Source organism: Haliotis asinina, chromosome 11 (assembly GCF_037392515.1).
Source record: "Haliotis asinina isolate JCU_RB_2024 chromosome 11, JCU_Hal_asi_v2, whole genome shotgun sequence".
In the NCBI taxonomy this organism is placed as follows: Eukaryota; Metazoa; Mollusca; class Gastropoda; order Lepetellida; family Haliotidae; genus Haliotis; species Haliotis asinina.
The window spans coordinates 48,226,224-48,298,312 of NC_090290.1; the positions used below are offsets into that span (position 1 = coordinate 48,226,224).

Genomic DNA, 72,089 nt, shown 5'->3' on the forward strand with positions numbered 1-72,089 from the left:
AGCAGAGCCTGAAGGTGCCTTGAGATTTTCATTCACCTGATTGATGACATTCGGTGAGATCACATATCCAAGATATGGGTCTGTGGCAACAACGGGGCTGGGTCTGTTTCCGCTGGGTCTCCCATGAGAGCAGTAGTATAAACAATGGTGGTTCTGGGCCACAGCCCATCTAAACCATAAAACAAGAAACTATGCTTTCACTGCCATAGTTGTCTCACAAACCCTCCATCAAAATGTCATCTTTCATCTACAAATTTACTAACACAAGAGATGAACGAAGACATATGAGAAATACTCTATAAATACGATAGCTTAGATGGGCAGTGACCCAGAACACCCAACTGTCACTACAGCTGCTAATTCAAGCCCTGACACCACTGGTGTGGCTACGACGGTTGTCAACAACCCAATTCCTACTGCTCCTAATCCCATGCTATTTGCCATTAGGGTGGTATCAGCACCATCTATATAGTTTAAAGCTCTGTTGTATTTTCTATGTAGTGATGCCCAGATCTCACGTTCTTGTTCTAGCTAATGTTTTATTTCACATATATGTTTCAGTCGAAATCTGTCTACACTTCCCTTTATGTTTCCTTCTTCATCTACAGCTGGATACAGCCCCATTCTATTTGTCTATAATTTAGTTTATAAATTATTTTTTTATTACCTGTCATTTATTTTTTGACTGATATATTTTAAGCCCCTTAAGGTTTACATTATCTTACAGGTAAATGGGTGAGATATCAATAGGTGTGTTTTCATTTACAATATGTACCCCACTGAGGCTTATTGATGGCTTATAGCCTTGTCTTATTATGATTCAGCAACGTTTATTCAGCATGTGGGCTGCTCTACTCGAAACTGGTGTGATGGTTACACTGCGCCTTTGTGATGGGAGGTAAGCCACGAGCAGGATTCTGTTGTTTACGACTTTATTTAGGTAATGGTCTTTGTTTTCCATGAAAATGGAAAATTAGTGTAACGTTGAGAAGCCAGTTGATTTTAGATGGTAACATCATCCACCTGTTGTCTTCAGTGAGTATAAGATAGTACGGTTTGTTTTGATCAGTGTTTGTTGTTCTGTCAAAGTCTGTCAAAACAAATTTATCACCGAACGATGGGTATATTCTCCATTCATCCATGTCATTGCGAACTATATTATATCATGTGTTGCTAACAGATCTTGATTTATCTAGGTTAAAAGTGTTACCAGATTCACTGATGACCGGAACTTCAATGCGTATGTAAATGTTGTTTATAAGCTGAAAACCCTCTAGTATCAGGTGTAATAAACTTGTATTAACACATCTTTTTATTCGCATTCCTGGCCCTTGATTACTAGCCATTATCGTATGTAGTGTTAGGCTAAGGTATCCTATATTTATAGCATTATTTATTGCATCTAAAATGCATATTTTTATTTCAGAAATATTACCATTTGTCAGTTTTTTATACTGTTGTATAAAATCCCCTCATTGTATTTTTCTGTTTTAACCGACAATCCTCAACAACTTGGAAGGACGTTCATTTTCCATATTATCCGTTGTGCTAAGCAGTTTGAGATGAACGAAGAGCTCGTGGTATGGAACTAGATCTGGTACTTTTGAAACAATGGCGGGAAAACCCGGGTTTATTTTGCTTGATCGCAGCCCTAGGCTCTTCACCAACGGCTGACCCAGTCTCAGTTTGTTTGCCCCATTGATGTTGTCTAACACCACTGTTCCGTTTGAGTCATTTATTGTAAGTTCAGCTTCTAAGTCTTTGAATATTTCATCATTGAGAGAACACACGCTGTAGCATCCATCGGTTATTATGCATTTGTCCCCACTCAAAACATCGTATTATCATTTTTGTTACTGTTTGTCCATCGTGGGTAGTAGGTGATATCACATAGTGCTATTTTGAGTTGACCAGATGTGTTATCAATGGTGCGTTTAAGTTGAATGGACTCATCGTTCGTTATAACCGGAAGCGTAATGTACATATTATAATATGAATTAAATATAATTATAATATGCATAAACCCGAAGTACGTTACCCCAAAAATGACAACATAAATGCCTCTGACTTCACACACCTGAAAATATTGGTTGACACGGAAGGTTCATACTTCAAACTCCAGTTTATAGATGTGTTTGGTCACATATGTGAAATCTGTTCACGCGTGGTTCAATAGCCTGATGCAGTTTTGGCAGGACCAACTCAATTTCGCTATATAGTGCACTACGACTCGATGCAGCCTGACGTTGCACTAGGCGTGGTGACTTGAGTAAATCTGTTTTCGCTTTTCACGTACACTACCAGGTCAGGTGTATACTCAAAGAGATCAGCGCCCTGCATCGACATGATAAGGCGTGGAAAGTAACGAACAACACATACAATTAGTGGGCTTACGAAAGGATTTGTAACGAAGACCTGAAGACGGATTGGCGTTTGTCTGGCACAAATCAAGGTTTGGGTGTTCCATACAATGGTGTGAGATCACTGAAAGAGGTCAGTGATGATTTGTTGAAACGAGATTTACTTCGGCAGGATTTTGCTCTGTCGAGTAAGGAATGGGGAGATGATCATATGAGTTTAAAAGGCGGTGTTGCTTTCACCATCCAAAAAGTGGAGCAGCCCCCTGGGTCGGAAGATGATTGGAAAAAAATTATGCTGGATACATTGTAAAGATTCACTTCATATTATCCGTTTATATGATTTACTTAGAGCGTACATGTGGGCTATTCTCGGGGCACAATGGCAGATGCGCTCCAGTATCATAGGTAATGGAACCGCTTACGACGCACAGAAACAGTATGCCAGGTCAAAAGTTGACTACGTATTCGGTGTGGGATTGTACATGGCTCCAAGCAATATGCGCCTGAGAATCAATAAAATAACGTGCTACAACAATGAAACAATCATCGCCAGCGTCGATCAAAAATTGGGTGTTAACGAGGACGTCAACGTCTCCCACATACCACCATCTACAACTGGTGCAATAGGTATAGTGGCATCACCACCAGAACCAAGGGTAACTTGGAAATTACCTGACCAGAGGTCATCCCTACCGTGCAGGCATGTAATCAACAGCACATCATGTATTACAGCATGTAATCAACAGCACGCCGTAAAACAGCGTGAGCTGTCGGAGGGGTCGCCGTTGGCTCGTGTCTGATTTGGCTAAATATTATTTAGTGGAGAGAACCCCACACCCACCTAGCCGCAACGTACACAAGCCCAGCCACGACGACGATGAATGCCCACAGATTTTGGCCAAGCCACGTGACTGTTTTACACAGCATGCTGGGCAGCCACGATACAATACTTCTTAGTATACCAGGAAGGGCTTCTGCGGCTTTACCCGAGAGTTTAGGCAGGGCCTCTCCGAGCGATTTCAAATGGTTTTTTTATCCAGTCTCTGACGTCACCACTTGGCGTGGGGTGTAGGGGAACCCCACTGGGGGAACCCCCTCCAGTGACAGATAGTTGATATGATGAAACCCAATGCTGTCAGGACACTGGCAATGGTGATGCCTTACTCCCGGGACAATATTCGGATCCTGTCGGCCAGCGTGGTTTCCTCGTTCAGTATTCTATCGATTGATTCCTGGATGTGGCTGATCTGGGATCAAAGCTGTTCACGATTCAAGGAACCGGGTTCCAGTCGTGTACGTCTCTCGTATTCTAAACTGCGCAGTTGTTCCGTGATATCATCGTCTTCCGTTTCGCTGAGTTTGGTTTTTTCACTAGTGATGTGCTCGTCGATCTCGTTCAGATTCCCCATGTTGTTCACGAGTTCTCCGCGTATGTGTTTCAAGGCTTTGTCTACAGTTCCCTCATTGGAAATTTAAACCCCGGCAATGGTTTGCCTCAGTACGTGCCCAACAGTTTTTTGATGCTGTCCAACGCTTCTGTGACACGCCCCTATTATCACTCAGTTCGAATCTGGTAGCTTGCAGATCTTGAAGGACCTTCGGGGGTATGGGGAAAACCCCTATTTTAGCTTTTGTACCACCGTAATCCTGCATGTTTAGTTTTTCACAGATAAGTTCGGTACCATGGCGACTGGCTAGAGTTAACAAGGCAAGTGTTTTTCTAGTGCGTCTGTAAATGATGTCAACTTCCGGGTTATCCTAAAGACATCCAAAAAGTGGAGCAGCCCCCTGGGTCTAAACTACCAATCATTAAAATACATCTATTTACGAACATAATTCTCAAAATTTAGTCATGAAATCAATTTCTTTAAACAAAAACAATAATTAAATGAGAACTTACAGTGGTAAAAAGATCCTTAACAGTTTTGACATTGAAATATTTATCCCTTGTGATGGAGAATTCAACACCGTCAAGTAAGATATGCTTTCATCACAAGGGATACAAAACGGAGGATCCTCTCCTTTTAACAGATATGAATGTGTATATCTTGTATGACCAATACGGCATCGTCGCATGATGACGTCTTCAAATCTGGACTGACACCCCAAGTAGGTGTAACCAATATACGGTTTTATTTCATGTAATTTATTGATACCAAATTGGGTGTCCCACTTCTTTTGCATAAGATCACGGATGTACGATCTAATAGTAGCTTTCTAATCTGAATATGGAATAAGAAGTGGTGTCACAGATTTGTTGAGTGCTGCCTTGGCAGCAAGATCGGCCTAGGTGTTACCAGAAATGCCTACGTGACTGGGTAGCCAACAAAAGATGATGTCGTATTGGCCAGTAGCAAGACTTTTATACAGTTCAATAATTTCAATTAAAGGTGGATGTTACAAGAAACATTTTTAATAGCCTGAAGGCAAGAAAGAGAATCAGAATAGATTATATACTGTCTACGCTTAGGGTGTCCTTGAATATATGTAAGAGCCGTTACTATGGCGTTTGCTTCTGCAGTAAAAATAGAGCTGGTACTTGGAATTCTAGAAGATATCGTATCGGATCCAATGACAGTGCACAAGCCACTGCGCCACCGTCCTTGGACCCATCTGTAAATAAAGCCTTGTAAGTATTATATTTAGTTTTTAATTGTTTATATTCTTGTTTATATTGTAATTCGTTAGTTTCTGATTTTAAGTGTACTTTATGTTAGGTCAACTTGTGGCCTAACCAACTGCCAAGGAGGAGAAGAAAGAAGTCGGGAAGGAGCTATATTTTCCAGCTCAATGCTGGCCGAAGAAATAAATGGTTTAATTCTGTGCCCGAGAGGAGGAACAAGCGGAAACGTTTTGTACAAGTCCTCGTAGAGAGGATTGAAAGCACAGTTATGTGCAAGGTTAGATTCGTTAGAGTATAGCTTTGTTATATATTGCAAAGATAATTTTATGCGGCGTTGTGTAAGAGATGGTTCATCGGCTTCAACATATAGCTTGTCAACAGGAGAGGTTCAAACGAACCCAAGACAAAGTCTTAGACCTTGAAACTGAACGGAATCTAATAATAAGTTGCTGTTGCCGGCTCCACCACAGACGAAGGAGCCATAATCAAGTTTAGAACTGACGATTGATCGTTATAGTTTGTAATTACGACAAAAATGTATGCAATTAGTTTTCGAATTAGAAAATTTAAAGCCGTTTTCAAGACACCATTTGTTTATTTTATTTAAACACATCTGCAACTGCCGCTCAATGGCATTCATATTTTTACCACGGCAAGAAATATTAAAATCATCCACAAATAATGAACCATCAAATGAATCATTTATAACTTTCGATAAACTATTTATCTTTATACTAAAAAGTGTGACAGGCAAAATACTGCCTTGTGGGACACCCTGATCCTGATTGTAATGATCAGACAGGGTAGAACCCACTCGGACTTGAATTTGTCTATCATTTATAAAGTTGGCTATGAATTGCGGCACACGACCTCGCAAACCGAAGTCATGTAAGTCTCTTAAGATGTCATATTTCCAGGTTGTGTCAAATGCTTTTTCAAGATAAAAAAGGACATTTTCTAGACTTGCGTGGGCTTTCTTGGATTTATATAATTCAGAGTCTGTACGACAGACTAATGAAAATGTCCGAGTTACGTTTGTGAGATTGATGAAGAAAAACCTTCGCAATAACTACCCTGACACCTATACAGTGCAAGTCAGCCTTGACTTCGATGACTATGAAGACTATGTGTCAGGTGTTAGAGATTTCTGGCCTCCAGGAATCCGTGCCAGAGACTATATACCCATGAATAGGACATACAATGACAGTAATGACAACCACAACAGCTATCAACTGCCATGTTCAATCCCTACAATAGCAAGGACCAATTATTTATGAAGATTATAGTCGCTATCATGACTCTCTCGTTATCAAGATGGAATGTGTGCGGTGTTCTACATGGTACTGAATACATTAATCAGATAATATCTCAGAATGTAGATGTAGTGGCCTTACAAGAACACTGGCTTCCCCCAGACAGGTTACATCATCTACACTCTCTTAGAAACGCCAATCTGATAACATATAACTGTATGAAAACTACCTCGTCGTGCTCCCGTGGATCTCACGGACTTGCCTTTTTAGTTAACTTTTTAGTAAACACTCACTCTCCGTGGAGTGCGAAATCTCTACACTCGGATTACACAATAGCAGTTAAACCTACAGACAAGACTATTGTGATGTTTGTGTAATTGCTTGCCGTTTACCTTCAACCAACGTACTATGAGCAGAGTACCTCAATGCTCTCATTGAAATACCTGGTATGTATGATTACCTGTCTGAAATAAACAGTTATACTTGGTGACCTTAACTCGGACGTCTATAAACACAACCGGTTTTAACATACCAACAGAACAGCTATTATTAATAGAACAAAGGACAATTTACACCACAGCATGATTGACTATATGCTAGTCTCGTCATGTATAAGCCACTATATCAGTGATGTTCAAATCGTTGATGCATGTCCTTACAGTGTTCCAGACCACCTACCCTGCCTAATATCCATCAACTTACCCGTTGTTAAACAGTACAGCAATGGGGAATATTATGGTATTCCCAAATGGGGAAGGGCCAGTGAAAATGATGCAGACTCCTGTCAATATTCATTTGAATATTACATACAATATCATTATCCTTCCCTTGTAAACGAACATCGGGAAAGTACCATTGATACGTATAATGATGTGATTCCAACTGCCTTACTACATGCAGGTGTGCACACCATACCATACAGCAGTTATAAGCCATACTTAAAACCATTTTGTAAATCAGACAGGTTAAATGATGCTCACTGTCGCACGCGTGTTACTCGACGCGAATGGGTAAACAATGATAAACCTCGTGATACAACATCTCAATCACGTTCAGCTTATAAAGATGAAAAACGTAACTTTCGGCGACTTTTGCGAAAATACAAAAGACTCAATAGAAATGAAATGTTGAAAGAAATCGAAGTTTCAGCTGAAATGGATGTAAACTCTTTTTATAAAACTGTTCGAAGGCAGAGCAACTGTTACTAATCTCCCTGTGCTTACCTACGGGAAAGAGAGAGGATCAACACCTGTTGACATTTGTAGAATTTGGGGGGAAATATTTGTCAGATTTTGCTCAACCACACGAGACAGACAAATTTGATTCTGACTTTAAAGATCATGTATCCTAACAGGTTACTGATATAAATGAAAAACTCCCATCATGACATTGACGAAGAGGTGGAAAAGGAATCTTCTTTCAGTGAGGTTAAAGATGCCATTACATCTCTAATTAAGAACAAAACACCTGCCCCTGACAGAATTACAAATGAACACACCATCTTTGCAGGTGACTTTTTCATCACTCATCTGTGCAAACTATTCAATGCTATCACTACCTCTCAATATGCCCCGAAGGAATATAGACTCGACATGGTTATACCAGTATATAAAGGTAAAAAAGACAAAAGTCACCCACGGAATCACCTTAACATCCTGTCTGGGTAAACTTTTTGAAAACCTCCTTCTTAAAAGAATCAAACATAAATTAGCAAAATCGAAGCCAGATTTACCGGATACAATGTCATTATAGTTTGGCTTTCAGAGCCAGCATGGAGCCATTATGTCAGTTTTCACACTCATGGAAAGTATTCAATTTAATATGCATAGAGCCTCTGCTGTTTTCTCCGCCTTTCTCAACAACGAAAAGGCCTTTGACACAATCTGGCACGATGGATTATTTTACAAACTACATGCAATTGGTTTAAACGGTAATATCTGAAATCTTTAACATCACTGATATACTAATAACGAATCTTTTCTTTGTTACCAAGGTGAGAGATCAGACACTTACTGTGTCAAGCAAGTTGTTGGTCTAGGATGAGTTCTTTCAGTTTGGTTCTTCCTTATTTCTATAAATGACCCTCTCACGTCTGTCAGAGAGTCCAGTTGTGGTATTTGTGTATACAGTATGCATGTTTCCACAATCTTGCTTGCTCTCGATACCACGATTGGTAGTGCATCACCCAAAGGTTTACAAACATCATTGGACACCTCCGTCGTATGGCTCCAAATGGCGTCTAACATGCAACCCAAATAAAAGTACTATAATTTTCTTTAGCAAAAGAAAAGGCACTTATTCTAACTTTCAGTACTGTCTTGGTGATACACCCATCCCCCAGTCCGAAACAACTACATATGGAGGTGCTCTAACTAATAACCTCTCAACAAAAACAAGAATCAATAGGTATTGTTTGAAAGTAAGACAGAACATAAACTCCCTACGATCAGTGGGACTTCATCACTCTCAACTCCACCCATTCGCATGTGTCAAAATCTGGCTGAGAATGATACTTACAACACGTCTCTATGGTTTGTGAAATATTATCTAACATTAGAGGTCAACAGGCCGATGCACTTGGACTTACCTAACGATATTTTGCTGGTATCGTGCAGGGACTTGATAAAAGATCACAGACTCTACTATTGCAAATATATATATTCAATTCAATTCGATTCATTTATTTCCAATAGTGTAGACCATCGGCCCATGACTACAGTACATGCTGTGACATGTCAAGGCGTACATACAATAAGATGTTGCATTAGCTAACACAGGGATACTGATCTAAAGAGCATAGCTTTATAGATGTAAATAGATAGGTTCCTTATCAGATCACCATTAGAAGTTGACATTATAATGTTAAATTTTTCCATATTTGGAAAGGTATAATATTTACAAGGTATATATTGTTGCATCAACTCCTTGTAAGACTGACAAACTAAAACAAACATAGCCAAGCTTACATATGTTACACACCCTATTATTTCTACTAATACCTGAATACCGTCCCGTTTCAATGTGAAGCTGATGAGAGGAGCACCTGAACCGAGCTAATGCATATCTAAACGTCTTTACATTTACACACTCTATATGACTCCTTTGAAAGATAAGATTTAAAACAAGAATATATGAAAGTTTTGCTACCGGTTTGGAGGGAATTTCGCCAATTCTGTTCATGAACAAATTTCAGGCGAGAAATGAACTCCGATAAGAAAACACCTGGATTAATAAAGTCTTGTTGTTCCCAAACATACCCAAAAACCTAAACTGTACAACACCTTCTTACACCTAGTAGCCCAATTATCTTTTCCGGATTTAGAAGCTTGCACCAACATATTATAACACTTTTTGGGATTACGACAATTTGGCATGGACACTAATTTCAACCAAACCTTAATTGACCTTTTATATACCTGAATGTACATAGGAAAACGACCACATTCACCCCGAGCTATATTGTTGGATGTTGCTAGTTTTACTCCTAAGAACTTCTTGCACGCCAGAGTATGAACAGACTCAATAGTCAGAAAAAGAATAGAAAAAAGTCGTGAAGGAGAAATATTCTCTAGCTCAATGCCTGCAACAGAAATTAATTGTTGGGTTCGTATCCTAAGAGGTGGTGCATTGGAAGATTTTGGTGATGAACAGAATCTAATTGTTCTAGGTTGCCTTTACAGGCCCAACCATGTACGATGAAGCCACAATCACGTTTTGACCGGAGGAGGGATCTGTATGAATAAAGGAGGGTAGTTTATCCCCTCCTCACTTGGAACTGGACAGATAGATAGATATAATGCCTTCACGCATTTTGTCGTTAAATACTTAATATGTGGTAGAAAGGTCAAATGTTTGTCGAACATCAGTCCCGGAAACTTGGCTTCCTTTATACCGTTAATTGGAGAGTCATTTCGGGAACAGGAACAGGCTTTTTGAGGCTTGTATTTCCGACAGAAATGTATAATCTGGTCTTTATCTGTGAAACTTAAAAGCCATTCTTAAGTGACCGTTTATACATTTTATTTAAACACATCTGTAATTGTCTCTCAGTTGTATGCAAACCGACATGAAACGTTAAAATTTATCCACAAACAATGACCCACGTATTGAGTCATTTAAAACTTTTGATTTTGAGAGACTATTGATTTTTATACTGAATAAAGTAAAAGACAAAATACTGCTTTGACGAACCCCTTGATCCTGATTATAAAAGTCAGACAAGGTTGATCCAACACGAACTTGAAATTGTCTCTTAACATTGTGTAAATGTTTCAGGAGTTGGTAGTGGATATTATCGGCGCCTGTTGTGGTATCATAAGCCTATGCTATGACAGTTTCCAGCTCATGTAGTGAAAATACTTAATTATAGTCTTCACCATTATCAGAATAAAAGTTCATGTTTTTCATTTCTTGGTGATTTTTATATTTCTGAAACTTTGGAATATAGCTGGATGAAGACGAAAGTGCAGCTAAAGTATCAGTCAACTTGTTTGCAAATATGTCCGTTTTTTCAGTTAATATATTTTGTCCGTCATTAAGATGATGAACACTAAAACTTTTACTTTTGCTCTTGATTCTCTGTGTCATGTTCCCCCATCGTTTTTGGTGTACGTGAATTAATCTCTGATACAAAGTCTTTCCAAGACTGGCGTTTATTTTGTTAAAAAGTACGTCGAACTTTAGTATTATTTATTTGGAAATTATTTAAATTGTGAACAGTAGGGTGGCGACGAAAGTATTTCTCTGCTCTCTTTCTACTCTTCCTAGCTTGTTTGCAATCTTTAGTAAACGATGGTTTACGAATATGCGGTTTTGCAGAATCCTTAGGAATAGTTTCATCGGCAATATTCTTCGGGTTATCGGAGAACAACTGAATCGGATCTGGAGTATTGATAAAAGAGTCAGATTGCAAGTTGCCACCATACAGTGTCTGGAATAATGGCCAGTTAGCCTTACTGAAATTCCACCTGTTTGCAGAGGGAATCATCATTCGGATTTATAGCTGAGAGCATTGTGGGGGAAATGGTCACTTCCACTAAAGTCATCGTGGAGTGACCATTCGAAATTGTTATATATATCTGGATCTGTGAGCGACAGATCGAGAGCAGAAGAGGTTCCAAAACCAGGGTGTAAATATGTGACAGATCCATCATTAAATATGCACACATTTGCTGATGACGCGGCTTTGGTTGCCTGATTAGAGAGACAGAAGCCCACTACAGAAAAGACGTTGATAACTTTGTTCAGTGGTGTGACGATAATTACCTTCAGCTAAATGTTTCCAAAACAAAAGAACTCATCATGGATTTTAGAAGCAAGAAAACTGACATTACTCCTGTTGAAATCAAAAATGAAAATGTTGAAATTGTTACACACTACAAATACCTTGGTACTATTATTGACGTCAAACTACAGTGGGGACCAAATACCGATTTCATTTTCAAGAAGTGCCAACAAAGATTACATTTTATGCGTAAATTGAGATCTTTTAATGTTAGCCAAAGAGTAATGTTGTTGTTTTATCGTTGTTTTGTTGAGAGTATTTTAACCTTTTCAATTCAGTGCTGGTACGGTTCTCTTAATCTCAAAAGCAAATCTCATCTGAACAAAATTGTTCTTATAGCAACCAAGATTTCTGGAATTTCTGTTTCATCTTTACAATCCCTCTTTAATAATCGTGCTGTTAACCTCGCTGAGAGAATTTTATCAGATTCAAGTCACATGTTATTCCAAGAATACAATCTTTTACCTTCAGGTTGGCGTTACCAAATGCCCCGTTTTAAAACTAAAAGAGTTCAAAATGATTTTATTCCACCAAGTACCCACCTTTTAAATGATTGTTGACTGTCAGTCCTTGTTGTCGTTTTACGTATCTTAATTTTTATGTAGTTATTTATGTTTTAACAATCTCATATGTGTTCACTTTCAAATGTAAAAAGAATTCCCTTCGGGTAATAAAGAATTGTCATTGTCATTGTCATTGTTATTTGCAATGGAATCCTCCAGTACTTTTCCTTTATTGTTGGTATCGGCACTACCCTACCAAGGGTTATGGCTGTTAAGATCAGCCACGATTATGCATGGTTTAAGATGCTGGTCGAATAGATCCTGAAGATCGGACTGCTGAAGCCGGAGAGACGTACAAAGAACAAAGCGTAAAGGTTTTCTGTGATGTAAGCCGAGCCGCAACAGCCTGAAGATTACTTTTCAGAGGAACTGAGTTATGGATAACAACATGCCTCACGAGAGTAGAAGCACCGCCAGTGGCTTTATCACTTTCAGGTGGGAATAAATGAAATGAATTATACTTGCGCAGTTCAAATTATCAGTAATTTTCAGATATGTCTCTTGCACACTAAACGCCGATGGTGTATAATCGTCTGATAATAACTGTAGATCGTTAAAAGTGTTCTTAAGGTCTCTGCAATTCCATTGTATTAATGTCATAAATATGTCTAGGGAGGTTCAGCTGGAGGTCATGACTGCTTGGTAGCGCCACTCCTACACCTTGTTTGTGAAGGAGTCATCTCCATGTCAAGCGGTTCAAACTGATATTGAACGTCACTGATGGTGTCAAAGGTGAAGACTCTTCTAAATGTTGAAGAGCCCTTTTTTCTCATTTTCTTTGTTGCCTGTGTTGAATTCATGGCTTTTGACTGAGATTCAGTCTGGGATGATAATGAGCGTTGACACTCTTGTGATATTGGAGGACTGTCATCCAAGGTTGTCTGAGTTGCATTCACCAAGGATATTACAGTTTGACAGGATGTCGAAACTGACTTTTTACAGATTTTGGAGCAGACGAAGAAACTGTGGCTGAATATGTTTGGCTAGTAGAAGATTTGGATGGAGTATTGACTAATTTCTGTGCCTCAAGATGTTATACGTGTATTTGATTTTGAGAACTTTGGGCACCCGTGGCGAGCCACCTCCTCGTGGTGGGTGCTGGGTAACGCTAAGTGCTCGCCACCCCCCCGTGTGGATCCGGGGGCATATTTGGTCCACCAACCCGTTTGCCGTAGGTTGCGGCCCTGTGTCGGTGGAGGACGGGAGTCTGGGGGTTGAGGGCACTGGGGGCCTGTGACCGCGTTCCCTCTGCTCAACACACCCCTTCGACCCTTACTTCACCTAGACGGGAGGTTGAATGGGCCCGGTTCAACCAATCGACTGGTCATGCCAAGCCCTGTGCATAGATTATAAATTAACATAGCACAAGTATGATTTGGAACTGATTTTGATTGATTTTGGTCTTCTCTTTAATGTCTAAAACATGTTTGATGTTGAATTATGTTGCTTTGAACTTTGCCTAGAGTCTTATGCCAGAAGGCGATGGCTCATGGGCCAATCTGGTAGACTAATTATTTCTAATTCTTTTACTGGAGTATATCATCCGGGTATCCTTGGTGCTGCAAGCTGGAGGCCCGCTTGCTTTAGCATCGTCCTTGTGATACTCCGTGGTGGGTGTGGAGCTCGGATGATGAAATCTACATAACTAACCATGGCTTACGAAACCCCCACTAAGAAGAGCAAACGTCCTCTCGAAAATGATCCCGTTGACGACCTCAGACCGTCCAAACAAATTGATTATTGGCCACGTTTCCTTGTCATTGAGACCAAAGATAACACACCTTTGAAGCTGAACCCGTTTGCTGTGTCTAAAGGTATCCAAGGCATTGCTGGCGAAGTAAAGAACATTCGACGATTACGTTCTGGTGCGCTGTTGATAGAGTGTGCCAGAAAGCAACAATCAACCAACCTTTTGAATATCGACACTTTTGTTGGTACTCCGGTTACTGTCACGGCCCACAAAACACTCAACACCAGTAAGGGAATAGTGCGAGATCGTGATCGATTGCTGGCAGAAATGTCTGACCTAGATATCGTTTCCGAGATGAGAGATCAGGGTGTACTATATGTCAAACGTTTCTCAACCCGTAAAAACAACACAACCATAAAAACCAACACATATCTGTTTTCCTTCTCATCGCCTACTGCTCCAAAGTCACTTAAGGCAGGGTACTGTAATCTCAATGTTGAGATTCCGAATCCGCTGAGGTGCTTCAAGTGTCAAAAATTCGGCCATGGTGTAAATACGTGCACATTGTCTGTTGTGTGTGCTCATTGTAGTGAAAAAACACACACAACAGAAGATTGTGACAGCCAAGTTAAAAAGTGCACAAACTGCGCAGGGGATCACCCATCTTTCTTTAAAGAATGTCCTGTGTGGAAACAACAAATGGCCATTAATAGAATAAAGTTTACACAAAACATCAGTTTTGCAGATGCAAAGAAAATGGTCCAGAGCTCAGTACAAACGGAAAGCTATGCTTCCGTTGCCAGACCAAACCCAGACGCACCATCCACAATTATGAAATTATCTGCAAGCTGTCAGACAAACTTGACTTTGGTGAACACGGATTCCCCTCAACCTTTGTCACCTGCCATATCTACTCAAACTGCAGAATCACTTCCTGGTACATCTCAGATTCAATCAGCAACATCCCCTGATCATAACATATCTTCTCAGTCATCAACAAGGTCTCAACCCAGTAAAACAAAAACTAAGAAGCCTGATTCTTTGAAAAAGCTAAGTGGCAGAGCCCCAAAAGGTTCAGAGAATAAAATCCAAATTTACAACAAATATGGATCACTCGAAGACATGGACGTGTCTGAAAACGTCCGCTCTAGGGCACACAGCCTGTCGCCCACCAAAAAAGTGCGTGGCAAATCCCCAATAAATCCCCCCCCCCCAAAAGATAGGTTATCAGAATAATATTATTCAGTGGAATTGCAGAGGACTAAGGACTACTTTTAATGAATTGCAGCTCTTAATCCAGGATTTTACACCGTCAGCAATGTGTCTACAGGAAACATATTTAAAACACACTGATACTCTCGACCTCCGTCATTTCAATGCGTACCATTATTTTTCACCTCCAGGTGATAGGGCAAGTGGAGGATCATCAATCTTGGTACGGCAAAATGTTATACATAGTTCAATAGCGCTTAAAACAAATCTCCAAGCTGTAGCTGTGCGACTTACATTACAAGTTGCATTTACGCTTTGTTCATTGTATATTCCACCTTCATCCACTGTCCAGCTAACTGATCTATAAGCTCTTTACAATGAACTTCCTAAACCCTGTATAATCATGGGCGATTTTAATGGCCATAACCCACTCTGGGGTGGTCCTACTACGAACACCAAAGGTAAATTACTTGAGGATTTTCTTTCAAATAATGATCTCTGTATTTACAATGACGGATCACATACATATTTACATCCTGGCAGAGGGACATATTCAGCTCTTGATTTATCAGTTACTGACTCTAATCTCTTAAATGAATTTGAATGGTCGGTTCACGATGACTTGTGTGGGGGCGACCACTTCCCTACAATACTAAAACCTGTGAGCCCCTCTGATGTACCTCCATCATCACGATGGAATTTTAAAAAGGCCAACTGGGCTCTATATGAATCTCTCTGTACTGGCAAACTTAATCCCGAACGTTTTATTACTGCTCCTGATGCTATTAAATGTTTTTCAGATGTACTCATTGACATTGCTAATAGTGTATCCCAAAGTCTTCTGCAGTTCCACATATTCGAAAACCATGGTTCAACGATGAATGCGAACAGGCTAGAAAGGCAAGGAAAAAAGCAGAACATTATTTCCGTCGCCACCCTATGGTGCATAATTTAAATAGATTTAAAATTTTAAATGCTAAAGCACGGCGTACCTTTAAACAGAATAAACGCCAATCTTGGCAAAATTATGTATCTAAAATAAATTCTCGGACACCAATGTCCAAGGTATGGAACATGGTCCAGAAAATTAAAGGTAAAGGTACTAAATCTACTGTCCATCATCTTAAACATGGAGATCAATTGCTTACTGATAAATCAGATATTGCTAATAAACTAGGTGAAACCCTTGCTAAACACTCTTCCTCTTCCAATTATGTACCAAAATTCCAGCAATATAAAAAACAAGAAGAAAAGAAAACTATTAATTTCAATTCTGATAATGGGGAAGATTATATTGAAACGTTTTCTATTCATGAACTCCATACTGCTCTTGATCAAGCTCATGACACTGCTACAGGAGCTGATAACATACATTATCAACTCCTGAAGCACTTACCGGAATCCTGCCTAGAAACTCTTCTCAATATTTTTGATGATATTTGGACATCGGGTAACTTTCCTCCCTCGTGGCGTGACGCCATAGTAGTACCAATACCTAAACCTGGACGTGATCATACGGATCCGTCCAATTATCGACCTATTTCACTAACTAGCTGTGTTTGCAAGACCATGGAACGCATGATAAATAATCGACTTGTTTGGTACTTGGAAACAAATAATCTTATCACAAATATACAGTGTGTTTTCCGTAAAAACAGAAGTACTGTCGATCACTTAGTGCGACTGGAATCATTTGTGAAAAACGCACTAATTAATAAACAACATGCTGTGTCTATCTTTTTGATCTTGAAAAAGCATATGACACAACCTGGAAACATGGTATTTTGAAGGATTTACATGACTTTGGTTTGCGAGGTCGTTTGCCTCAATTTATTGCCAACTTTTTAAATGACAGACAATTCCAGGTCCGTGTGGGTTCTACCCTGTCTGATCATTACAGTCAGGATCAGGGTGTACCACAAGGCAGTATTTTGTCTGTTACACTTTTTAGCATCAAGATAAACAGTTTATCAAAGGTTTTAAACGATTCAATTGATGGATCACTTTTTGTGGATGATTTTAACATTTCATGTCGAGGTAAAAACATGCATACTATTGAACGGCAAATGCAGTTGTGTCTAAACAAAATAAATAAATGGTGTTTGGAAAACGGCTTTAAATTTTCTAAGTCTAAAACTAACTGTATACATTTCTGCCGTAAATACAAACCACATAAGGACCCTGAACTGTATCTAAACGGCACACCTATTAAAGTTGTTAAAGAGGCCAAGTTTCAGGGTCTTATATTTGACTCCCACTTGCCACATATTAAATCCCTTAAAGTTAAATGTTTGAAGGCACTCGACTTGTTAAAATTTGTTTCCAATTCAAAATGGGGAGGCGATCAAACCACCCTACTTCACTTATACAGATCACTCATTCGCTCCAAACTTGACTATGGTTCCATTGTATATGGTGGAGCCTGTAAAAGCAGTCTCAAAATGTTAGATTCTATCCATCATCAAGGTCTAAGATTATGTCTTGGATCTTTTCGAACTTCTCCCGTTGACAGTCTCTATGTCGAGGCAGATGAGCCATCTCTCACTCAGCGATGTATAAAATTATCTTTACAATATGCTACAAAACTATACTCTAACAAATCTAACCCGGTATATAACTGTGTTTTCAATCCTCTCTACGAGGATTTATACAACAAAAAGTGTTCTCTTGTTCCACCTCTCGGACACAGAATAAAACCCTTTCTTTCATCGGCTGGCATTGAGCTGGAAACCATAGCTCCTTACCGTCTTCTTTCTTCTCCTCCTTGGCAATTGGTTAGGCCACAAGTTGACCTAACATTAACATCATTTAAAAAATCAGAAACAAATGACTTACAATATAAACAAGAATATCATCAATTAAAACATAAATATAGCAATTACAAACCCTTATTTACAGATGGATCCAAGAACGATGGCGCAGTGGCTTGTGCCACTGTCATTGGATCCAGAACAATATCTTCTAGAATTCCAGAAAACAGTTCTATTTTTACTGCAGAAGCAAACGCCATATTAACAGCTCTTAAATATATTCAAAGACACCCGAAACGTAAACAATATATAATCTATTCAGACTCTCTTTCTTGCCTTCAGGCGATTAAAAATATTTCTTGTAAACATCCACTTTTAATTGAAATTATTGAATTGTATAATACTCTTGCTACTGGCCAATACGACATCGTATTCTGTTGGTTACCCAGCCACGTAGGTATTTCCGGTAATGCAATGGCTGATCTTGTTGCTAAGGCAGCACTCAACAAATCTATGACACCACTTCTTATTCCTTACACTGATTACAAAGCTTGCATTAGAACTTACATCCGTGATCTGATGCAGAAGAAGTGGGACACCCAAGTAGGTATAAATAAATTACATGAAATAAAACCGTATATTGGTTACACCTACTTGGGCTGTCAGTCCAGATGTGAAGAGGTTATTTTAAGACGATGTCGTATTGGCCATACTAGATATACTCATTCATACCTTTTGAAAGGTGAGGATCCTCCATTTTGTATCCCTTGTGATGAGAGAGTCACGGTCAAGCATATTCTGCTTGACTGTGTCGAATTCTCGATCACAAGGGATAAATATTTTAATGTCAAAACTGTAAAGGATCTTTTTACTAACATTAATTCTCATTTAATCGTTGGTTTTTTAAAAGAAATTGATTTTTGGGTAGAATTTTGAAGAACGTGTTCTGTAAATAGATGTATTTTAATTATTGGTTGTTTAGATTTGTAACTAGAATTGTTAGTGGCTGTACCCTCAAAGGGGGTTGAAGTATTGTAAAATCATTGTCCTCCTGAGAGGGTACGTAAGTCCTTAAACAGTCAAAGTCAATTCTAAATTTCCAGGTTTTTAATCGTAGAATACGTGTCTTTTAATTGTATGGCTAGATTTCACAAATTGCTGACGACTGAGGGAATGATGTAAATCCAGCTAGGGTCCATGCAGGTAGCAAAAGTACTGTAAGTCCCCATGGTCCCTAGTATGGTGAACTACCTTCAGTTGTTAGCAATCTATAGCCCATTTTTACATTGTATTGTCCTGTATAGATAAATTGTTTTAGATATAGTTACTATATATAGATATAGATATAGTTTTATATTTTAGTCTGTGATATCCTAGTTGTTTTACTGTCCTTCGCTGACAGGTTTTATAACAGACATATATTTCATTTTAGCATTAAATGTTCTCGTCGCGATATGGCTGAAATATTGCCGATGTGACGTTAAATATTAACTCACTCACTCACTCACTCACTGAGAACTTTGCTTTCATGTTCAAACTTTTGGCAAGATTTAGACGAAGCCATATGCTCACCACTGCAGATGGCGCACTTGAGGTTAGCAGTGCAATCAGTTCTCTCATGAGGTCCTCCCCAGCGTGAGCATACAGACTGGCCTGTGAAAGATTTTGCACCAAGGCCAAACTTTTGGCATTTGTAACACCAGAGTGGATTCGGTACGTGAACCTCCACCTCGATATTACAGTATCCTGCTCTAACAGATTTAGAGAGTATTGTTATACAAACAGTGAAAAGGTAAGTGTTGGTTTTGATCACATTTGAATCCTGTTGCCTTGTGAAAAGCAACAGAAGTAACAGCTTGGTCTTTCAACTCGGCTACAATTTCTTTTTACGGCATGACAAACAATGAGACCTGTCTCTAACAATGCTTCTGCAGGTATTCAGCGTCTTTTGAACGGATGTAACAACTTGTTTGTTATCAAAATGATGCAACCCCAGTAGAGTGACAGATTACTGCCTTCGTATGTATTCTACCAAGAAGGAACCATTTCGGGGCGAGTGCCATTCCTTAACTCTCCGCAGACACCTTGGATGCTCTTGGAAAATCCAAAGTGTTTTTATTCAGTGTACTCCCGTCATCAGTTGAGATTATCAAAAACCTTGGCCAAGAATCATTCACTAAAGGGAACACCTCCTCATCTGATGACGAAGAATTAAGTCTCCCTTATAAGTCTTTGATAAACCTGAATGCATGTTGTGAGCCTTGGTATTAGAATATTGACAATCCTGCTTCCCACCCGTCATCGAGTATCAATAAGGACGATGCTGCAGCGGAAACCAGACTGCAACACCAGGGCTACAGGGATGTTATACTCCAGAAATAAGAACATAAATAGTTTAATAAATTTAAAAGATCAAATGTCAATCTGGTTCGGCCCATGACATAAGTCCTATGAAACTCAGAATTTAGAGGTCCATACCACCAGATTGGCCCACGAGCCACTGTCTCCTGGTATGAGACTCTAGGCAATTGAATGCAACAATGATTTGTATATTGAAATTGAGAAATCAAAATAACCACTACCCAATAACGTGAATGTGCAAAAAATGTGCTATGCTAAGGGCTTGGCGTGACCAGCCGACTGGTTGAATAGGGCCCATTCAACCACCAGTCTAGACGAGGTCAGGACCAAAGTGGTGTGTTCAGCAATGCAACACGGATGCAGGCTGTTACGTAGCACCAACCACGAGGATGTGACTCGCCATGGATGCCCATCAAACTGTAACATCGTGATGAGGGGTATACGGGTTTGGTATGTCAGTTACATATGTGTTTCGTTTTATTCGCCGATCCTTTTGTCTCTGACTTGGCCTTACAATCCCACACGGCCTGGTGGGGGTGGGCGGGCGTGAGTGAGGAGATGATCAAGTGTCCATACTCCATACTCTATCGTGGTATAACTCCTTCCTTTGTAGATAGTCCTTTTCTCAGTGTAGTGTGTGATGACTTCGGTGGACGGAAACAAGAGCTTATTCACAGTGAAAACCAGAAAATAGTTGGACTCCGTCCACAATTTTATCAAGACACAACGCCTGATTTTTTCATAGAAAGTTAAGGTCACATGCCACAAAAAAATCGGACATAAACAAAAATTAAACAAAATTACAGCGTATAATCGCAAATCAAAACCTTCTCTCTTGGTTCGTTAGACACAACAAACCGTTTTTATTTATGTTTACATAGATGTCAGTTGTACTTGTATTTGATGTAATAATATGTATATATATCTATGTCTTTATATGATAGTTCATATCGATGACTATCACACATGCTTCATTTATATTTTGCACTATATTTTGTATGGAGGCGGTTTGGATTTTAATTGTAAAGCTTGTTGACCGATCCCAAGCAGTGTGTAACAAAAACAAAACAATAACAACAAAAACACACACAAAAAAAACCAAAACAAAACAAAAAAGACATGCAGATGCATGGTGAACATGGAGATGTGTGGAGAACAGAAGTGTAATAACTGAACACAAATCATTCCCTCTAATGGTGAAGGTCTTTGGGGGATTAGTTAAACAAACAACCCTGGTCGGCTAGGCCTCATAATGCTCTAACTCCTTAAATAAACAACTTGTAAAAAGAGGCGTGTGCACCCGGAGTGTCGAAAATTGAAATCTTATAAATTCGATATTATTATATATATATTATTATATAATATTATATATTCGATTCGATATTTCGGGTATTACGTAAGGAGGTAATCAGGCGTTAACACTACGGCGTACCACTACGGTGTACCATGATCCCTAATCACATGGGGGGTTTATTCCCGTTCACATGCATCAGTGACTGGTTACAATAGGATTAGAATGTTGTGACAGTCACCTGGGTTATACTGGAACTTGAAGTGGAAAGAAAACGAAATATAAATTCACTTAGATTCATTTATTATGACATATGAACATGATCATGGCAATAAACATGCAACAAGGTGTTACAATACACAATATATATTATAGGAAATATGATGGACATTATTTTCTTAAATTGTAATTATAACAAGTGTGAAACTACCTCTGTATTTTATATTATAATGAAAATAATAAGAGAAAACATATTATATTATATTAGACCAAGCTACTATAAAGAAATTATTATGGACAATTGTTCATTTTAACTTTAGCAAATGAGAGGCTGTGTCTGCATATTCCATGGCATGGTTCCCCTTGCAAGACGTTCCTTCAGGTTACTTAGACGAGTGTTGATATTGGAATATCTTGCCCTTTTCCTTGGGGGTTTCATTTTAATTTCATTTAGCTTTTGCTCATCCTGAAGAAACTTTGGTGGATTTGTGTGGGCTTTGACAATAAGTTTCTTCATCTTGCCATGCCAGACCTCGAGATGATTGTTCGTCCTGGGACCCTCTGTGTCGTGGTGGTTCCAGCTGGAAAGGTCTTCCTCCATCCATTGGGTCGTGACAAAGTCTGTAAGCTGCAGGCATCTGTTGTCTGGGGGCGTGTCTGCTAAGGTCTGCAGACATACATCATCCACCTGAAACAACAAATAGATAAATTTAATATTTGCGACATTTTCACATATAAATCGATTTGAAGTTCGGTATGAAGATAAGAGGCCTAGAACAGATGTCAAGTGAAAGTTATACTTACATTCGCCAGCGGTACCAAGGGTAACACAGCACATCGTCTTCTGGATCAGCATTGTAGGAGGTCTGCTGGAGTCCAACGTTCTGTGCTTTTCTCCACACACACTGGGTATAGAAAAGGCATCCCTTCCACATAGCAGCCGGAAAAACAGATCGGACTGCAGACTTGGCAGCAAATTCGTAGTCCATCTGGACGAGGAAATAATAATGAATGAAAAATGAATAACAATGGATAAAGTTTAGAGCCATATATGTATATAGGTATAAATAGGTAAATACCTGAACAGTCTGAGGCTGCAACTGGAGACCAAAGTCGGCGGCATCCTTCAAGAGTCTAAACGCACGTGCCTATGTCTCTTTGGTCTTGTTGGGGAGAAGGAAGAATACGAGCGGGAACATCTGGTCTGCAACCATGGCATGTATCGTATACAGCTGCAGGAACAGGTTGGGTGTGACACAGAATGTCCCATCAGCCTAGATCACGTCGACGGCACACAGATGATTAAGGATTTCCATTGTGGTCAAACCTAGTATCTTATTGTCGTCGCCTTCGTCGATGTGCAGAACGCGGTCGCCGGCATCGGTGGTGGTGTACTCATCTGGCAAGACCTTGTCCCGACGACGCAATGGCACTATAGGAAGAGTGCAGCGTCTGGCCCTGTAGAAGGTTGACATGTGCTCAATCACAGACGTGTTCTCATCTGTCCAGGGACCTTCCCTGAGAGTCATAAGTTCCTCGTTGTAGAGTTGTGGTGAAGGCGTCAGGGTCGATCTGGCTTTCATCTTCACTTCCTCGAGGGTTTTCTTCAACTGTAATTGAAAATAAAAAAAATGTCACTAAAAGATGATGATAAAAAGAGAATGATGATCCTTTTTATTTAAGCCATTCTTTTTTTTTTATTAAAAATATGTTAACTATAATTGTTGATTAACTATATGGAAACTTGCCAGAAGGTTCACTTCTAGTTTTGTCACAATATCATTGATCGCACACACTGTGGAATGACATTGAGGTTTTTGGCATTGCCAGGAAACCCAACCTCCTCTCTTCCTCTTACTCAATCTATAGATGAAACCGTCCATACATAAATATCTACCACCTTTAGAAGTGGTAGGAAGGAAATAGTGTTCTAACTGTGCATTTGCCATTGTGAAAATGATGTTTGAGACACACATGACCAACGCTTCTATGTGCAAAATGATTGGATTAATTAGTATTACTGAGTGAACTCAATTTTGTATATGGTGACAGTGAGTAGGTGAACACTTCTCACCAATTAATTGGTAACCACATTTCGCACCTGAATCCAAATTTCAGTGACACACAGGCGTTAATCCGTTAAAACAACAATACTAAAACAACAACATAGCTCAAAGGGTTTTGGAAGGTCCACGAAACGGGAAGACACCCACAGGGGTACCATGATCCCTCATCACAGGTGCACCTTGATCCCTCACAATTACGGCATGTAGGGTTAATGTGGGTGGACAAGAGAGTCACCGGGTGCGCTTACTGGTGTTGATGTTTACGACTTTGCTAAACCACTGGAGTGCGGTTACGATGACAACAATCATCGGATCAATATACACCCTAGCGCAAACTTCCACAAACGGTATTGTTGCTATAAAACAAAGCCCCGGGCCTAAATTTTCGAAGCTTCCTTAGCGCTAAGCAAATTATAAGTGCTCTCCATTAAAGGTCATATACAACCAAAATACTTAAAACATACTGATCACATATTCAGGAAGAGGAAGAGCTTTATTCGGTATTTATGGCCACATGACCAAAAGTACAATTAAATGAGCATAATATAGCACATGGGCAGGTGAACAAGTTTATACGGGTAGACATAGTTTCAGGTAAATTGCAATATTTTTTAGTAGTTTTACGTTCTTTGTTGCAAGCAACTGACATAAACTTGGATCTGGTAGGGGATATAATATAAAAATCAGGAATGTACATAGAACGTTGTTGTGAGTAAAATGGACATACGAGCAAGAAATGATACTCATCTTGTATTAAATTACAATTACATTTATCACATTTAATGTAATCAGAGTTTATCCTATTATAGCGACGGTGTTGAATTTTAAGTTTATGACTCATGCATCTGAATTTAAATAAAACTTGCTATATAAAAATAAAATATATGCATTGCTGATTATGAAAAAAGAAACAAACAAAATTATTTTCGTATAAAATCAAATCAAAAGTGCAATATTTTATACTTGGGTTTACCCCCCTCGAAATAGAAGGAGCCGCCATGCTGGACCCAATCAGAGCACTCAGGTGTAACGGAGCCTTTTCTTTGGCCACTTGTTCATTTGCCGATACCTTTAGCCGGCCCTTTGTTTATAGGTTATAAGTCCAATAGGTGATAATTTCAAATTGCATGTGGTCTATGGTTGAAGTTGTGCATTGCATGTTGTCATTAGCAGACAGGCAGGCATGTAGGTGTCAGTAAACCAGACAATGAGTTTTCTCTGTGATAGAGTCTGCTTATCACAATCATGTTATCTTTCATGTAACGAGTAGATTATTTACTTCTTTGTTTAAACAACCTCATACTCCGGGTAGGGATACTATTTCAAGCTCCCCGAACCTATTTACTGCGCATGCGTTATGAGCGCAGCGGAGCATAGCTGGCTTAACAACTCCCAACAGAGCTGGGGGAAAATTAGTGAATCTTTTAAACTACACATTTTCGGGCTTTTTGTCATCACGTTCTTTTTTCAATTTAATAGGTTGAATTGGCATTTTTGATGATTTGTTTCGGTAAATGCATACCGAAAGATATCAGAATCTGCAACGCTGTGGTTTATGTTGCATATGACCTTTATAAGCAAAGTCACCGCCTGCCCACTCCCTACCATTGAAACTGAATAAGCAAAGTTTTAGACACTTGAAATGTAATCCTGATCAAAAGGCACCAAAGAAATATGGGATATTCATGTACATGTGCGTGGGGTGTCTGCAAACAAAAAGGGCACAGACCTTTAAGTCATAAACAGTTTAATGTTTGCTCAACATGCGATACTGATTTTGATTCTCCGAAACAAACGGTACTAATAACGCACGATAAGGGCCCACGTTTTACAATCACCATCGCGAACTCTGGAAATATGACTTGTTTAGTGATAGTTGTTATTGATGTCCTTTAAAGGTACATGCCGAGTTTCGAAAAAAATGTATTTGGGGGGAAACTTGGTCCGTTAGGTTTCTTGCTTAACGCAATGTTACAGTTATATGGCGGCAGTCTTTAATAATCAAGTCTAGACCAGACAACCAAGTGATTAACAACATGAGCATAGATCTGCGCAATTGGGAACCGGTGACATGTGTCAACAAAGTCAGCGAGTCTGACCACCTGATCCCGTTAGTCGCCTCTTACGACAAGCATAGTCGCCTTTTATGGCAACCATGGGTTGCTGAAGGCCTATTCTACCCCGGGTAGACCTTCACGGGTTAGGTGTGTTTAGGTACCTGGTATTGCCCGATCCCGTTAGAATATGTCCCTCTTTGTGAGTTAAAGACGTTCTGTCTGATATATTTTCCTTCTAGGAGTTAACGATTAAAATGTTTAATAATTTGGCATTAAATGTGTATTTACAGTCATGGAAAGGTATTATGCAAGACAGTTCTCGATGTAGTGTATATAGACAATATAAAAGGCCACTAGAACCAGAGAAATATCTCTCTCTATTAACAAGTAAAAAACAACGAAATATAATATGACGTCGGTGTGGAATTTTAAACTTAAAAGTTAACGAGGGATGGTGGATGAGAATTGAATTAAGTCAGTGGTTATGTCCGTTGTGTAACAATGGAATTGAAGATGATTATCATTTTATCCTTGTATGTAAACGCTACAGTAACTTAAGACAGCGTTATCTGCCATGTACGTACCACTACATTGTGAATATTCACAAATTCAGACAGCCAATACATTCAAAGTGTACTCATGTATTAAATAATGTCTGTGGATATGTTTGTCCAAGCTTAATCTTAAGAGAACCATATGTTTGAAATCGGTAACATATGTAAAATATCCATGTACATTGTGTGTAATTAACGGCCGATATAATCGTACTTTGTGTATATGGGCCAATGGCCTTCATACAAATAAACTACTTGCTTAATGTCATAGTGTCATAATGTCACAGTGCCCGCTACAAGATTAAGACTAAATGTTATATTTTCGATAGGGTAGCCTTGTGGTTATATACATCAGTATATGGTCTCTGTAACAGGTTACCCCCACTATCTCAATGAACGTCCCTCCCTTTGTCTCTCGAGTCAGTACCTATTCGTTACGTAACGCATCACATTTGCAAGCTAGTGCTTGCCGTACTGTTCTATATGGCAGTTCATTTCTATCGGACGTTGTAAGTTTATGGAACACTTTACCGCAACATATTTAATCTCTGATAGATGTCAATGAATTCAAATCTCCCTTAAACCTCAGAGCTAAAGATATTCATTTCGATCCAAATATAGGTACAAGAGTTTGCCAAATCCCCCACTGTCGCTTAAAGTTAGGATGTAACAATCTCAATGCCGACAAATAAAACATACATATATCAGAGAGAGCAAATTGTCAGTGTGGCCACCCTACTGAAGATCCACGTCATCATTTCTTTGTATGTCTCAGATGTGATACTATAAGAGTAAATGAATCATATTATCTAAATGGCTTTTCAGTAGAAATAGTCTTACAGGGAACGTCCTCCATGAACCCACAAACTCAATCAAATGTATTAAAATCAGTCCATTTATTTATGATTGAAACTAGGCGCTTAAACTAAGCAAACCATATGCTACAACCTATAATTATGAAAAGCCATAGTGCTATGAAGCCTGACTGAAAACGACATAAATGTTTAAAACCACCATGATTTTAATTCTCTCACTATATTTTATATCATCCACAGCAAAAATAACTTGGTTTCCGTTCTTGCGGAAACCTGATGGATACTGGGTAATGTAGGTTTCCGCTGGGTTTCAGTTACAGGAAACGCGCAATGAGAGTTTCCGCATAGTTTCCACAACTGAAACTAACAAGTCTTAGTTTCCGTCATGTTTCCGTCAACTGAAACTGTAGTTGGAAGTTTCCATTTAGTTTCAGTTTACTGAAACCTTTATAGCTGGAGTGAGTAAGTTTCTGGTCTTGCGGAAACCTTGTGGATCTTAGGTAATGTAGGTTCCCGCTAGGTTTTTGTACAAGGAAGATGACAATGAGAGTTCGGTTAGTTTAGAAAGCTGAAATATGTTGTATTATCTTGTTATATTTATTACATATTTATTTGAACAAAAAACAAACTCTGGAAATGTTATGATTCAACTGTTTCATTTCTTAGAAAAGGTCACATTTTAATGCAACAGGGCAGTTGCAGTAGTACACAATTCGCTGTATTAAGAAACTGGCGCGCTCAGAGAAGAGTAACAGAATTCTCTCCACACAAGCATTGCTCAGGAAGTTGGCACACGGAATGAAGACGAGCTAGTCACTACACAAAGTGCTTTGTTCTTCTGTAGATGTTTGTTGGTGTATGCGAGTCCTGGTTAATATCTGGCGAAACATCTGAATCCGAATCAATCAGGCTCTCACATTGTGGTGGTAATAGCTCGCAAACCTTGAATGTGCTGTTAATATCTTGGTCACTGTCAGTGTCTGGAAAGGAAAAGGACATTCAGTTTGAATCATCAATTCAACTGAAAGACAATTCACTGAAGAAAAGCTTGTAAAATCTTAACATTTCCAATGAATGAAACACAGCAATATATATGATAATGCAGATAACATGTATTACAAATATTAAATACGTATTACCATTTGCTCACTTTCAGTTATTACAGTTACATGTATGATACATACATTAAATATGGATAGCAAAGTGACAGTGCAAACTCGTTTTTTAGTGAAATCTAAAAATTCTTGGATGACTTACCTGATGAAACATTTGTCATTCACCCGAAAAATCTTTACAAACTAACAAACATCTTGTCTTTACGGAGATGGAGATAACGTGTTTTTCTTGAAACAGACGTCTGGCAGTGAGGACAGAAAAGCCGTATTTCTCCTGGAATTTAAAATATATGTATATATTACGCTTTACACTTTGAGTGATGTCAAAAAGGTTTGTTGTATGCACTTACATAGTGTCTGCTTCATTATAAGGCTACATGAATAATATTGTTATAATAGAGATTCCCTTACCGGGCATATAACAGATAATATAGCGTGAATTATAAATACCAATGAAGGCGTCTTGTCATTCTCCGAGTTTGTTGGTCCACAATCCATATCTGTAAATCAAATAACTGACACAATGATTCCTTCAGAAATATGAAACTTGAGGTGTGATGATAATGTCAATGCATTGCAGGGCTAACACATGCAACATGTACTGATGGACAAGGTTTTAATGGTTATAAAACAAATATCAAATCAAACTGATTAACTGGGACAACTGGATACACAGAACTGTCACAGAACATAAGATACTAGATAATTTGATGAACTAATAAATGTATGATGTGACTTGGTTGAAATATTTCTGGAGTACAGATTATATGAATAGATATAACGAAGACATATATACGGAATATCTCTGGGTACCCATGTTAAAACAAATATTGTAGAAACCAACCATATTTCAGAAACTTATTTCTCGTGATTTTAGGCTGTCTTTCTTGACAATTACTTGTCGCAATGTCCACAAAGAACTGTGTCCCTGCAGCAGAAAGTGCCACGAATAGTCTACAGAAATTATGCATGTACAAATCATAGCCAAAGGGTCAGTGGGATTGTACTTTATTCTTCATTCACATTGACAAATGAATTAAGGTTTGAAAGAAATTGTGACACATCACCAAATTATATTAGTAATAGTAGTAAAGGTATTCATCAAGTTAACGTAAAGGGTAGATAGGGATAGTAGATCTGGGTGTATAACTGAAAAGAGCAAACAATGTTAATATTTCTAACCCCCGTGAGCACTGTGCGTAAATTACTTACATGGTACGTGGGGAGGGGGGGGGGGGGGTCCATCCAGCAGAAATATATCCGGATACTACCTTCTCCTGACAGGATCTTAGAAAATAACTTATTTACCACAATAAAGTTTCCCATGAGTGCTAAATCAGTAGGACTCGGGCCTGTTAAAGGAAGGTGAACACGTTTTCACAATTAATCACTGTTAATAATCACAAGGCCTACATATTGATGCTTGACACTGAGAAAAAACAATCAGTGACGCTAAAAAACTGAAAAGACTGCTAAAACCATAACTGCCCACTGTTGTCACTTTGAGTACTTACATTCAATCCGCTGAATTCCACTTTTCACACTCCCCTTTGATGTCGGCAATGTAAACAAATAAACGAATGGCGACAGGATCACGTCCACGCGAGACTATCTAATTGTTACAAAAACAACTCTCAACAGGGCGTACCCTCCTCTTTTGTTGTAGAACGCGGAAATCTACTGTCAAACGGTCACATTAGATTTATTTTTAAAAAAACAATGACAAAACTGTGTATTTCCCGTGAGTGTTAGCGAGACGCCATCTTGTTTGGCGGGTAGGAACAAATCTGTTTTCCTAGCAATTATTTTCAAAACTTTAAGCATAAGATGGCTGCGTCGTGTAAACTTTGCCACGGCCACCTCACTTTCCCCAAAAGCACTCGACGAAAGAATTCGCGACTTGGAGAAGAAAGCAGAGAACGGATGCGAGGAACTCGGAATACCTCGGATGTGTCAGGTAAGACCGAGGGTTTTTTTTATTGTCAAATAACGTTTAAAGAATTATTGCGTCAATGACAGAAATCCGGATAGATTCTAAAGTTTATCCCGCGAATGCATATTTTCGCTCGTATTATTTTTAAATGTTATCGTAAAATCTAAGTAAAATAGGCCTGAAAAATAAGTTTTTTTATATTCCATTTCAATAGATCGACATGGTATAGAATACCCCAAGCTTGTATTTGTAAGTAACTATCTTAGTATTAACCACAAGTATTTATTTAAGTTTAAAGGGGCAGACTTTTGATTTTGGTGCTCCTGTTAATAGTTTGCAAATTTTAGCGTTGCAACTCGGTTAACACTTGTACAAAAGGTGTTGGGGGGTGGGGATGAATTACGATCTGCATCACAAAGATCCGCCATATGTAGTGGTTCACTCATGAGTTTACTGGGTATTGCAAGATATATTTCACCTATTCAGATATATTTTAAAGAATGATAAAAAAATGATGGGCTTTTACAATGCAACATTTCGGTGTAGTTTCTTAAATGCAATCCTGGATCATTAGTGAAATGAAATTGTTTACCCCCAAATTCGCTCAGAGGGGTCAGATGTGTTTCTGAACTATTTGAGGCAAACACTAAATTCATATAAGAAACTGTTAGCTTTGCGTAGGATACATTTGAAATTTCATGTAATTTTTCAGTAATTCAATACATATGTGTTGAGCTTAATCATATATATACCTGTTATATATATACCTGTTATATTTAACGTATTTGATTTCATCTTTCAGGCTGTTGTGAGAAAAATCTTGACACGACTGCTCCTGGACGATCACCCTTGTCTATCGAAGGTATGTGCTCATGTTACTAGGTAATTTCACTTTGAATATTTCATTAATTCACTTCCCTACGTACGTTTTCTCAAAATGAAAAAAACATGAAAGTATCATTTGCAAATGGATTTGAATAGCCGGTAAACTAAATCAGTTTAACATTACACCTGTGTGAAATTGCCATCAAACTGACCCCTTGATTTTACAATGCTTAATTGCTGCAAGGTTATGTCATGTGATATAACTAAACTTCTTTTATCATGATCTTTATGTCAGTTGTTCACTTACCGGTTGCATAACTTTGGCAAACAGGATGTACATAGAATTTGCATGAAATAACACAAAGGATGGTTAGCCTTTTTGGAGGTTATTTTAAATCATTTAACTACAAAATGGTAAACTTTCAGAACAATATATGTATTCAAAGTGATAAATCTGTAGTTTACTTGGTTGTATAATTTTCACTGACGATCTTTAATTTTAATTAGACATTGTGTTGGATGCATGATTGAATGAAGTGCAAGGAAAATGACATTTGTTTTTATTTCAGTAAAGTCGATGACGAGGACTCTATGAATATAGTAGTCAAAGGAACAAGTGACTATATCACGATCAAGGATGGTCAATAGGATCTTGTGAAGGTAATTTTTATTCACCTGCCTGTCATTATAAATAGCTAATGATTTAATTAATAGTGTAAAGACAGATTTATGGGTGTTAACTTCAGTAACCCAGCCAGCATGGCATATATAAATACCTTTGCCTAACAGATGAACTAAAATGTGTGAAACATGCTGTATAGTACTTTAAACATTTATTTTCAGAAGCGCTTTGTAGAGTGTGGCGGAACAGGCGTGATGATCTCAGTAGACAGGAAACCGGAAAGAAAGTGTCACACAGAACAGCAGCAGCAAAAAACAAAACAACCCCCCCCCCAAAAAAAAAAAAATCCGTAAGTATATCTATTCGAATATTAACATGTAGCAACTCTTCTCATTACAATGTCTGATGACAGATTCTAAGTTCCGGAAATATACATTTAAAACGTTTATGGATTATTGCTTTTTACATTCTTAAGATATGTAACACATGATTCAGATAATAATTTCATAAATCATAACATAAGAATCAAGTCAGTTAATGATGATATATAAACATGTTACTACACTTCAGTGACTACATGTCACTTCAGAGCAACAGATTGTGTGTCCATAAGAAAATAGGATATGTCATTAAATGTGATGAACTGCTTAACTTGTGTTGGGGTGATTTTTCACGACACTTCCTTTTTAATAATTTGCAATCCATCTTGGCATTATGGTTTATCTGTTGATTGATTTTTGTTTAATTTTCAGAAAATTGCACTGCGCATGAAAAGCCTGAAAACTATTGACTGGCCAGATCGACGAAAGGAAAGGGTTTCAACTATACTTACCTTGGAAATGACTTCACTAGTTGTGAGTGATGAAGAAGATGCCAATTTATTGCTCTCTTACCCCTTTACCTGGGAATCTAAACTCAAGACGTCTGCACTGGACTCAGCCACAATTTTCAACGCCACCACCAAAGCTAAGGCCAACAAGCTAAGACCAGGATGCGGCAACCAACCAGAATGACAGAGATATCCGCTGAAGGATGCCCAAGTGGGCTAGTAAATAGCTAATCGATCACATGAACGCAATTTTATCTGTGATCAATTAAATTTGAATTATTCTCAATGTAAAACTTTAATAGTTTTGATATTCTGATTGTATTTCAATTAATACAATTTTATTCAATCTTAATTTTTATCTATTTTCAAAGAGACCTTTATTTACTTTACATACATTTTTTGTACTAACCTAAGTTCTTTATTGCATTTCATTTCATTGTTGTATTGTATTGCATGGTGTGTGTTATTATATGTTTAGCATTGACTGACTGGAGTGTGTTTTTCTGTGTCAGCGTGAGGAGGTGCAGGAGGAGTCAAGGGATGCAACTGTTATAGCATGTTTTTAGAAATATTTTTGTCATAAGTTACAAATGTTGATCTGTTATCTAGTCCTATATCTTTTTATTATTTATTAGATATATGTTTGATCCATATTTGTCTGAAAATAAAACAGTGAATCTTATTGTATCTTTTGTTTTTCTTTCTGTATACTCGATGATTGTACACAAACTCCTTATATTGTCTTTGCCAACCAGGAGTAACAAGAATGTTTTATGCAATGACACACATTGAATGACTCCTGTGACCCGAGTAAATGAAATGCTGTGGAAAGTTTTCTGGCAACAGAAACTCTGCGGAAACTATGTAGGTCAGTTTGTAACTGAAACTCTGCGGAAACCTGATGGAGTCCTGATAACTGAAACTCTGCGGAAACCTGATGGAGTCTTCGTGACTGAAACCCTGCGGAAACCTGATGGATCTCTAACTTAACTGAAACTCAACGGAAACTTGTTGGAGCATGGGTAACGGATACCGTGCGGAAACCCTTAGAAAGTGGGTAATTGAAAGTTTCCGTCATTGCGGAAACTCAGTGTAAAAGAACGGAAACTCGCTGGATTCTTGGTGGAAACTTAAGTTTCAGTCCACTTTCCATCAGGTTTCCGCACTGCGGAAACCAGGTTATTTTTGCTGTGATCAATTTTCATTAGATATCACCTTTACTTGTCATGATACTTTTTCATATAAGCGGTCTTCATGTTATTTCTCTTAGGCTTGTTGACCTATCCAGTTCATGAAAATTCTGTCGTTGCTTTCTCATGAGAAAAATATGTTTAAACCACCTGGGCAAAATATATGCAGCCCATGTCTGGTGTCCCCAGCCGTGATGTTGCTGGAATATTTCTAAAAGCGGCGAAAAACCAAACTCTCTCACTCACTCTAGAATGTTGATGATACCACAGACCTTTAAAACATCCGTAGGTCGAAAAGGACTCGACAGCCAAAGGGCAAATTAGCCTCGACATGCATTGGTTGTGGTATTATTTGCACAGAGCGATAAGACGAAGACATAAATTGCCAGCAAACGTTAATACAAAGGATGTTACATGGATATTCAGGACGTATTTTCATGTAGTTCCTAGGCTGACTGTTCAATCGTTGGGAGGTAGGTAATGTCATTAAGCTAGATGTTCCAATTACACCAGTAGCGTTTGTCATATGGGATACTGTATAACTTAAAAACCCTTTAATATAGTTTGAAACAAAGTTCCGTGAATATTCTCAACTATTTGAGACCTCAAATAGTAGTATTTTGTCTAGATTAATAAGATAATGTACGAAAAGTCTTTAGTTGTAAATGCTTGCAGCTTTTGCAATACACCCCCACCCCCCTCTTCCATCACGTGACTAGAATCGGGTGGACAATACATGTACGGGAAGGGACTACACATTTTTTGTAATAACTGTCCATCAGTGTGCCTTGTCGCTGAAAGAAACACCAGTGGTGTTAAAGAGTCTTCTGCTTAATTGTTTGAAGGTATATAACATTACTGATGTCATTTGTGCAGAAACAGACGTCATATGTGAGCTTCAAACAATGTTATTAATACACGATAGAGATATTATTCATTTAACCGTAAATCTTGGTATTCATATTAAGGTTTGCAGCCAAATGTGGCATAAAAAAACAGACATGTGTCAACAAGTATATTGTCCTACTTTAGAACTGATAACTCTTACAGTCTCTCATAACTAAAATCATTAAATAGGAATGTTTACGAAGTCTAATAAATGACGATGATGATGATGATGATGATGATGATGTTGATGAGGAGGAGAAGGAGAAAGAGGAGGATACAAATAATACAATCGAAATTAGATTCTTAAGTTGAATGTATGTGGATTAAGGAAAAGAACACACTATCCCGATTTAACTGAAATGTTAGTACATTATAATATCGTAGACCTGCAGGAAACCAAAACTGATATCTTGGATGATATAGAAAAAGTATACCTCAAACATAGAATTAATTGTTTAAGAAAATCAGGAGGTAATGGGATTGCTTGTAAAAATCGATGTGAAGAATATATGGCTATTTTAGACGACGAGAACACTAATAATTACATTTTGTGGGTAACAAAAGATTTATTCAATATTAATCGAGATATTTATTTGGGTATCGTATATTTACCACCTGAAGGGTCTAAATACGTCAGTGACGATGCTTTTGTCGAATTAGAACATTCGATACTGTATCATCTATCAAAAGGTGATAAAATAAAAGTTATTGGGGACTTTAATACGAGAACCAAGAATTTAAGAGACTATGCCATTATTGACAAACATTTCGTGGAAGAGTTTGATATTGACGTAGACAATATGAAGTGTGAAGTGAATCCAAAGATTATTTTAGATTCCTGTAATCTACCACTTATTAGAACATCTCAAGATTAAAACCGTGTAACTGATTTTGACTTTAGATTGCTAGAAACATGTAAGAACCTGAACCTGTTTATATGTAATGGCAGAGTTGGCAAAACAAAAAGTAAAAATAAGTCCGCGGTTGATCATATAACATCATCACCGATGTGTTTATCCCTCTTAAAACAGTTTGAATTACTCGATTTTACACCCCTATATTCCGACGTCCATTGTCCGCTTCTTATCACGTTGTCTTCTGCAGCTAGTAATCTCGTATTGGATAAACAAACTCATCATGAGGAGGAACAAACTCATAGTAATACAATGCCTTCCAGACCAAAGCGTTATGATGTTAACAAATCTGGTGATTTCTGTAATGACTTCGACATAGGAAAACAAGAACGCCTCGCACAACAAGATTACTCAGATAACGCTAGCGCTATCGACAACCTTGCCGAAGGCATCGCGCACGTGCTTGCACAGGCGGCTCGTGAGACGGCTCGTGATTCATTCGGAGTCATAAGAAATCCACACGGACGAAATCTAAGCAGAACAAACCACGGTTCAATAATGTGTGTAAAATTATGAGAAAAACATTCACAAGGCTATGACGAAATACAAACCCTACAAAATATGTCTGAATAAGCATATGAAATTACACGAAGGGGATATGATAGGAAATGTAAAGAAAACAGGAGCTATTCACCTCTGATTACTGGAAGTTATTAAATAATCGGAATAAGACATCTGATCATGACACACAATCCGACCTCGATACGTTTTACAAGTTCAAATCCATTAATGAAAATCCGTTAATGAAAGCTACTGTGCTGAAGTAATAAATGAAGACTGGTAATTCAATGATGAACTTTATGACACTGAAATCTTGGACAGAAATATAACAGAGGAAGAAATTGTCACTGCCATCAATAACTTGAAGCGTAATAAATCTTCAGGTGTCGATCTTGTTGAGAGCGACTATTTAATAGACGCCTCACAATATCTTCTTCCTTTGTTACTGAAACTTTTAACTTTGATTCTTAATTCTGGCTCCGTACTTGAAAGCTGGCTCAAATGCATGATAAAACCGTTATACAAAGGCAAAGGGAACATCATGGACGAATTCGTACCGCTCAATCACAATACTGTCATGTTTTGGAAAGTTGTTCACGTCTATTCTGAACGACAGATTAGCCGCTTTTCTTAATATAAACACTATTTTAAGTCCTGCCCAAGTGGGATTCAAAAAAAGGTTTTTCGGTTTCAATCTCTTTGTTATACATATACTTACAGAATTGTTAAAATTAAACAAAAAGAAGTTATTCTGGGTATGCATTGAGTTCACAAAAGCGTTTAGATGGTCTGAAACGGAATAAGTGCCAAATCTAATAACATCAAGTCCGCCGTTATGCTTGATAAACATATATATCAAATTCATGTCAGTGTTACTCTGGTGTTAGACAGGGAGAACATGCATCGCCATTATTGTTCTCCATATTATAAAACACGCAGACAGTTTTCTTCATGAGAACAATTCTAAAGGTGTTGACCTTGAATGTAATGAGAATATAGATACACTGTCTCTGTTAAAACTGATAATCATATTATATGCTGATGATGCTGTTAATTTTAGTGAAGACCCAGTTGAATTACAAAAATCATTAGAAACTTTCCAACAATATTGTTCCACAAGGAAAATACATGTAAATCTCACAAAAACAAAAGTGCTCAGGTTTGGCAGCGGAACCGAGACTAAATAAAAAATGTATTCGTTTATCATAATCAAAGCATAGAATTAGTCGACGTGCACAGTTACCTTGGCATCGAACTTCATAGCATTGGTAGATATATAACGACACTCAAATCACTAACCGAGAGTGCAACAAAAGTCATGTATCCTTTATTGAAAAAAAGCTCGGAATATAAATTTACCACTAGATTGTATGTTATCAGTTTTTGACACGATGATTGCACCTATTACGATATATGGATCCGAAATTTGGGGATTTGAAAATTTACTGATATTTGAAAGATCACACCTAAAAGTGCTAAAACTAATTTCTTCATTGAGAAACTCAACTCCAAACTTTGTTCTCTATGGTGAATTTGGTAGAGAGCCAATTTATCTAAAAATATACAAACGAGTAATAAGCTTTTGGCATAACATCGTTAGTTGTACCAGTACCTTGAAAACCTCCAGTACACTGTATAAGTACAGTATGGTTCAAAATTATTGAGAATAGCTAAAGCATTTCATATTATTAAACGAGAACAAATCAGATAAAATTGAATGTATTGTGAAAGTAAACTGACCTTTTCATGTTGTGTAGGTAACAATTTAATATTTTATCAAGTCTCCTTGAGCTTCACGGCACAGTCTAAGACGGGTAGGCATACTTCCTATCAGAGAGGTTAGTGTCTCGTGAGTTATGCTGTCCCAGTATCGTACCACTTCTCTCTTCATGTCCTCAATTTTTGTCAACCCCTTTTGATTCACACATTCCTTCATCATCCCCGAAATGTTCTCAATGGGATTTAAGTCAGGACTATATGCAGGAAATGGTAATGCAGTCACATTTTTCTCCTGAAACCACTGCTTGGCATGTTTTGCGGTGTGTTTAGGATCATTATCTTGCTGCAAAATCCAGTCATTTCCATAAAACACATGTGCACTTGGAAGGAGAAAATTATCTAATATGTTAGTGTAGCGTTGACTTGTCAGATTTCCCTCAAACACACACAGCGGGGTCGTTCCTAATAAGGATATCCCTCCCCATACATGAAACTTTGGTCTGTATTTAGGTCGTCGATACAACGGTGCTGACGCAGACTTTGTCCATATTTTCACATTATTGGGATATACCCATATTGAGCTTTCATCAGTAAAAATCACATTTTCCCAGTCAAAGTTTTCATGTGCCAAACACCACTCAACACGCCTGTCTTTATGTTCTTGTTTCATGAGAGGAGAAGGAATTCCAGTCTTTTTCTCCCATCCAAGATCAATCAAATTTCTTCTAACTGTAGATTTTGATACAACTGTTGATCCCCTTTCTATCATTTCATACCTGATGTTGGAGATGCTTGCCCTTTGCTTTTTAGACGCAAAATTCCCAGCCGGGCGCGATCTGAGAAGTCCAATTTTTTGGGTCTCCCTGCTCCTTTCTGGTGCCCAAAATTCTTTCCCTCTTTAAAATTCTTCCTAATCCCATACACAGTACAAACAGGAGTTCCTGTTCTCTCTGCCAATGTATTTACATCATCAATTCCTTGATTACACAACTCAAAAATCAACCTTCTTTTATCTTCAGCAGACATTGTTGACAGTGCTGAGGAAAATGACGTCTGCTACAAATTCAGGGGAGGTAACTCTAATTGTACTATACTCAGTAGGCCAAGATGAGTTACCTCCCTTATACCATTACTTAGTTTTAAGTATCAGTGAATCAGTTGAGGTGTTAGGATAGCTCAAAGTAAGAAGAAAAATTCTCAATAATTATGAACCAGACTATATACCCAGGTCTAACGACCTTGAATGAGCCTCACGGGCGAAAGTAATCGACAGATTGAGAGGACTTTCTTTCGTTCTCCTATGTGTTATATTCGCCTGCATATTAGTATCGTATGTCTTGATAATGCGACCGGGGAATAAGGACAACCTACAAGCAACTGGAGAACATGGCGATGGCACGAGGTCAAGGTCATATGACCCTAATGGATTGTGTTTACATGGGAGTGTTTGTAAACGAGATTCTGATAGTATGTTGTTGTTTGAATACCGCAGAGAAAAGAGTTTTGAAACACGATTAAGACATCGGCCAAAGAACATTTCTCAGGCAGTTCCGAACATTGTTCATTTTGCTTGGTTCAAAGGGAAGAAAGCTTACTTCCGATTTCACCATCTTCTTTCAATAATGGCGGTCCATCGAGCCATGAACTCAAGTGTGTATTTCTGGTTTGACGTCATGCCTTTTGGGAAAAAGTGGGACAAAGTAACAAAACTTTTGCGTAAGATAGTAGTATAGGGAGTGGGGGTTCTGGACCACTTTAAAAAAAAGTCTCTACAAGGCCTTATTTACTAACTAAGGCTTTGGTTGGGCCCTTAGCTCTTGCTACTCTTAACGTGTGTTGGTAGGAGGTAACACTGTGCCGTACGGTACGATCAATAATTCTTCTCTTACAAACCCCCTACCCGGCCCATCTCTCAAGTAGTATAAGTTAGGTTCGTCGGCTTTCATATCCACTTTATCTGTGTTGTAAGTTTTGACTGACCATATAGGATCGGTGGCCCGCTTACGGCTATCACCCTCGTGTTCCCCCGGCTGGTATAGATACCTCACTAGGGCCCTATCTGGTATCTGTTTCTCCTTCCCACGCAATGGAGCGGCCGACTCTGCAACTATTGATTTTAGTTTGATAGCGTCTGCCGGTTTCTTACCGGTGAGACGGGTGACTTCATGGTTGATTGCCGACACCACCTTGGGTAACCTCGTGACCCATTCAGTCGATCGTTTTCCAGGGGTGGCCATCTCCCTAGCATACTGATGGCCGAACAAGCGCTCAGCCAAAGTCCTATTAAATCTCTCAACTATGGCTTGGCTGCGATGGGCTCTGGCCGTGCCACGCCTGATCTTTGTATCGTGTTTGGCTAGCAGTTGTGACACGGCACCCATGAACTCCCGTCCGGGGTCAACTTGCAGCTCTGTTGGCCACGTCAGCGGGTTGCGTTTGTATATGCGTTCGAATCCTCTGGCTACCTGGGCCGAATCTTTCGTGGTCAAGGGTTCGGCTTCCTTGTAACGACTGGCTACGTCCACTACGGTTAAGGCATACTTGTACCTCTTGTCGTGGGGTAGGAACAGTAGGTCTGCCTGCTGAACGCTATTAGGTATGTTAATACCGAACCTCCTTCTAGGCACGTAGCGTGGTGCCGGCAAATAGATCTGCCACAGGGCTTGTTTTTCAAGCCACGCTTTGGCTTCCTCCGGGGGTACTCGCGCTATTTTAGCTAGCTTATCTACTGCGCTAGCTCCTTTCCAGTACCCACGCGGGCTGTAGTAAATAGCCTCAAATTTTTTCATGTCCATACGCGTATGTGTTTATCCCATCAATAGCTATCCAACGTTTCGTGTCCATAGGCGACAGGGACGTCTTGTTTACAGTCAGTCCGTATATCTTATGTCCATCACTTCTAAGTGTGTTCATTTTATGCCTAAAGGTACGGGTCTTGAACAGGGCTTCCTTGAATCTGGCGTGTTTGATGTGTTGTTTCACCACATACTTCTTAACCCCCTTAGCCTTCCGGATCTCACTATTGTCGGCTTTCAGTATGGAGTACATCTTAGGTCTCAAACCTATGTACTCGGCTATGGGCGTGCCAGCACACTCGTCCTTCATCTTACCTAGGACCTTTTTATTTACCGTACTGTGTATGGTATGGGTCTTAGGGTAGTCGCTGGTGTCGTATAAATCGAGGTGTTTTTTCATGTCCTCGTACACGTCCTCGGTTCGAATTTCTAACAGCAGGGAATCCGTGTCAGTGTACAGCACTTCACACCTGTCGCCGTACTGTTTCTTGAGCTCGTTGTAGTAAAAGTCGTACATCAGGTGTTTGGATAAATCGAGGATGCTCATCCCCACGTAAACAGGCCGGTTGAATTTTATGTGGCTTTTCTTCATGTGTAGGGCAACCAGGTTGTCTGTGAATATCTTACTACGGTTGAATGCCGGACTGACTATCAATCTCCTGAGCTTGTCTTCCTCACTCGACCGAACCAGCTTCACGGTCACGCGTTTCCTCAGGTTCTCCATAGTCTTACCAAACACTGAGTTGTTCATGAGCTTGTAGAGATTTTTCTCAAAATCACTGGTGGCTTTTTTTCGTAGGTCTGTGTTCATTCTGATGTAGGGCTCCATCCATGGGCTCTGGTCGAACATGAGCACCCTGTGTATTTTGGTCAGCCTCATACCCAACGACAGGTACAGCTGTAGGTTGCGATAGTGAACGATGTACTTGGTCTTATTCATTAAGTTAGGAACGAGTTTTTCAACGTCTGTCACACGCCCACCTAACAAGTTATGTTGGTACTCAGACATCCAGTCTGGGTTAACCCTCATACGTTCGGGGGCCAGGGGGTAGCTGTTGTGAGATGTGTGTAATTCCTTGGTATACTCTAAGTCAACCTCGAGGATATACCCTTTGTTCGAATCTGGTGCAACCCTCATAACATCAACGTGGGGTACCCATTCGAATCCCCCTGTAGGTAGATACTGGCTCATGGCCCAGCCGTACAGGTTGTTTGCGTCGAGGTAGAGAATGTGATTGGTTGGCTTGTTAGGATCGTAACCTTTCACGTATTGATTATTTGCTTTCGCGTATCGTTTGGATGCCATGGAAATCCCACCTCGCAAGCCTTTCTCAATGAATAGGTGCATGTCGTAATCTGTGAGCAATTCCAAATTAACTCCGGTCTTTTTAAGCAAGGCGTCCCACGACAGACCTGGGCTGGTGTAATACCATGCGGGGTCGAGTTTATACTGCTTGAAACACGTCCGCCTAAACGTCTCAAACACGTCGGCTAACAGCAGTACATCTGTCCTCAAGTACAGGTCGTGATAATCACCCAGGTTCTTACAACCCAGTTTATTCCATACGTTAGTCGCGTGCGAGTAATCATCTCGTGAGACGGACGCCTCATTCAACTTGCTATAAAAGCAGTCAATAGGGGGTAGTCTGGTCTCGGTGAACTTGACCCAACTATCCATGTACTCATAGGGGTACACACCCTTCCTCATAAGCAGGGGTCTAGTCTCGACGTCTGTGTATCGATCGGTGATAGGGAAGGTATTGTTGGCCTTGACCAGACTGTCGAGTGACGACAGGAGGAACTGAAACGAGTCAATGAACCTAAGTCCTTTTAAGCTGAAGGAGATGTATCTCTCCATGTTGTTGGGGATGCACGTTATATTACCATCGATTTTCGCGATGGCCTGCATGATCAAGTGTGAGTCGTACCCTCTCAAGTTGTGAAAGACAACGGGGATGTTTATTGTCTTAGGGTTGATTTTAAGCTTGAGGTTGCACGCGCTGTGAGCGGCGCCTCTATACTTACCAGTTATGTGGCAGTGATCTCTCACCGAATCACCGTTAAGTGGTGAGTCACACACGTGACAGTTAGTGCTACTAGCGTGAGCTAGCCTGTCGACTCTGGTCATACGCATGGGAGCGATTCTATACAATGCATTCCTAATAATTTTTTCTTCCTCCTGCAAACACTTTAGAAACCTTTCAGCCGCGTCAGGGCCCCTATACACTACCGGGGCTTTCGTTTCCCCGTCACAACGGACGACAATGTATCCAAACCCACAGGCTTTATGCTCTTGTGTGCCCCCCACAACCAAGGCTTCGAAGTCGACGTATATGATATAAGGCACAGACATTTGGTTCTTGTGGTTACCGAATTGTAGGATATTATCACCTTCCTTAGGCATGTCGACTCGTATGGCCGTCTGCCCCACACCATGACAATCCTCCCGGTGGGATTCTAATAAATCAGCTCGTGTGAAGCCATGTAGGCATCGTTCACAGAAGTGGGTCTTTCCTCTGTGTGCCGATTGGTCATACAACAGCCTGCTAAAGTGTTTTATCCATGTGTAGTGATACTTGTCACCTCGCTGAATCATGAATATATTGATAACTTGGCGATCCTTCACCCCGCTGACCCTGTGTACTATTGTTGTGTTACCTTCGTGCCCAAAGATATTTATAGCCAGATTATTCTGTTTTTCTACTTTAGTGATCTGGGATATGGGGGTGGGTTCATCTATACCATCCCAGTTGAGCCCATCGTCTTGGGGATAGCTAGAAAGCCTATCTGAATGAGTGTCAGCTGGAAATAAGGCTGACCTGATAGCTAACCTCAGGCAATCGTTTCCTCTATTCTTAACGTTTACTATGGCATGTTTGTTCCTATAGTAGGGAGGTAAAGGCTAGGTATGACCCGCCTCTGAACGGCACGTAGTTAGCTATGTCTAGATAGACATTATCGATTTTATCTACAGCCCACCCGGACCCCAAGTGTGTGTAGCGTTCTAGGTATTCTCGTATCTGCTGAAAACTGGTATCGATTGATGTGTCAATGGTCTCTGTATGTGTGACGACCTCTTGTTTACCTCGGAAGTAAGGCTGAACATACTCAGTGAGGTCCCCAACCTGCTTATCGAGCGACATTTTCACTGTGATCTGAAACTTGATACTTCCTAGGTTATTTAGTTCCTGTTTGACCTTATCAGCTATCAGAGGCTTGATATCTGTAATGTCTATGTTTCTATCAACGTGCATGTGCCAACCTCTCAAATAGTTGCCTACAGCGCGCTCAGTGCGCACGAACTGTAGGTCAATAGCTCTATTCTGTCGTAATAATTCTAAAAGTTGTGGTTTTCTCATACGGGAATACCCGCCTAAACCCAAATCGTGTGCCTCGGCTTTCAGTTGTTTTACAGTGGGACGTGCTACGGGGGGATGTGATAACAACTCGACTAACCCGGCTCTCCCCAGTTTTGAATAACCCGTGTATCCAAGCTGTTTCGCTTGACCTTTTACTTGTTTTACCGTAGGGGCTTCTAAACCTAGTAATCTCAACAATGCTGACTTCCGCATTCGAGAATACCCGATCACACCTCTCTGTTTTGCGACCCGCTTAAGCTCGCGTACAGTAGTCATAGTGTTTACACCTAACATAACCAATGTCTAATTGGAGTCTATCTTGAGCAGTCGCCTACGTTCTTTTATGTAGCCCTTTTTATTCTCGTAGATGAGTTGATGTCTGACTACGTTCGCTCCGTGAGCTTTACATAGACAGTAGTGCCCTTTAACCCCGATACCACACACAGAACACGTGTAGTTAGGACTTCCCATATGGAAACAACAGAACCTAGCCCTGCATTTCCTATCACAGGCCTCGGTCTTCCCCATAAGTATGTATTCGCATCGGTATGGAGCGGGTCTCATGTTTACTTATATGGGTATTTAATTTAATTGCTTCGCAACCAACGCAGTAGCTGCTATACCCAACACTATGAAGGACAGTTCACGATTCATTTGTCCCTTGGATGGTGTGTAGTACTGAGCGAGTGTGGGTTTATTGAGCGGTTCCAATCGTTTACCAGTTAGTAGGTAGTATTCTTTCATTGCTTCATCGACATCGTTGAATGTTTGAACGGCATGGTTTTCACGCTGGAGTTGTTCGTTAATAAAATCGATCCTCTGGAGGCGTTTTTTAGCGAACTCGGCCTGTGCCTTTTGTAATTTCTCAGTAGCGAGACCGTGCCGCTTCCTTTCTTCCTGTATTTCAGCCGCGTGGTCATCTCGTAGTTTCGAGAAGAGGAAATTACTCCCGGAAAATGCCAGGGCATTCACTAACGCCCCACCGACCATCATAGCTATCGTGGCCATCCTATATTTATTTCATTATATTTTCAGGTATTATCCCTTGTTTTACTAGGATGTCTTTTGTGGCCATCGCCATACCAAGGTTCATTATGAGCATACCCATATCCTGCAGGTTGAAATCTAGCTTGATAGTTGGTTGTTTAAGCACCATTTTAGTCAACCGAGCGTACCCTACGGCTAGATTGGCGACCACTGTGGCGTGGTATGCGTCGTTGACGAACGTTTTCCCCTCAGACATTATGTATATGATATAAAAATATTTAAATTATAACATGATATGCGGGTCGACAGTGGGGGTTACCACCTCACTGCTGGGGGGCTCACTGTGGGAGGGTACCCCCACGTATAACCATGTTATAACCACGGCAGCACCTACAGCCAACAACAGTCGGGGGTTGATAATTTTATGTTGGTTACACCACCGTTTTTTACCGGCAGCTACTCTCTTAGGATTCTTCTGCCTGGTTACTGTGGGGGGTACCCCCACTGGGGTCACTTCCCCCACTGTGGGGTGTACCCCCACTGGTTCCCTGGTCTCCTGTGAAGGGGTCACTGTGGGGGGTTCCCCCACTGGTTCCTGTGCAGCATCCATCTATACTATTATTATTATTTTTTCTCTCAAATTGACAATGCTTTGCCGTGATAATCGCCGCCGTCACTGGAGCCAACAACATACCATATTTGTGGTACAGCTCGCAGCTGATAGAGCTCACGGCGTGTTCGATAAAAAGGTCTTTCTCGAGGTCTTCCCACAGGTAAAGTCTGCGCTCTGGTGGAATGGGAAGGAAGTATGACACAATACCGGTGTATATCTGGGTCATAGCCGATCCTATTGTCTTTGTCATTTCTGCTCCGAGCCGGGACTCGTATCTAGCGTACAGCTTATCGATTTCTTCGGCTGACATTTTGTGAATTTTATCCGGAGTGTAGTCTCCAAAGTAATGTTTGGCTTTGCCGCCAACAGCCAACGCCACCAGTTTCTCTCGCTTGTCATCATCCCCAGACAATTGTTCGAGCAATTCCTCACACTCCATCTTATAATATAACAAGTAAGATTTAGTTTTAACTATATAATACCCGATGCAGACAAAACACAGAGAAATGAAGGTTAAGTTGCACACGACAAACACTTCAAATATCATAGCTATACTTAGCATTTGCTTAGCTTTGCTTAGCTTTGCTTAGCTTTGCTTAGCTTTGCTTAGCTTTAGCACACTCTATATGCTACTGGTTGGTCGGTCTTGAGCACGAGCTCAGCGTGTTTAGTTTCAGCGAGCTGTTTCTTCACCCGTTCCCGTTCTAATTTGCTCATCACATCGTTCTCTCTCAAACACTCCTCGAACGAATCCCTGTCCTTGCAGTGAAATAAGGCCACCCATCGCGTCTGCTCCCTGAGGTCTTTCAACACGGAGTTGAACTTCTGCATTAGCACCCAGATGCTGTGATTTGCATGCCGGCCGGAGAAGGCCAGGTACGATAGCATGTCTCTCTTTTTTGTTATCTCGCGATTAGCGCTGCAGTCGTCCAGTATAAACAGCGTCGGTTCCCCTTTAAATTTCTCGTGAAGAGCTTTCAACCAGTCCTGCAGGCGTGTTCCAGGGTCGATTTTGTGTACGTCCGGGTCCGTCATCACCCAAGGTCGCGCGTACGTTTTATTCATGCTCAGAGTAGGGCACATGATAACGATGTTATCGAACACATCCTTGTAGTAACCCTCCAACATATCCAACACGAAAACGGTCTTCCCACAGCCAGTCTGCCCGCACACTATGGCGCAGTGTGGGTCAGTGGGGAGGTCAATAGATGGCTTGCACGAATCTCCCATTGTCTATATTAAGTTGCGCGTCCATAATAACGTACAGATATATTTTCAACTTACCAGCGGGTTGAGCCTTCTTAGTAATCTGGATGGTTATCCCTTCGCTGCCGTTATCTATACGGCGCCCGCTATCATGCAGTTTATCATCATCCGTGGATCGCATGTCCAACCATAGGGCGTACTTGGTGGTCAGGTATTCACCGATCTGCACGGAGCCGAGGTTCAGGTCCTTTGTTATGTAATCCCCCACTGGTAGCTTTTTTATCTCATCCCACTGCTGGTGTGGTCTCATACCATGAGTGAACAGCTGGTTGGGCACGCCCTCGATGGTCACTTCCACCTTTTCAATCTCGGGGTTGAAAAACTTCTCGCTGTCCCTCCGGAATGGCTCGTAATCCTCCACGGGGATGACAAGGATACCTTTCATCGATTGCGCCGGCACGTTCAGGTTGATATTCCACACAGTGTCGCTCTTATCTCGCACGACTGATCTATGCCTCAGTACGCGATCGTACAGGATAGCCATCTTCCCAGAGTACTGGCTTCGAACCTGCCTGGCCAGCTCCGGGCTAGTGACCATGTCGAACTCCAGAGAGATGTTGTCTGTGGCATAACTGGCCTCATCACCGTTCGGCGTACGCACTACTTTGCTATAGTCGTTAAACGTGAGCTCGTATTCGAGCCTATCACCCAGCGCGGCCTGGTAAAACGGCACGTGTCCCGTGAGCAACTCGAAGTCGAGCGGCACGCAGAATCGATTCCCGTATGCTCGAGCGATGGCCTTTTCACCGTCCGATAGCTGGTCTGGCGTGAAGGCATACCCTATGCGCGACCGGGTTGATTTGCTGATGCCCTGGTACACATCATTGACTCGTTCTCCCTCGCTTTTCCAGAGATCCCCGTAGCAGTGAAACACGTCGCTGTCGTCGATGCTCAGCACCTCGTTACCGCTGATCTTGACGGTCGTTTTCTTGATGATAGCTCGACCCACGTTCCGCACTAGCTCGCGTTTGTCGTTGTCGGAGGTCAACGTGATATTGAACGCCACTCGAACAGTGCCTGGTACAATAAGGTCATTCTCACCAAGGTTTGGAAATCTAACCAGCAGAGTTTGATTCTGGTCTATCTTGCTGGGATTGTTGGTGATGGTCACCGACTGGCGCACGGCTCTGGCTCCTAATGGCTCTCTCAATCTTCTGAAAGGATCTAATTTTCTGCCGTACATTGTTATATATAAATGAAATATATTTTTAATACTAAATAATGGCTGAAGACATACCTATGGAGGAGATGTGGGATGATACTATGGATGATACAGGGGCCGAGCAGGAGACCTCATTCTCAGGTGACGCACTCATGGAGGGCGCCGTCGACGATTATTACAACGCAGTTGAAAATAAATCCAAACTCAAGCCGTTGGGAAGGGACTATTCCAGGTTTACCCTCGATAGCAATGGCACGCTGCGTTTGAAGGCTCACCCGGAGATCGATCTCGTGAATAAACGCACGAGAGAACCGCTTGCTTTATCAACACTGGGCAGTCGACATGGGAGTGACTTGATCCGCGATGAACTAGGTTTCATAGATTACGGTGGCGCGCGACCTAAGCTTCCTCCGAAGGTCCGTCAAGATATGCAAGATTATGATATTAAAAAGGTGTTGGCCGACTACGAGAACAAGCCCTTCCCGGGTTTCGAACATACCTTTCGGGAACTGCGGGGGTTGGACCTGTTGATGCAAACCATTCGTGGTCAGCTCTGGAAAAGCACGGCCAAAGTGAGTGAGATAGACGACCACATCAACTATGAAAAGGGCAAACTCGGTGAAACTGAGGACGAGTCTATGAAAGCCACCATCGAGGAACGAATACGTAATTTGGAAGAGGAAAGGCAGGTCTGGTTGGAGACAGCGTCCGGCTACAAAGAAAAGCTTCGATCCCAGACCAACCGTGTGCGGGAAACCATCAATCAAGTCCTCTACCGAGACACCACATTAGCAGACAGGATTCGGATATTGTTCCGGGAGCAAGGGATCACCATCGCCAGCATTCTGACTGCATTGGGTTTCATCATATCAACCTTGGTGGTGTCACTGACAGGGGGTACTGTGGGGGGAACTCCCACACCCCCCGGCGGTGGTGTTAAAGACTGGATAAAAAAACTCGGGGAAGGCCTAGCTAAACTGGCTGGTAAAGCCGCTGAAGCCCTTCCCGGCATCCTGGGTAGCATCGTCTCGTGGTTGTTGGGCACTCTGGCTAAAACTGCCACGTGGCTCAGTCAAAACCTGTGGGCAGCCATCGTCGCCGTGGCGGGTCTGTTGTACGTAGCGGCTAAGAAATTTTTAACCAAATAAGCCCCAGAGCTACCCCACCAACCACCAGGGCCGTTTTACTATCAATATGCTGCTCCTGAATATGAGGGGCCACCTCCTGTGGTGTTGGTTGAACTTTAGACTCCGGGGGCGGCGCCACTATACCCGTTTCACGTGGTGGGATGTGTGGGATATAGGGGGTGTTAATATCGGGGTTGATACCCAACTTTTGATCCGCCGTGGCTATGACTATTTTGTTGTTATAACCCACCACTTTTTTTACTCTCAGTTGCATATCACTCGGAGCCATGTACAGCCCCACGCCGAACACGTAATTGACTTTCGATCTGGCGTATTCTAACACGTTTTGGTAGTGGTCGATGGCCCGCGGGAGATCAAATGGAGAATTGATAGCATCCTCAACGTTGGCAACGAACTGTTTCTGAGCGTCGTAAGCAGTTCCCTTACCGAGGATATTGGAACGCGTCATCGACTGCGCACCCAACAGCGCCCACACGTACGTTCGAATCGAGTCGTTCAAGCGTATTGTACCAGCACGAGTGAATTCTTTCGATGTTTTTGAGATCATTTTAGTCCAGGCTGTGGCTGCATCAGGATTGGTTTGCTTTATGTAGCTGACATGGATCTTTTCATTCGTTGTGGGACCTGTAAATGTATGATGGTTTGGGTTGTATGTACCATCTGCAGAACCGGCTATATATGTTCCGGACCTGTAGAAGTACACGTAAACTATACCGAGACCATGGTTCACACCAGGAAGGCGAAAGTCTTTATTCGTTGGAATCTCAAACTCCCCACAAACACGTTCATAAGCGCGTTTATCATAGGGGTTATTCGTCATACTCCACGCTTTATCTTGGGGAAGAGGAGCACTTATTTCCTTCAATATTCGTCTCGTTTGATAATAAATATGAAACAAAATGACTGCCTTACTCAGTTCGTCTATACCGTAGTCTAGTGTCACACCCGACCCTGTCGTCGCACACCACACAGCAAAGTTGAGTTGGTTCTGCCAAAACTGCATTGGGTTTTGATTCCAGTTTACCACCGCCTGCGCGTTATTAACTGTCACGATATAGTTTTCAAAGATATTAATAAAGGTTGCTTTAAACCCCGTACTACCTACCACCACGATTTTCAAGTGTGCTAAGTCCATATTATAATATATAATTTATATATTATAATATGTACATAACACTTCCAGGAATAACGAGCGGTGAGGCCGTTCAGCTGACGCACGCGATCGATAACACGTCAGTCCAACTAGAAGTCGCACTCTGCGATATCACCTACCTACCGCAATGGACTAACATCAACGCCAGCAACAATAAGCTGTTCGTCAGTGGAACTCGCAGCCAGATAACTGACGGCTACTACAGCGTGTGCTCTCTAAACGACGAGGTCTTCAAACCCCTGGGAGCCGAACTCAAGATGAACGACTCAAACGGTACAGTGGTGTTAATCAACAACGGAAGAAACACCTTGAGGCTCGGCCGACCATTAGCGAGGATACTCGGTATGTCTCCTGACGAGACAAAACCAACAACAACCGTCACAGGCACGAAGTTACCCGATCTAGTACCGTACCGAGAGCTGTACATTCATCTCGGTCAGGTGAGCACAACGTACAACATTCAAGGAGGTCACCCTTCCACTATACTGAGAGCAGTGCCGGTGAAAACTGAGAAATACAACGACGGTAGAACCGAGTCGTTTTCACCACGACAGTATAAGAGATTAATCCAGGGCAACATACCTGAGCTGATAACATCGGTGTTAGATATAAATCATAATCCTGTAAATATAGGATACCTCAGCTTAACGCTTCATGTAAAATGACCAGCGCACAAGGGCCCGGAGTGAAAAAATGCGTCAATATCGGGATCTCCGACCTCGGAGACACGCGCGGTTTCGACGCTCCCGGAGTAGATGGTAAATCGTACGCCTTTCAACTGAAAAACAACATTTACAAACGCGTTGAAGTCACCTCCGGTGGAGCCCTAAGTGATATAGTAGATACCACAAGAGCAACAGTCAACACTAAGTACGCCCTTGTCAACACCGGTAATAACTGGATAATATACCCATCGTTCGGGGGTAAACTGTTCGACTTAGACGATGTTGAGAGCACTACCGTCGCCCGAAACAAGCCATATATGCTCGTCTTCACCGAAGATGACAAGTGGGTGTTGTTACCCGATAACGACTGGTTTCTCAATATTAGGCTCGGCTCCCCCTACGTGTTCACGGATAACAAAGACAACCACCTAAACAAAGTCGTGAACAATGGAACCCTGCTCGTGGCTTACGTCCCAACTCAGAGACGTAGCGTAGTCGTCAGCCCACTCGACACTATGGCAGCCCACATGCTATCGAGTAAACCGGCCATACAAAACGTGAAATTGCAGTTGGTGTCTGAATTCGAAGGCGTGGTCAGTATACTAGAGAGTCTACCGGCAAACTCAACACTGATCATCAAAGTCTACCTAGGGGAACCATCGGGGAATGATGTCGAGATCGTGAAGGGGATCAAACTCGGGTGGGGGAAACGACACCAGTATCAAGTTTGCAACGTTTACGTGCGGGTGGGTGTCGGCTCCAACACCAGTCTGCAGGGGGTCAACGTGATCGTGGAAAACAAGATATCACTAACCAATATCTTCCTGCCTGACAACATACACTTCATGGGTATGAAGTTCACCCCTGAACTATTATCAGAAAACCAGTTGGAAATTATATCGTAATAGTATAACAATGACCAGTCATCGTACCAACACTACGCTTAACGACCTAGGAGATACGGAGGGATTCGATCAGCCTGGTGAGGAAGACACCTTATATATCCTGCACTTCAAAGACAACGTGTACAGACGGGTGTCGTTATCAGATTTTAAAGAGCCCAAATGGCTGATCAACTTAACACTCGCCTCACCTTATATCACAATAGACGAAAATGCGTGGATCTCTAAGATTAGGAACAACGGTATCTGGGTCGGGGATTTCATTCCGGAGAGGATACCCATGATAACTACTGATACCGAAAAAAATAGGTTAAAGACTGGAGTAAAAAATAAATTAACATTTAGCAATTATTCTTTTAACATAAGTCTTGATATATTCTCCCCTTTCACACTCATCATAGAAGTCTTCTTTAATGATTTAGACAATGAAAACACCTCAAGAGTACACCAAATTTTACCCGGGTTGTCAATACACTGGTATGACGAACACAAAGGCCAATATTGTCGTATTGTTATGCAACAGGATACCCACGGGGGTTCTATAAACCGCTTAATAAACCTCAGTGGGGTTTTTATTACAACAGGAAAGTCTATTAGATTCTCACCTATTACCCTGACTACTAGTCTAGAACTTATAGACTTCAAATTAATTTATAGAGTATTAACTGAAACCCAATTAAAATATCTTTCATAATGTATATTATAGGATGGGTCTGTACCCAGTCGTAGAGGAAGTAGCGAAGACGCTGGAAACCGTAGATGGGTTCCGCTTGAGGCAGTTATGTGATGTGAAACGCCAACTAGAACAAGACCGTGACACGCGGAAAGCACTATGTAAAAAGTACCATAGAGCTTTCAATATCGTGGACGGGGCTGACACTACCCTTATGGCAACCAGCATGGGACTAGGGGCGGCAGGTGTTGGGTTGATAGCTACCATCGTGGCTGCACCTATAGTGCTAGGTATTGAAATAACAGCTGGGGTGGCAGGGGTGTTAGGGTTGGCGCTTAAGTTGGTATCACGCAGATTGCATCGTAAGGTATTGAAACACGACGAGATCAGGGTTCTGGCCGAAGCAAAGCTCAACACAGTGAGTGAGCGTATTTCCACGGCACTCTCTGACAGTAAGATCTCAGAAGAGGAGTTTCGTTCAATCCTCTCTGAACTCACAAAATATAACGGAATGAAACAAGATATTCGATCCAAGTCTCGTAAGTCTGCTATCAGCGAGGACGAGAAAAAAAAGTACATAGAACAGGGGATACAAAAAGCCCAGCAAGCCTTTATTATGAAAACCAAAGATATCATAGGCGGTTCACGTTAAACTGTTTCATCGATATAAACGTGACATAGGCCGGGTAGGGGGTTTGTAAGAGAAGAATTATTGATCGTACCGTACGGCACAGTGTTACCTCCTACCAACACACTGTAGTAGGGGTAATAGTAGCAAGAGCTAAGGGCCCAAACAACGCCTTATTTACTAAATAAGGCGTTTCAGAGACTTTTTTTGAAAGTGGTCCAGAACCCCCATTCCCTATACTACTTAAGATACATTTCATTCACAGAAATGATACCAAAACAAACATGCATCAATCTGTGGAAGATGTGGAATCCAGTGCCAGATATGAAGCTCTGCTGGAGTTTGGTGGCATTGCTGTTGAATTTGATACCTTCATAATGAAACCCCTGAATGACTTCTTTGATTTTGAAACAACAGTGGGTACATACCCATCAGGTGATCTCGCTTGTGGTGTCATTATTGCTAAACCGTGGTCAACCCTTATGAGGGAATGATACCTGATTCAGATGGATTCAAAGACAAGACATGGAACCCCTTCAGAGACTTTTACCCAACTGGCACTAACTGAAAGACACGCAGTCCAACGTGGAACAGGAATGGTTGCTCCTGATAATATCGACAAGGCGTATTTGTACAAGGAAGGACTATATTTTGACTGGAGGAAGAACACGCTGTGTGTGAAACTGTGGACAGAAGAACACGACATTGAACACAACAGGGAGGACATTAGAACGTGGAACACTACCATTGGTGACATATTTCGTTATATCTACTTTGCACACCAAGGTGATACACCGGCCTGAAAACAAAGTGTTGTCTTAAAATAATATATTTAAGGGTAGGGAGCTGGTTTGGTGGAGTGACACAATAACGCATCACTGCATACAACATTTGTCACAATTGCGTCTTTGTATGTGTAGGAAGCTATTACATTACTGACTTGGGCGGTGTCACCCTACCACGCATCCGTGCACACAGCATAGGTTACAGATAGTGACAGGTGCAAATTGATACAAAGAACACACTATCCCGATTTAACTGAAATGTTAGTACATTATAATATCGTAGACCTGCAGGAAACCAAAACTGATATCTTGGATGATATAGAAAAAGTATACCTCAAACATAGAATTAATTGTTTAAGAAAATCAGGAGGTAATGGGATTGCTTGTAAAAATCGATGTGAAGAATATATAGCTATTTTAGACGACGAGAACACTAATAATTACATCTTGTGGGTAACAAAAGATTTATTCAATATTAATCGAGATATTTATTTGGGTATCGTATATTTACCACCTGAAGGGTCTAAATACGTCAGTGACGATGCTTTTGTCGAATTAGAACATTCGATACTGTATCATCTATCAAAAGGTGATAAAATAAAAGTTATTGGAGACTTTAATACGAGAACCAAGAATTTAAGAGACTATGCCATTATTGACAAACATTTCGTGGAAGAGTTTGATATTGACGTAGACAATATGAAGTGTGAAGTGAATCCAAAGATTATTTTAGATTCCTGTAATCTACCACTTATTAGAACATCTCAAGATTAAAACCGTGTAACTGATTTTGACTTTAGATTGCTAGAAACATGTAAGAACCTGAACCTGTTTATATGTAATGGCAGAGTTGGCAAAACAAAAAGTAAAAATAAGTCCGCGGTTGATCATATAACATCATCACCGATGTGTTTATCCCTCTTAAAACAGTTTGAATTACTCGATTTTACACCCCTATATTCCGACGTCCATTGTCCGCTTCTTATCACGTTGTCTTCTGCAGCTAGTAATCTCGTATTGGATAAACAAACTCATCATGAGGAGGAACAAACTCATAGTAATACAATGCCTTCCAGACCAAAGCGTTATGATATTAACAAATCTGGTGATTTCTGTAATGACTTCGACATAGAAAAACAAGAACGCCTCGCACAACAAGATTACTCAGATAACGCTAGCGCTATCGACAACCTTGCCGAAGGCATCGCGCACGTGCTCGCACAGGCGGCTCGTGAGACGGCTCGTGATTCATTCGGAGTCATAAGAAATCCACACGGACGAAATCTAAGCAGAACAAACCACGGTTCAATAATGTATGTAAAATTATGAGAAAAACATTCACAAGGCTATGACGAAATACAAACCCTACAAAATATGTCTGAATAAGCATATGAAATTACACGAAGGGGATATGATAGGAAATTTAAAGAAAACAGGAGCTATTCACCTCTGATTACTGGAAGTTATTAAATAATCGGAATAAGACATCTGATCATGACACACAATCCGACCTCGATACGTTTTACAAGTTCAAATCCATTAATGAAAATCCGTTAATGAAAGCTACTGTGCTGAAGTAATAAATGAAGACTGGTAATTCAATGATGAACTTTATGACACTGAAATCTTGGACAGAAATATAACAGAGGAAGAAATTGTCACTGCCATCAATAACTTGAAGCGTAATAAATCTTCAGGTGTCGATCTTGTTGAGAGCGACTATTTAATAGACGCCTCACAATATCTTCTTCCTTTGTTACTGAAACTTTTAACTTTGATTCTTAATTCTGGCTCCGTACTTGAAAGCTGGCTCAAATGCATGATAAAACCGTTATACAAAGGCAAAGGGAACATCATGGACGAATTCGTACCGCTCAATCACAATACTGTCATGTTTTGGAAAGTTGTTCACGTCTATTCTGAACGACAGATTAGCCGCTTTTCTTAATATAAACACTATTTTAAGTCCTGCCCAAGTGGGATTCAAAAAAAGGTTTTTCGGTTTCAATCTCTTTGTTATACATATACTTACAGAATTGTTAAAATTAAACAAAAAGAACTTATTCTGGGTATACATTGATTTCACAAAAGCGTTTAGATGGTCTGAAACGGAATAAGTGCCAAATCTAATAACATCAAGTCCGCCGTTATGCTTGATAAACATATATATCAAATTCATGTCAGTGTTACTCTGGTGTTAGACAGGGAGAACATGCATCGCCATTATTGTTCTCCATATTATAAAACACGCAGACAGTTTTCTTCATGAGAACAATTCTAAAGGTGTTGACCTTGAATGTAATGAGAATATAGATACACTGTCTCTGTTAAAACTGATAATCATATTATATGCTGATGATGCTGTTAATTTTAGTGAAGACCCAGTTGAATTACAAAAATCATTAGAAACATTCCAACAATGTTGTTCCACAAGGAAAATACATGTAAATCTCACAAAAACAAAAGTGCTCAGGTTTGGCAGCGGAACCGAGACTAAATAAAAAATGTATTAGTTTATCATAATCAAAGCATAGAATTAGTCGACGTGTACAGTTACCTTGGCATCGAACTTCATAGAATTGGTAGATATATAACTACACTCAAATCACTAACCGAGAGTGCAACAAAAGTCATGTATCCTTTATTGAAAAAAAGCTCGGAATATAAATTTACCACTAGATTGTATGTTATCAGTTTTTGACACGATGATTGCACCTATTACGATATATGGATCCGAAATTTGGGGATTTGAAAATTTACTGATATTTGAAAGATCACACCTAAAAGTGCTAAAACTAATTTCTTCATTGAGAAACTCAACTCCAAACTTTGTTCTCTATGGTGAATTTGGTAGAGAGCCAATTTATCTAAAAATATACAAACGAGTAATAAGCTTTTGGCATAACATCGTTAGTTGTACCAGTACCTTGAAAATCGCCAGTACACTGTATAAGTATATCCAGGTCTAACGACCTTGAATGAGCCTCACGAGCGAAAGTAATCGACAGATTGAGAGGACTTTCTCCTTCCCATAAGGCGGGGATTGAGTACTGGTTTGATAGTTTAGGTTGGCCAACCAACGATCACATTATTCAACGTCTTCTACACTTGATTGTACATTAAAACCTATACGGCATTTACGATAAAACTGCAATGTGTTTGAAGTAAGCAGGTGAAGAGTAGAGATAGCTGTGCACGACCCATTACAGTATAATGTTTATTTCGCTGAATGGAAGAGCCTGTTGTGCTAAAGCTGCATGTGGCGTTGTGAGCGGTACGAAAACACTCGTGCGTGGAAGATTAAGTGGCTCGCCAATCACAGTGCCTCCATACAACTTTGAAACAGTACTCTCGACGTCCGTATGCACATTCTTTTCAAAGCTTTGAAACAAGCGCTGCGAAAAGGCATGGTATTTGGAAGACAGTTTTTCGTTGTCCTATGTGTTATATTCGCCTGCATATTAGTATCGTATGTCTTGATAATGCGACCGGGGAGTAAGGACAACCTACAAGCAACTGGAGAACATGGCGATGGCACGAGGTCAAGGTCATATGACCCTAATGGATTGTGTTTACATGGGAGTGTTTGTAAACGAGATTCTGGTAGTATGTTGTTGTTTGAATACCGCAGAGAAAAGAGTTTTGAAACACGATTAAGACATCGGCCAAAGAACATTTCTCAGGCAGTTCCGAACATTGTTCATTTTGCTTGGTTCAAAGGGAAGAAAGCTTACTTCCGATTTCACCATCTTCTTTCAATAATGGCGGTCCATCGAGCCATGAACTCAAGTGTGTATTTCTGGTTTGACGTCATGCCTTTTGGGAAAAACTGGGACAAAGTAACAAAACTTTTGCGTAAGATACATTTCATTCACAGAAATGATACCAAAACAAACATGCATCAATCTGTGGAAGATGTGGAATCCAGTGCCAGATATGAAGCTCTGCTGGAGTTTGGTGGCATTGCTGTTGAATTTGATACCTTCATAATGAAACCCCTGAATGACTTCTTTGATTTTGAAACAACAGTGGGTACATACCCATCAGGTGATCTTGCTTGTGGTGTCATTATTGCTAAACCGTGGTCAACCCTTATGAGGGAATGGTACCTGATTCAGATGGATTCAAAGACAAGACATGGAACCCCTTCAGAGACTTTTACCCAACTGGCACTAACTGAAAGACACGCAGTCCAACTTGGAACAGGAATGGTTGCTCCTGATAATAGCAACAAGGCGTATTTGTACAAGGAAGGACTATATTTTGACTGGAGGAAGAACACGCTGTGTGTGAAACTGTGGACAGAAGAACACGACATTGAACACAACAGGGAGGACATTAGAACGTGGAACACTACCATTGGTGACATATTTCGTTATATCTACTTTGCACACCAAGGTGATACACCGGCCTGAAAACAAAGTGTTGTCTTAAAATAATATATTTAAGGGTAGGGAGCTGGTTTGGTGGAGTGACACAATAACGCATCACTGCATACAACATTTGTCACAATTGCGTCTTTGTATGTGTAGGAAGCTATTACATTACTGACTTGGGCGGTGTCACCCTACCACGCATCCGTGCACACAGCATAGGTTACAGATAGTGACAGGTGCAAATTGATACAAAGAACACACTATCCCGATTTAACTGAAATGTTAGTACATTATAATATCGTAGACCTGCAGGAAACCAAAACTTATATCTTGGATGATATAGAAAAAGTATACCTCAAACATAGAATTAATTGTTTAAGAAAGTCAGGAGGTAATGGGATTCCTTGTAAAAATCGATGTGAAGAATATATAGCTATTTTAGACGACGAGAACACTAATACTTACATCTTGTGGGTAACAAAAGATTTATTCAATATTAATCGAGATATTTATTTGGGTATCGTATATTTACCACCTGAAGGGTCTAAATACGTCAGTGACGATGCTTTTGTCGAATTAGAACATTCGATACTGTATCATCTATCAAAAGGTGATAAAATAAAAGTTATTGGAGACTTTAATACGAGAACCAAGAATTTAAGAGACTATGCCATTATTGACAAACATTTCGTGGAAGAGTTTGATATTGACGTAGACAATATGAAGTGTGAAGTGAATCCAAAGATTATTTTAGATTCCCGTAATCTACCACTTATTAGAACATCTCAAGATTAAAACCGTGTAACTGATTTTGACTTTAGATTGCTAGAATCATGTAAGAACCTGAACCTGTTTATATGTAATGGCAGAGTTGGCAAAACAAAAAGTAAAAATAAGTCCACGGTTGATCATATAACATCATCACCGATGTGTTTATCCCTCTTAAAACAGTTTGAATTACTCGATTTTACACCCCTATATTCCGACGTCCATTGTCCGCTTCTTATCACGTTGTCTTCTGCAGCTAGTAATCTCGTATTGGATAAACAAACTCATCATGAGGAGGAACAAACTCATAGTAATACAATGCCTTCCAGACCAAAGCGTTATGATATTAACAAATCTGGTGATTTCTGTAATGACTTCGACATAGAAAAACAAGAACGCCTCGCACAACAAGATTACTCAGATAACGCTAGCGCTATCGACAACCTTGCCGAAGGCATCGCGCACGTGCTCGCACAGGCGGCTCGTGAGACGGCTCGTGATTCATTCGGAGTCATAAGAAATCCACACGGACGAAATCTAAGCAGAACAAACCACGGTTCAATAATGTGTGTAAAATTATGAGAAAAACATTCACAAGGCTATGACGAAATACAAACCCTACAAAATATGTCTGAATAAGCATATGAAATTACACGAAGGGGATATGATAGGAAATTTAAAGAAAACAGGAGCTATTCACCTCTGATTACTGGAAGTTATTAAATAATCGGAATAAGACATCTGATCATGACACACAATCCGACCTCGATACGTTTTACAAGTTCAAATCCATTAATGAAAATCCGTTAATGAAAGCTACTGTGCTGAAGTAATAAATGAAGACTGGTAATTCAATGATGAACTTTATGACACTGAAATCTTGGACAGAAATATAACAGAGGAAGAAATTGTCACTGCCATCAATAACTTGAAGCGTAATAAATCTTCAGGTGTCGATCTTGTTGAGAGCGACTATTTAATAGACGCCTCACAATATCTTCTTCCTTTGTTACTGAAACTTTTAACTTTGATTCTTAATTCTGGCTCCGTACTTGAAAGCTGGCTCAAATGCATGATAAAACCGTTATACAAAGGCAAAGGGAACATCATGGACGAATTCGTACCGCTCAATCACAATACTGTCATGTTTTGGAAAGTTGTTCACGTCTATTCTGAACGACAGATTAGCCGCTTTTCTTAATATAAACACTATTTTAAGTCCTGCCCAAGTGGGATTCAAAAAAAGGTTTTTCGGTTTCAATCTCTTTGTTATACATATACTTACAGAATTGTTAAAATTAAACAAAAAGAACTTATTCTGGGTATACATTGATTTCACAAAAGCGTTTAGATGGTCTGAAACGGAATAAGTGCCAAATCTAATAACATCAAGTCCGCCGTTATGCTTGATAAACATATATATCAAATTCATGTCAGTGTTACTCTGGTGTTAGACAGGGAGAACATGCATCGCCATTATTGTTCTCCATATTATAAAACACGCAGACAGTTTTCTTCATGAGAACAATTCTAAAGGTGTTGACCTTGAATGTAATGAGAATATAGATACACTGTCTCTGTTAAAACTGATAATCATATTATATGCTGATGATGCTGTTAATTTTAGTGAAGACCCAGTTGAATTACAAAAATCATTAGAAACATTCCAACAATGTTGTTCCACAAGGAAAATACATGTAAATCTCACAAAAACAAAAGTGCTCAGGTTTGGCAGCGGAACCGAGACTAAATAAAAAATGTATTAGTTTATCATAATCAAAGCATAGAATTAGTCGACGTGTACAGTTACCTTGGCATCGAACTTCATAGAATTGGTAGATATATAACTACACTCAAATCACTAACCGAGAGTGCAACAAAAGTCATGTATCCTTTATTGAAAAAAAGCTCGGAATATAAATTTACCACTAGATTGTATGTTATCAGTTTTTGACACGATGATTGCACCTATTACGATATATGGATCCGAAATTTGGGGATTTGAAAATTTACTGATATTTGAAAGATCACACCTAAAAGTGCTAAAACTAATTTCTTCATTGAGAAACTCAACTCCAAACTTTGTTCTCTATGGTGAATTTGGTAGAGAGCCAATTTATCTAAAAATATACAAACGAGTAATAAGCTTTTGGCATAACATCGTTAGTTGTACCAGTACCTTGAAAATCGCCAGTACACTGTATAAGTATATCCAGGTCTAACGACCTTGAATGAGCCTCACGAGCGAAAGTAATCGACAGATTGAGAGGACTTTCTCCTTCCCATAAGGCGGGGATTGAGTACTGGTTTGATAGTTTAGGTTGGCCAACCAACGATCACATTATTCAACGTCTTCTACACTTGATTGTACATTAAAACCTATACGGCATTTACGATAAAACTGCAATGTGTTTGAAGTAAGCAGGTGAAGAGTAGAGATAGCTGTGCACGACCCATTACAGTATAATGTTTATTTCGCTGAATGGAAGAGCCTGTTGTGCTAAAGCTGCATGTGGCGTTGTGAGCGGTACGAAAACACTCGTGCGTGGAAGATTAAGTGGCTCGCCAATCACAGTGCCTCCATACAACTTTGAAACAGTACTCTCGACGTCCGTATGCACATTCTTTTCAAAGCTTTGAAACAAGCGCTGCGAAAAGGCATGGTATTTGGAAGACAGTTTTTCGTTGTCCTATGTGTTATATTCGCCTGCATATTAGTATCGTATGTCTTGATAATGCGACCGGGGAGTAAGGACAACCTACAAGCAACTGGAGAACATGGCGATGGCACGAGGTCAAGGTCATATGACCCTAATGGATTGTGTTTACATGGGAGTGTTTGTAAACGAGATTCTGGTAGTATGTTGTTGTTTGAATACCGCAGAGAAAAGAGTTTTGAAACACGATTAAGACATCGGCCAAAGAACATTTCTCAGGCAGTTCCGAACATTGTTCATTTTGCTTGGTTCAAAGGGAAGAAAGCTTACTTCCGATTTCACCATCTTCTTTCAATAATGGCGGTCCATCGAGCCATGAACTCAAGTGTGTATTTCTGGTTTGACGTCATGCCTTTTGGGAAAAACTGGGACAAAGTAACAAAACTTTTGCGTAAGATACATTTCATTCACAGAAATGATACCAAAACAAACATGCATCAATCTGTGGAAGATGTGGAATCCAGTGCCAGATATGAAGCTCTGCTGGAGTTTGGTGGCATTGCTGTTGAATTTGATACCTTCATAATGAAACCCCTGAATGACTTCTTTGATTTTGAAACAACAGTGGGTACATACCCATCAGGTGATCTTGCTTGTGGTGTCATTATTGCTAAACCGTGGTCAACCCTTATGAGGGAATGGTACCTGATTCAGATGGATTCAAAGACAAGACATGGAACCCCTTCAGAGACTTTTACCCAACTGACACTAACTGAAAGACACGCAGTCCAACTTGGAACAGGAATGGTTGCTCCTGATAATAGCAACAAGGCGTATTTGTACAAGGAAGGACTATATTTTGACTGGAGGAAGAACACGCTGTGTGTGAAACTGTGGACAGAAGAACACGACATTGAACACAACAGGGAGGACATTAGAACGTGGAACACTACCATTGGTGACATATTTCGTTATATCTACTTTGCACACCAAGGTGATACACCGGCCTGAAAACAAAGTGTTGTCTTAAAATAATATATTTAAGGGTAGGGAGCTGGTTTGGTGGAGTGACACAATAACGCATCACTGCATACAACATTTGTCACAATTGCGTCTTTGTATGTGTAGGAAGCTATTACATTACTGACTTGGGCGGTGTCACCCTACCACGCATCCGTGCACACAGCATAGGTTACAGATAGTGACAGGTGCAAATTGATACAGTTTTGAGTTGGGAGCGATCTAAGTACTGGAAGTTGAAGGCTCCATTTATGATTGACATTATCACTTTTATTATTTTATTTCATATAGGATTTTCCACAAAGACTATTTCTTTTCCAGTTTTGTATATCTAAAGTTAGATCTAGAATCATATCTTTAATAATACTTCAAATATACTGTCTAAAAAACAAAGAAAAGCATAGATGGGAAATCAGTTGCGAAAATGTATTTTGAACTCGTCCAGAAATAGACTTTAAAATTTTAGAGAACCAACCAAGTAGATACTTTTAGACAAAGGAGACATTGAGAGTGATGGTGAAGACGTAGCACGACTCCGACGTTGGTTTTTTCTGGACCTCAGACCAATCTCTTTCGACCTGTTCCGTAAAGTTTGACCGGATATCCTCTGAAGTCCACCTACCCTGGCTGCTGTGCTGTCACCCGTGGCAGTACGATCACGCAACAGCAGTACCCGGATGTGCCGTTCTTGGGCTGCTGTGGGTCATTTGTTATGCCTGTTTGGTTGCAATGAACTGTCATGATATCCTGCTCAAACCGACATTCAGACGCCTGGCAACAATTAGAAGATTGATAATCTCGAGGATACATATGCATTCTGTCAATTGCGTAGTTCCGTGTCGCAGAGTCAAGACGTGACGTAGAGATTTGACCTTGAAACTCATTCAAAACGAATGTCATCTGAAAGTAATCTGGATGTTTGTTGCCAGAGAGCGAATGCTCTTTGCTGCACAATTTCAACTGGAAGGTGATTTCTGTTGTGTTGTGGCGATGCCTTTGTAATCGTTGTAAGAAATCTCATCAAAATCAACATGTTCAGGTAAAATCGTTTCTTTTCTGTAAAATCATGTTATTAACACTTTTGTCACATAGGTTGACGATTGTTTGAACACAACAGGTAATCAATTGATTTTTAAAAAGACAAATCGCCTATGCGTTTCTTTTTTGGGATAGTATATGTCTCTGCTACTTTTAGTATGTCTCCTTGAAGCAAAGTTGATGTGATTTATTATTTTCATTTCATGCGCAGTACCAAAACCAAACCACGTGTTCTGATAATATCAATGGATGAGGATATCAATTGGTTTGTCAAACCTGTTGTTTCTGATATTGTTATGCCAATACCATTACCAGTACACATGCCAGACACAAGAACAACACAAACTGTATTTAACGCAACGCTTTTCATTCTAAGCAATTCCCTGTTTGTAAAAATAATACCATGTCAATATATGTCGAAAGTCTACATGCTTGTACCTTTTAATCCCTGTTTTTACAATGTAAATAATTTTTTCCAGTCAAACTCTGTTTCAGGAAATAAAACTTGCTATGTATTAGAAATGGTTGGACGTTTATCATTGTAAATACGTTTATCATAAAAATAATAATGCAGTCTTTTGATATTTTTATGTGGCATTGATTAACATCCAGATTCTTTATTGGGGTAGAGTGACGGTATATTAAAGCATGTTTCCAAGAATGTTGAGTAAATGTCTAGGATATGAGAAATACGTTTGAAACGATATTTTTCCTTTGAAGATTCTCTTGATAGTAATTTATTTTCATCACATATATCCCTTATATTCCCTTTATAGCGTGTTTTGAAATTTTGATGGAACCATAGTGGTTGAGATAGAATTTCATCAATGTTATTTGGGTCAACTTAATGTTATTTCTGTAATAGTTTCCATGTTTTTAGCACACCAGGCCGTAAGGGATTTTCATTCTCCATAAAGGATTTAGAATTTCCTCAATCAAATATACATTTATCTTTGAAAGGTATATTGCATGTATTTTTGTAACATTTGTCAAATGTTGTTTTTTTGGGGTTTTGTTGTTGTCAAAATCAATCAAAATTAGCAACCAGGAATGTTCTGTTTCCTCGTTTCCAACATTATGTGATGGAGCAGTTATGTATTTTCGTTGACTGTCGTACCTGGTATAGAACGAGTTTGATTACAGTGAGTACATTTATATAAAGGAGCATTTAATATAAGTTCAGTGCAGGAACTTAATTTTTATATATAGCAGTGAGTAAAGGTATAGGCCTCCAGTTCTTAAGTAACGTTATGTCTTTATTGGATACGTCGTCGAATATGGTTCCAGTCTCTGAATTACCAGAGCCAAATAAACAATAAATATAAGTTGTTAAATAGTTAGCAATCGATGGACTGGAAAATATCTAGTGTATCACAAATGTTGTCTTAAACTAGCATGAAAAGTCCCTTTATCTGCACAATTCTTTAGAGTCTAACGTTTTTGAAATTTTTATTGAACCATAGTGGCTGAGATTAATTTCATTGATGTTATTTGGATCAACTTAATGTTATTTATGTATTTGTGAAGACAATACAATATAAAAACAAACTATAGGTTGCCAACAACTCAAGTTAGATCACCATACCAGGGATCATTGGGACTTACAGGGCTTTAGCTACCAGACGCCGTCGGTTTTAAACGAATTTTGCCAATGTTGAATTCTAGTGACTCCCGGAAATCGAGCAAACGAGACTATTTATCCTCTAAATGTGTGTTTGCTTATATTACATACAACATTATGAAATAATAAACGTTGCAATATTTGTCAAATGATTGACGTTGGTGCATTTACTGTAGTTGATGGTGTTATATACAATAAACACAGTGTGATAAACTTTACAGTTTCTCCTTATTTGCTGGCATACTTGCATTAGTAATAAAGACTATAGCCACCAACTTAATTGTCCTAAGGATTAATACGCCCCACTGAGTCTTAATATCGAATCAATAATTACCTTGAGGTAAAAAGGGAACACCCCCTTGTCATCTTGGGTTAGCTTAAGGCATTCAGGACATGGCCTGGTCCAGAGTTAGAGATCGGCAGGTAAGACAGAGAATGACCCAGCATTGTTCACATACAGTTGTTAGAGGGGTACACAAAGTGAGAAAACCAAAGACCAAAACCACCAGTTGTCAGTGTTCCTATTCTGTGGAAACACCCGTGACTAAACGGGTGAGATTGCTCTCTTCATTGAAAGTATGAGATTCTACTGGAATCCAAGAAGAGACCAGGCAGCGCTTCTTGGGACCAGCCCCATGAAGGAGCATAGCCCCGTAAATGGGCCTCACGCATTGTACACATGTGGGGAATCGAACCCGAGTCTTCGGCGTGATGAGCGAACGCTTTAACCACGAGGCCACCACACCGCCCTATGTCAAAAAGAGTTTAGAAATAAATTATTTTTAAGCTCTGAAATAAATAAGAAATTGACGAATTAACGAACAAGTGGCTGTCTAAGGTTCGAAGCCTGGTCGAAATAGAAATGTCTTAAGACTATCGCATTTACTTGTGCAATATTTTCCTTGGCGATCTGAGTTCGTAATTTGTCATTTTACACGGTTTGGTAGATAGCCAAGGTGAATTTCAAAAAGGTTCAACATACCCATGATAGGAAAATTTAATTGAACTGAACTTCATTTACACGCCAGTCGCGTTCTGCAGCACTAGAGGTTCATGTTTATATAATTATTATGTTCAAATTACATAGTATATTCACGTATGGTAACACATACATAAACACATCGACTGGTTGTAAGGAAAAGATATGCATGTCCCTGCATTTAACCAGTAATATGAAAATGTTATACCAATACGTATTTTTCTCTTTTTGAGGCGCTGCTTATAATGAGACATTTTTACTTTGTAAAATATTGTTGATTTTCTGATTGTTCCTTGTCTATTCGAATGGAAAAGTTGGCTTATTGGGTGTCTATTTGGGTTTCAACATCTATAGTTATTGATAGGATTGATACATTGTTCTTTTCTGAGGACAAACAAGGAAAGGCAAATAGACATAAAGTGAAATTCATTTCCAATATCGTTTGAATTTCAAGATCATAACCTTTCATTTGGGTGTGTTTCCTTCCATCGACCTGTTTCCACTGGAAAGTAACTGTTTGAAGTTTTTAAATTGAGTTACCCCTATGATTATTAATAAAGAATAAAATTCAGATAGTTCGTATTTCAGTTCAGAATTTACAAAATTATATTAATAGCTCATCTTGAGGATTTCACATTGTTTGATATCCTTCACAATATTTCACATTGTTAAGATTCCTTTGGTCTGTTTACAACGAGGCTTTAGGGTTTGTTTGTTTTGTTGCTTTTTTATTAAGATATGTCTGAGTAGCCCAAATGTAGCACATCACAATTTGGTCAAAGCATCCTTAATACAGATATACTGAAGTATCCCCAAGTATATTTAATACAATCTATTTATGGCCAGATGCGTCACAGATTGTATCACAATAAGCGAAATTGTAAACGAGGAGAGAAAATTTGTAAGCTTTTTCTGAAATGAGTTTTCCCAAAAAAATGACATGCGTGATTCTATTTCAATACCCAATGGATAGGACATAATAACCATGAATGTAGCTATAGGCGTGTTTGGTTTACTAAGCCGTGTACGCCTCTGACTGCTGTACACAGCATGTATAGACGGAGGTTGCGCCCTCAACTGTAACCCGTTTAATCCAGCTGCCCCTTTGGCCATTGTTTTTTATTTGCATATATATATTTATCTAAAATATCTAAATTTTAACTTCAACCAATGTATTATGGTGTCTCATGGGCCCATACAGACAGGGTGCTTACTTTTGGAAGCCGCAGTATTTAATGTTATGTAATATGTTTTATCATGCCATTTTAAGATATATAACTGTATGTGTACTTGACACCGAGATAATATATTTTTGTTCTACTTTCTTCTTCTCCTGTTTTTCTTAATGGGAGGGATTCATTTAGAAAGTTTAAGCAAACATTTTCTACCCAAGAAACCCATATTTTAAAAATTCAGATTGGGCTAAAAAAGTGGCAGATTAGTTTTAATCCTAGTACGACTAAGATTCACTCAAAAAAACACGCAAAATGATGTCAGTCCGAACTCATAAATGAATGCCGAAGTTATTAAAGCAGTTGACAACCATAAACATTTAGGTATTACACTTCAAAGCGATTGTTCTTGGAAAGTTCATATAGGCGACATGATGAAGAAAATTAGTCCAATGATCAATTGTCTGAGACTTTGAAATACCCTTCATCTCGGAAAACTCTAAACACTTTATATAATTCATTTATCCTACCACTTTTTGATTACTGCAGTAATGTCTGGGACAATTGTACGATTGAACAGGCAAAAGTACTGGGGAACTTGCATTTAGACGCCTTGAGATCCATTTGCGGCGCGGTTCGTGGCACAAGTCATGATAAACTATATAGGGAAACCAATTATAGCACACTGAAAGAAAGACGACACCGCTCTAAGCTCATAACGTTTTAAAAAATGTATTATTGCCTGACTCCAGACTGTTTGAACAATCTTGTACCAGGAGGTGTACTTGAACGAAGCAACTATAATCTTAGGAATAGTCTTTCTATTCAAACTATTAACTAGGGAACACAAAGATAATCGGCACATATCGGAAACATCCAAGTGTTCATGCGGTCATGACAACGAATATGTTCTCCACTATCTCTTTAACGGTTACAGCTATACGGGCACCTGTGGCGAGCCACCTCCTCGTGGTGGGTGCTGGGTAACGCGAAGAGCTCGCCGACACCCCCGTTGTGGACCCGGGGGGATATTTGGTCCACCAACCCGTTTGCCGTGGGTTGCGGCCCTGTGTCGGCGGAGGAGGGGATCCTGGTGGTTGAGGGCAATAGGGACCTGCAATCGTGTTCCTGTTGCTCAATACACCACTTTGGCCCTGACTTCGCCTAGACGGGTGGTCGAATGGGCCCGGTTCGACCAATCGGCTGGTCATGCCAAGCCCTGTGCGGGGATTATTCATGTAATTGCACAAATTTGATTTTGTGTTTGTTTCAATTTTGGTCTTGGCTTTTCACTAACAAAACATTTTAGATTTGAAAACTTATGTTATGAACTTTGCCTAGAGTCTAATGCTTATACCCAGAAGGCGGTGGCTCATGGGCCAATCTGGTGGAATAGTTCTTTAATTGGCTTACGAAACTCCCTAAAAAAAAACTAAACGTCCACTTGACAACGATGATGAACAGCGACCTTCACAATCTATTGATTACTGGCCACGGTTTCTAGTGATTGAAACTATTGATAAAACACCGTTGAAATTAAATCCGTTTGCGGTTTCTAAAGGCATTCAAGGCATTGCAGGAGACGTGAAAAACATTAGACGCTTGCGTTCAGGTGCTTTGTTAATTGAATGTAGCAAACGACAGCAAGCATCCAACCTCCTTTCCATTGAATCATTTGTTGGTACACCTGTGTCCGTTTCTGCACACCGAACTCTAAACACAAGTAAAGGTATTGTAAGAGATCGGGATCGATTGTTCTCTGACATGACTGAACTGGATATAGCCACCGAAATGAAAGACCAAGGCGTCATGTTTGTCAAACGATTTACCACCCGTAAAAACTCAGAAATCCATCAAACAAATACGTATCTCTTTTCGTTTTCTTCTCCAACTGCTCCTCAATCCATAAAGGCTGGCTACTGCAATATCAGGGTTGAAACATACATTCCCAACCCTCTCAGGTGTTTCAAATGTCAGAAGTTTGGCCACGGTGTGAACACCTGTACGTTGTCTGTCACGTGCGCTCACTGCAGTGAGAAGACGCATGTGACGGAAGATTGTGAGATCAGTTTTAGAAAGTGTGCCAACTGCTTTGGAGCACACTCGTCGTCCTCCAAGGAGTGCCCGATGTGGAAAAAGCAGATGGAGATTAACAAAATTAAATTTACTAGAAACATCAGTTTTGCAGAAGCTAAAAAACTTGTACAATCTCCAGAACTAACTGAAACGTATGCATCATTAACTAGACCACTATCAGATTCAACCCTAAAACAATCCAAAGTCAAAACTACATCAATAACCTGTCAAACAGACTTGACATGGGTGAAAACTAATACTCCCTAGAGGTTTTCACCGGAACAATCCACCCAAACATCAGTTTCAGCCCAAATCCAATCTGAGTCTTTGAGTAATCATGACACATCTACACCACAGGAGATAGCACCATCTCAGTCCAGTGCAAATGTCAAACAGGTTGTTAAAAGTAAACCCAAACCAAGGCCAGATCTTTCTAAAAAACTTCAGAGTGGCAGAGTCTCCAAAGGAGCAGAAAATCGTGTTCAACTTTATAATAAATGTGGTTCGCTTGAGGACATGGAAGTGTCCGAACACACCCATCAAAGGGCACATAGCTTGTCGCCCACCAAAAAAGTGCGGGGCAGATCCCCAATCAATGCCCCTAAAAGATAGTCCGTTCCAAAACTGTAGTACAGTGGAATTGTAGAGGGTTAAGGACCAATTTCAATGAGTTACAGCTACTAATCCAGGATTTTGCACCATCGGCCTTCTGTCTGCAGGAAACCTATTTGAAGCAGACAGATACGTTTGATTTACGTCAGTTCGTTTCATATAATTATTTGTCACCTCCGGGTGACAGGGCCACAGGAGGGTCTTCAATCCTTGTAAAGCAGGATGTTATCCATAGTCCTGTAGCACTCACAACAAATCTCCAAGCTGTTGCAGTGAGACTAACTCTTCATGTTACCTTTACACTATGCTCTCTGTATATTCCGCCTTCTTCAGCACTCCAGCAATCTGATCTACAAGGTCTCTATGACCAACTTCCCAAACCTTGCATCATAATGGGTGATCTCAATGGCCATAACCCAATTTGGGGTGGTACAAACACTAACACTAAAGGTAAACTACTGGAAGATTTTATAGCCAATAATGACTTGTGTATATACAATGATGATTCAAGCACTTATCTGCATCCTGCAACTGGCACCTGCTCTTGTCTAGATTTGTCTCTCGCAGACTCTACTCTACTTAATGAATTTGATTGGTCAGTCCACAATGACCTCTGTGGAAGTGACCACTTTCCAACTATATTATCAGAAAATACTCCATCTGACTCTCCATCATATACCAGATGGAATTTTGCCAAGGCAGACTGGTCGTTATTTCAAACTTTATGTGCATCTAAATTAAGACCCGAATGTTTCAGTCATATAACCGATCCTATTCAATTATTTTCTGACGTTTTAAATAAAATTGCTGATGAATGTATACCAAAGTCCTCTACAACTCCACATGTACGGAAACCATGGTTTAATACAGATTGTAGACAAGCCAGGAAAGCCAGGAAAAAGGCAGAAAATTATTTCCGTCGTCACCCAACTGTCCATAATTTAAACAAATTTAAGATACTCAATGCGAAGGCGCGTCGTACTTTCAAACAAAATAAACGGCAATCTTGGAGGAACTATGTCTCCAAAATTAACTCACGTACGCCAATGTCTAAGGTATGGAACATGGTTCAAAGAATTAAAATCAAAGGTTCAAAAGTTGCTGTTCACCATCTTAAAGATGGTGACAATTTAATTACTGACACACCTAAAATTGCAAATAAACTTGGAGAAACACTTGCCAAAAATTCATCATCGACAAATTATGTTCCTGAGTTTCAGAGATACCAGAAACAACAGGAAAAGACAAAACTTAATTTCGCTTCAAATAATGGTGAAGACTACAATGAAGTGTTTTCTTTACATGAGCTACATATTGCACTTGAGCAAGCTCATGACACTGCAACTGGTGATGATAATATGCATTATCAGCTACTGAAACACTTACCTGAACCATGTCTAATGGCACTTTTAGATATATTTGATCAAATATGGACGTCGGGGGAATTTCCCCCTTCATGGCGTAATGCCATTGTAGTCCCAATACCAAAACCTGGCCGGGATCATACAGATCCGTCGAATTACAGACCGATATCTCTAACCAGTTGTGTCTGTAAAACCATGGAACGTATGGTAAATAATAAATTAACTTGGTATCTTGAAATCAATAACCTGATCACAAATATTCAGTGTGGTTTCAGGAAAAATCGTAGTACCATTGATTATTTGGTACGTTTAGAATCCTTCGTTAAAAATGCTATAGTAAATAAACAACACGCTGTATCGATTTTCTTTGATCTCGAGAAAGCTTATGATACGACCTGGAAGCATGGCATTTTGAAGGATTTACATGATTTTGGGTTTAAGAGGCCGTTTGCCTCTTTTTATATCAGAGTTTTTAAAAGACAGGCAATTTCAAGTACGAGTGGGTTCAACCCTGTCTGATCATTACAATCAGGATCAGGGTGTCCCTCAAGGCAGTATTTTGTCCGTCACTTTATTTAGTATTAAAATCAACAGTTTATCCAAGGTTTTAAATGATTCAATTGATGGATCACTTTT

The 72,089-nt window shown here is 39.9% G+C and overlaps 2 long non-coding RNA genes across 2 annotated transcripts; one reads left to right on the forward strand and one right to left on the reverse strand.

Annotated features, from left to right (window-relative positions):
* Positions 1-28,021: 28,021 nt before the first annotated feature.
* On the reverse strand, positions 28,022-29,128 carry LOC137256552 (uncharacterized). The gene is made up of 4 exons (XR_010954567.1): positions 29,058-29,128; positions 28,664-28,713; positions 28,356-28,487; positions 28,022-28,078 (listed from the first exon to the last, which is right to left on the reverse strand). It is a non-coding gene; the product is annotated as an uncharacterized lncRNA (long non-coding RNA).
* Positions 29,129-29,977: 849 nt separating this feature from the next.
* LOC137256164 (uncharacterized) lies at positions 29,978-31,920 on the forward strand. The gene is made up of 4 exons (XR_010954551.1): positions 29,978-30,170; positions 30,949-31,008; positions 31,541-31,631; positions 31,815-31,920. It is a non-coding gene; the product is annotated as an uncharacterized lncRNA (long non-coding RNA).
* Positions 31,921-72,089: the final 40,169 nt, after the last annotated feature.